General features: G+C 41.9%; 4 protein-coding genes across 4 annotated transcripts; all 4 read left to right on the forward strand.

The window, feature by feature from the left end:
* The first annotated feature begins 7,453 nt into the window (after positions 1–7,453).
* LOC132488906 (transcription initiation factor TFIID subunit 7-like) lies at positions 7,454–13,416 on the forward strand. The gene is made up of 2 exons (XM_060097753.1): positions 7,454–7,482; positions 12,408–13,416. Exons 1-2 carry the CDS (start codon positions 7,454–7,456, stop codon positions 13,414–13,416), a joined length of 1,038 nt encoding a protein of 345 aa, XP_059953736.1.
* A 9,780-nt stretch (positions 13,417–23,196) lies between these two features.
* On the forward strand, positions 23,197–29,162 carry LOC132488912 (transcription initiation factor TFIID subunit 7-like). Its single transcript, XM_060097766.1, has 2 exons — positions 23,197–23,225; positions 28,151–29,162. The coding sequence occupies exons 1-2, from the start codon at positions 23,197–23,199 to the stop codon at positions 29,160–29,162; spliced, it is 1,041 nt and encodes a 346-aa protein (XP_059953749.1).
* A 9,777-nt stretch (positions 29,163–38,939) lies between these two features.
* LOC132488917 (transcription initiation factor TFIID subunit 7-like) lies at positions 38,940–44,931 on the forward strand. Its single transcript, XM_060097779.1, has 2 exons — positions 38,940–38,968; positions 43,894–44,931. Exons 1-2 carry the CDS (start codon positions 38,940–38,942, stop codon positions 44,903–44,905), a joined length of 1,041 nt encoding a protein of 346 aa, XP_059953762.1. The 3' UTR covers positions 44,906–44,931.
* A 9,754-nt stretch (positions 44,932–54,685) lies between these two features.
* Positions 54,686–60,655, forward strand: LOC132488923 (transcription initiation factor TFIID subunit 7-like). Its single transcript, XM_060097790.1, has 2 exons — positions 54,686–54,714; positions 59,644–60,655. The coding sequence occupies exons 1-2, from the start codon at positions 54,686–54,688 to the stop codon at positions 60,653–60,655; spliced, it is 1,041 nt and encodes a 346-aa protein (XP_059953773.1).
* Positions 60,656–63,668: the final 3,013 nt, after the last annotated feature.

The following is a 63,668-nucleotide window of genomic DNA, read 5'->3' on the forward strand; positions in this document are numbered from 1 at the left end:
CACTAATTATTAGAGAAATAGAAATCAAAACTACAATGAGGTATCACACCAGTCAGAATGGCCATCATAAAAAAAATCTACAAACAATAAATGCTGGAGAGGGTGTGGGGAAAAGGGAACCCTCCTCTACTGTTGGTGGGAAGGTAAACTGGTACAGCCACTATGGAGAACAGTATGGATGTTCCTTAAAAAACTAAAATTAGAACTACTATATGACCCAGCAATCCAACTACCAGGCATATACCCTGACTATACCATAACTCAAAGGGACACATGTACCCCAATATGCATTGCAGCACTATTTCCAATAGCCAGGACATGGAAACAACCTAAATGTCCAACAACAGATGAATGGATAAAGAAGATGTGGCACATGTATACAATGGACTATTACTCAGCCATAAAAAGGAATGAAATTGGGTCATTTGTAGAGATGTGGATGGACCTAGAGTCTGTCATACAGAATGAAGTAAGCCAGAAGAAAAAAACCCAAATATCATATATTAATGCATATATGTGGAATCTAGAAAAAGGGTACAGATGAACCTATTTTCAGGGCAGGAATAGAGACACAGACATAAATAATGGACATGTGGACACAGTGGGGGATGGGGAGGGTAAGACCAATTAGCAGATTGGGATTGATATATATACACTACCATGCATAAAATAGATAGCTAGTGGGAACATGCTATAAAGCACAGGAAGCTCAGCTCAGTGCTCTGTGATGAACTAGATGGGTGGGATGGGGGGTGGGGTGGGAGGGAGGTCCAAGAAGGAGGGGATATATGGATACACGTAGCTGATTCACTTCATTGTACAGCAGGAACTAACACAACATTGTAGCAATTATACTCCAATTAAAAAAAGACTAAAAAGAAGAAAAAAGGGAATTCCCTGGTAGTCCAGGGTTTAGGACTCTGCACTCTAACTGCCTAGGGCCCAGGTTCAATCCCTGGTCAGGGAACTAAAATCCCACCAGCTGTGTAGCGCAGCCAAAAACATAAAAGACTGAAATTTCTGGAACCATACTATTGTTTCATAAAGACTATTTCATTTAAATCAAGCAGGTACCCTGGCGTTCCCACACATATTCCTAATGGGTTCTCCCCTCCCCCATACTTATCTCCCCAACCCCACCTTCTAGACTCAGGCCTTGGAGTGAAAAGAACAGTTTGGGGGGGACACTTTTCCAGTCCAGGCTACATACACAGGCCGACTATTCTGACTACCGTCTTCTACTCCATGCCGACCATCAATTCCATAACTCTACAGCACTCTACACTCAAATGTAATCCTCTTACTCTCCAATGTTCATTACTGTTAAAACACCGAGATCCTGAGGATGTGGCCCTCCGGCCCCTCTGCTTGCTTCCTGCCAGCACATATCTGTCACACCACAAATCCCACTTGAGATTTTACATTTATTTTTGTCAGCCATTGGTTAATGACACTAGAGTGTATGGTTCATGGTCTGAATTCTTTGCTATTTTTCCTCAAAACTGATTATCTACTCCATTCTTATAGCTGTTGGAAAGCTCGGCTAGCATGGGCTCAATAAACATCAGGCTAAGAAATTAAACCTGTGGCTGATTCCTAGCTCTCAAGATTCGACCTGTGACTTTTCTTAAGAGACCACTAAGTCTGGCGCCAGGAGATGCCCAGAAAGCCCCCTGCTTAGCTAAGCTCCCTCCGCCCTTCCTCAGGGCCCTCCCGGCTCACCTGGAGCACGTGGCTCAGCCCTCTCAGGCCCGAGGCTCTGAGCAGTCTGGAGGATCCAGGGCAAGGCTCACATCTCTGGCCCCTGAGAGGCCAGTCCCTGGAAACTCGCTCGGGGCCATGGTGATGGGTGGTTGCACCGGAAGTGGGCGCGGATGGGCCTGCGCATGCTCAATGGCTAATGGTGGGGACCCGGAAGAGCCTGAGCAAGATGGTGGGGAGGGTTTGTTTCCCAGGTGACCGGGCAGTCATTGGCTTCTGCTGATCCTCTAATTCCGGAGCGACATTTTCATGTTATTAGTGCTTTGAGGTTGGTTTGAAAAGCTTTACCACCGCGTCTTCCTCCTTCCCTGCGCAGTAGAGGAGTGAAGAGCACAACTCCAAAGGCTTCATGCGAGCTGGGGTCACAGGGTGCAGCGGGGGAGGGGTAGTTTTGTTTCTGAAACCTAAGAACAATCAGTCACCTCTTTGGATCAGTTGCTTCTGGGTGGGTGAAGATTGTGCCCAGCCTCCCTGAGGAAGTAACTTTGTTTTTTTTTGTTTTTTGTTTTTGTTTATTACTGTTTATTACAAGGATGTTCCCTCAACACAGGGAGAAAATAGAACATACACACTGTCTTCTAAGGTGGCTCAGTACTCATCTTCAACTAGACTTAGTGCTTAGTGTAAGTGATTTTGAAAAAGGTCCAATAGAGAAATAGGGCATAGGTTTTTCCGTAAAAATGTCACTGAATAAATATAAAGGAGATCTCTTTTTCAAATTATAAAAAGAAATTTCTCCCAACTCGTAGTCCAGAAAAACGCCAGTCCGACATGGGTTTCCTGAATCCCCTGTTAGGTGTACTACCCCGGAGCTGAATTTGCCAGCAGCCATTGCTTGGGTATGGTGATATAGGAGCATTTCTGGGGAAAGATTCTTTACACACACCTAAGGAGCAGTCACCTAGGCCTCTTACTTCTACCTGCCAAAAATGCCTGCCAGCATCAAATCCCTCAGAACTCAGGACTTCTAGGTGAGAAGTAAATGCCTCAGGATTATGAACACAGTTTGGTTCCATCCTTCGAAATCTTGCAGTTTTCCTGTCTTGTGAAACTTTGAGACTGTGGTGAGCAGTTTCAGCATCTAGTGTCAGATGTACCTGAAATGTGCAGATCATTTTGTGGAGGCCAAAATATTGTGGGGGGAGAGTGAAAACCACCTTCTTTAATTTGTAGGAAAAGGCTGCCGGGCTCTTTAGGTTTCCATATGTGCTGTGGATCCTTTCAATGCCTGTCAGTAAATCCAGGTCAGGTTGCAACACTTACCATTTATTTCACCAAGCAGATTTTTCAATGTGGATCCGTGGCCCGATATTTGGTGTTTTTTTTTTCAGTTATTTTATCTTGAGCATCCTTCTCTTCACTTAGTAACCTAACATGAATTTCATCATGCTCTGTTCCCAAGAAATGCTTAATGCATTCAACTTCGGAGTGCAATTCCCCGCTTTGATTGTTCACCTTCCGCACCAAATCAAATGATTTTGAGGCTTGCATTTCTAATGACTTTTCAGTATCTTCAAGCTGCTTTGTCAGGGGCTCAATGTGGGCTTTGAGCCTCGTCCTGTGACAGGCTGCAGCCTGCTCCATGGGTGCCAAGGGGTGATCACGGTGGTCAGAGGAGACCCTGCACTGAAGACACAGCAGCTCCAGGTCCTTCACAGAACAGGCTCAGAACCTGCTTGTGCTTCTTGCACAGGGGTTTCTCTTTCTGCCATTTCCTCTTTTCCTCTGTGCTGGGAAGCTGCTTCACAAAGTCAATCGTGAGACATAACTGAGTGTTCCTTCCAAAGCCCTTGTCAGGGCAGGGCTGAGGCAGACAGGACAGGGGAAGATGTCGTGGAGACCCTCCCAGCACTGGTGGATGCAGGGGTGACAGGAGTTGTGCCCAGTCAGTGGTCACTGCATCTCTCAGGTCATCCAGGCAGACGGGGCAGCTGGCCTCTGCTTGGAGCTGTGCCAGGGAAGATGCCAGGGCCATTGTGCAGGGAGGGTTTCTGTCTGAGGAGACTCCCTTCAGAGAAACCTGGCTCTCCAGGGGTGGGGACAAGTGAGAAGCTTCTGACCTTTCAGCCTTCTCTCTGCTCCTTCACGGCTGCCAGTAGGTTTGCCAAGATCTGCAGGGAGCTGTGGCCACTCAGGCCTATTTCTCCCCCTTCCCTTCAACCCTACAGCAGCCGCCAGGAGGACTGAGAGCCCCAGTCAGTCTCTGCTTCCTTTGGCACTGTTACTTAATGGGCTGAAATCGAGCTCGCTAAGTGGTCCTCTTCTTCACAGAGAGCCACTGCTCCCAGTAGTGACGAAAATCAACAGCACAGGGACACAGTCGGCAAAATCCAGGTGTGCGCAACTCTATGACACAACTCACCAGGCTCCTTCAATAAAATAGTAACAAGAGGGAAAATAATGTATATTAGAGATTAAGAGCATACATACAATCAACAAAATTTGACAAGGCTTTTCCTCTGAATTCAAAAACATACATCCAAACAAAAAGATGGTTGCAGCCAGTTGGGATTCTGGATATCTGATGATTTTTTAAAGGTTATTAATGAAAAGACATCCTATACGTGAAAGACACAGAGTACACTATTTACATTGAAAACACTATGATATGCAGGATTTGCTTCACAGTGATGAAGAGCAGGGATGGCTGGGGGCATCACTCACTGGATGTGGACATGGGATGTTGTAGGCTAAACTGTGTGCCCCCCACAGTTCATAAGTTGAAGCTGTAACTCCCAGGACATCAGAATGGGACCCTATATAGTAATATAGTCTGTAATGTGCTGATTAAGGTAAAATGAGGCTGCTCAGGGAGGTCCTAATGCAACACTGATGGGTGTTCTTAGAAGGGGAAGAGACATCAGGGACGGGGACCCACAGAGAAAAGGCCATGTGAGATCACAGCCACGAGGAGGCCACCTGGGAGCCAAGGAGAGAGGCCTCAGGAGAAAGTGAACCTGCTGACCCTTTGGTATTCAACTTCCAGTCTCCAGAACTGGGACAATGAGTTTCTGTTGCTGAAGTCACCCTAATGTGTGGTGTTTTGCTGTGGCAGCCCTTGGAAACTGATAATTATGTTTGTTCTACTATTTTTCTATTAATTTACAATCTGAACATGTTCTATGTAAAAACACTTTTCACAAGGCTGACCAATGTTCTCAGTGTGCTCCTGTCCCAGCCAGGCCACGCCAGCTTCTCTCTTCCTTCTTTGAGCCACAACTCTCCCTCTCCCTCCATCCGAAAGTGTCCACATCCCTTCAGTCTCTATCTCCAAGGGAAATTTAGAGATTACAGCAGACTCAAAAGGCGTGCCAACCTGGGAATGTAAGTTGGAGTAGCCAATATGCAAAACAGCATGGAGTTTCCTCAAAATAACTAAAAATGGAAGTGCCATATGATCTAGCAATGTCTCTTCTAGGCACATATTGAACAAAACTATAATTCAAAGTGATACATGTATCCCTATTTTCATAGCAGTGCTATTCACAATCTCCCAAACATGGAAGAAACCAAAATGCCCATCAACAGAGGAATGGATAAAGAAGATGTAGCACATGTATACAGTGGAATACTACTCATCCATTGAAAAGAACAAATTAATGCCTTTTGCATCAACATGGATGGAACTTGAGATTACCATACTAAGTAAGTCAGAAAGAGAAAGACAAATGCCATATAATATCACTTACATGTATAATCTAAAATATGACACATATTAACCTACCTATGAAACAGAAACAGACTCACAGACATACAAAACAAACTTGTGTTTCTAAAGGGGGAGGGAGGGGGTGGCAGAGGGACAGAGTGGGAGTTTGGGGTTAGCAGATGCAAACTCTTGTATATGGAATGGGTAAACAACAAGGTCCTACTGTACAGCACACGGAACTATATTCAATATCCTATTATAAACCATAATGGAAAAGAATATAAAAAAGAATGTATGTATATGTAATGTGAATTACTCAGCTATACAGCTGAAATTAACAAACTATTGTAAATCAACTCTGCTTCAATTAAAAAAAAAAGCTGTACCACCATTACAAGTAATTGATGTGAGTTGGCTGCAAGTTCAAACACATGAAAATAATACTATGATTCTGAGACAGGAAGACAAGAACACAGCCATTCTGGAAAAAGACCTAGGAATGGCCTTGGGCAAAACAGGCACTGCAGGCTAAAGAACAAACTCCTTGGGGTCTGATTCCCAAAAGAAAAAAAAAAAAAAAAAAGAAGAAGAAGAAACAGGGCTTAAAAGGTTGACCTTATCTCTATTACGATAAAACAAATGTCACAGGTGATTACAGTATAAAAAGAAACTGTGTGTATATATGTCCTTATGATAGCCAGCAAATATTTATCTTCCATAAAGTAACCACACAGGTACATACATAAAACCTTAACTAAGGAGCCCATATATTGAGAAGAAAATGGAACAGCAGTGAGCAGGGTGCCTGGCACACAGCAGGTCCATCCCACAGGAGCCCCTAGGACTTGCCCACACCTCCCGCAGGTATGGTCCAGGTGACAGGCAGATTCCAAGTCACACCCACACCCACTACTGGGGCTTCCTTCCCCCTACTGCATCTTCCTCTGAACCCATGGAATTTCCCACTCTGCAGGCCAGAGAGTCTGTTCCAAATGAATCCAATGAGAACCTCCTGCCCTCTAGTACCTCCCAGACCATCCTGTCTTGGCCCTTCTCCATCAGAGTGTGGTCACCCAGAGTCCCCTGGGCAGCTATGTTGTCCCTGCTCAGGCCCACCTGAGATTCTGGCCCCAAGTCCATGCTCACCTGTCCATGCTTCTCAGTCTTGGCTCTGTGCTGCAGGAGCTGCTCTGTGTCCTCAAGGCCTTGGGGGCATCCTGGCTCCACCCACTGGGGCTCTGGGCTTCTTCCTCACAGAGCAGAAGGTCTTCCTTGATCCAGGTCTTGATCCAGGTCTCAAGGCATGACACAGCCCACCTTCTCTGTTCACTGCTGGGGTCAGAATCTGGCCCCTTGGGCCTTAAAAGCCTGAAGGGAGACTCCTTTCCTTTATCCCATTAGACAGACTGCAGATGCAATCAGCCTGGGAAATTACAGGCTTCTGATGACACCTCTCATCTTCCTCTCTGATTGAATCCTCTGTCCAGGGAGTGTCAGACTCTTCCCCTTAATCCCCTTTCTCTAATTCTATCAGTGATATAGTTTCTGGCTCCTTGAAATACTTATTTTTCCCCCAGAAGGCCATAAGTTTATTTTTTCCAGTTTTATTGAGATATATTTGACATATAATACCACATAACTTTAAGGTATACAATATAAGAATTTGATATATGTATATATTGTGAAATGATCACCACAATAAGTTTAGCTAACATTTATCACCTCACATAGTTAGAATTTTTATTTTTACTTGTGATAAGAACTTTTAAGATCTACTGTCCTAGCAACTCTCAAATATACAATACAAGCCCACAGGCTGCCTTCCCTGGGCAGGGGTGCTGGACCCAGCTGGGTTGAGGGCACTGATCTGCAGTTCCCTTCCCACTGGCCGTCCTGCTTGGGTGCCAAGTTCCATACGGGATTTCATGGATTGGTAGTTCTGCAGGCTGGGGAATCTGACACCAAGGAGCTGGAAGATTCAGTGTCTGAATCAAAGTACCAATAAAATGATGTCCCGTGAAAGCTGAAAGTCTCCATGTGAATATGACGGACAGACAGTGCGTCTTCATTCAGTGAGCAGTTCTGAGCACCTGCCACACCAGGTGTGTGCTGGTTGCTGGAATCCCTGGCTGTTTGGGATGAGGTTCCTGCCCACGAGAAGTTAAGAATCTGGAGGCAGGCGGAGTTAAGATGGTGGAGTAAGAGGACGTGAAGTTTGCATCTCCCCACAAGTACAACAAGAATGCATCAGAGCAATTCTTGCAGAGCACCTAATGGGTGCCGGTGGGGGACCTAAGGCACAGAAGAGGACGGGACAAATCCCCACATGACCAGGGTCTTTGTTCCAAGGCCAGGGGTCAGGCCTGATCTCCTGTGGTGGGAGCTCTGAGTCCAAGCTGCTGGGCTAACATAGAACTTCAGGCCCCAAGGAATATTCATTGGTGTCAGATTTCCCAGAGGTCTTCATATCAGTACCAAGACCTGGCTCCACCGAACTGCCTGCAAACTCCAGTGCTGGACGCCTCAGTCCAAACAACCAGCAAGAGAGGAACACAGCCCCACCCACCAGAAAAAAAAAAAGAGAATATAGAAAAATATGGTACAGATGAAAGAGCAAGGTAAACACCTACAGGTCCAAATAAATGAAGAGGAAATAGGCAACTTACCTGAAAAAGAATTCAGAGTAATGACAGTAAACATGATCCAAAATCTCAGAAATAGAATGGAGGCATGGATTGAGAAAATAAAAGAAATGTTTAACAATGACAAAGAACTAAAGAAAAAACAGTGATAAACAACACAATAGTTGAAATGAAAAATACACTAAAAGGAATCAATAGCAGAATAACTGAGGCAGCATAATGATTAAGTGAGCTGGAAGATAGAATGGTGGAAATTACTGCCAAGGAGCAGAATAAAGAAAAAAGAATGAAAAGAAATGACAGTCTCAGAGACTTCTGGGACAACATTAAATAGACCAACTTTCAAATTATAGGGGTCCCAGAAGAAGAAGAAAAAGATAAAGGGTCTGAGAAAATATTTGAAGAGATTAGAGTCAAAAACTTCCCTAACATGAGAAAGGAAATAGTCAATCAAGTCCAGGAAGAACAGAGAGTCCCATACAGGATAAACCTAAGGAGAAACATGCCAAGACACATATTAATCAAACTAATAAAAACTAAATACAAAGAAAAAAATATGAAAAGCAGCAAGGGAAAAGCAAAAAAGAACACAGAAGGGAATCCTCATAAGGTTATCAACTGATTTTTCAGCAGAAACTCTGCAGGCCAGGAGGGAGTGGCAGGATATATTTAAAGCGATAAAAGGGAAAAACTTACAACCAAGATTACTCTACCCAGCAAGGATCTCATTCAGATTCGATGAGAAATCAAAAGCTTTACAGACAAGCAAAAACTAAGAGAATTCAGCACCACCAAACCAGATCTACAGCAAATGCTAGAGGAACTTCTCTGAAAGGGAAACGCAAGAGGAGAAAAAGACCTACAAAAACAAACCCCAAACAATTAAGAAAATGGTAATAGGAACACACATATTGATAATTACCTTAAATATAAATGGATTAAATGCTCCCACCAAAAGACACAGAATGGATACATTCTGGCTGAATAGATACAAAAAGAAGACCTGTATATATGTTGTCTACAAGAGACCCACTGCAGGCCTAGGGACATATAGAGACTAAAAGTGAGGAGATGGCAAAAGATATTCCTTGCAAATGGAAATCAAAAGAAAGTTGGAGCAGCAATACTAATATCAGACAAAATAGGCTTTAAAATAAAGACTGTTACAAGAGACAAAGAAGGATGCTACATACTGATTAAGGGATCAACAAAGAAGAAGATATAACAATTGTAAATACATACGCAGCCAGCACAGAAGCACCTCAATATATAAGGCAAATATTAACAGACATGAAAGGAAAACTTGACTGTAACACAATAATAGTGGGGGACTTTAGCACCCTGCTTACATCAATGGACATGTCATCCAGACAGAAACTCCGTAAGGAAACACAAGCCTTAAATGACACAATAGACCCGATAGATTTAATTGATATTTACAGGACATTCCATCCGAAAGCACCATAATACACTTTTTTCTCAAGTGCACATGGAACATTCTCCAGGATAGATCACATCTTGGGTCACAAATCAAGCCTAGTAAATTTAAGAAAATTGAAATCATATCAAGCATCTTTTCTGACCACAATGCTATGAGATTAGAAATCAACTACAGGAAAAATAAAAACCCACACACACGTAGTGGTTCAACAATATGCTACTAAATAACCAGGAGATCACTGAAGGAATCAAAGAGGAAATCAAAAAATACATAGAGACAAATGACAACAAAAGCACCATGACCCAAAACCTGTGGGGTGCAGCAAAAGCAGTTCTAAGAGGGAAGCTTATAGCAATACAATCCTACCTCAAGAAACAAGAAACATCCCAAATAAACAATGTAACATTACACCTAAAGCAACTAGAGAAAGAATAAACAAAACCCAAAGTTAGAATGAAGGAAACTGTAAAAATCAGAGCAGAAATAAATGATATAGAAATGAAGAAAACAATAGCAAAGATCAATAAAACTAAAACCTGGTTCTTTGCGAAGAGAAAAAAAAAGGATAAACCTTTAGCCAGACTCATCAAGAAAAAAAGGGAGAGGGTTCAAATCAGTGAATTAGAAATGAAAAAGAAAAATGACAATGGACATTGCAGAACTACAAAGGATCATAAGAGACTACTACAAGCAACACTATGCCAAAAAAATAGACAACCTGGAAGAAACGGACAAATTCTTAGTAAGGTACAACCTTCTGAGACTGAGCCAGGACGAAACAGAAAATATAAACTGACGAATCACAAGGAATGAAATTGAAATTGTGATCAAAAATCTTCCAACAAACAAAAGTCCAGGACCAGATGGATTCACAGGTGAATTCTATTAAAACATTTAAAGAGCTAACACCCATCCTTCTCAAACTCTTCCATAAAATTACAGAGAAAGCTTGGAAAAACTCCCAAGCTCATTCTACCAGGCCGCCATGTCCCGGATACCAAAACCAGGCAAAGATATCACAAAAAAAGAAAATTACAGACCAATATCACTGATGAATATAGATACAAACATTCTCAACAAAATACTAGCAAACAGAATCTAACAACACATTAAAAGGATCATACAACATGATCAAGTGAGATTTATCCCAAGGATGCAATGATTCTTCAATATATGCAAATCAGTCAATGTGATACACCATATTAACAAGCTGAAGAATAAAAACCATAGGATCATCTCAGCAGATGCAGAAAAATGTTTGGACAAAATTCAACACATATTTATGATAAAAACTCTCCAGAAAGTGGGCATAGAGGGAACCTACCTCAACATAATAAAGGCCATATATGACAAACACACAGCAAACATCATTCTCAATGGTGAAAAACTGAAAGCATTTCCTCTAAGATCAGGAACAAGACAAGGATGTTAACTCTCACCACTATTATTCAACATAGTTTTGAAAGTCCCCGCCATGGCAGTCAGAAAAGAAAAAAAACAAAAGGAATCCAAATTGGAAAAGAAGAAGTAAAACTGTCACTGCTTGCCAATGACATGATACTATACATAGAAAATCCTAAAGATGCCACCAGAAAACTACTAGAGCTCATCAATGAATATGATAAAGTTGCAGGATACAAAATTAATGCACAGAAATCTCTTGCATTCCTATACACTAACAACAAAATATCAGAAAGAGATATTAAGGAAACAATCACATTTACTATTACCACAAAAAGGATACCTAGGAATTAACCTACATAAAGGGGCAAAATTCCTGTACTCAGAATACTATAGGTTACAGATGAAAGAAATCAAAGATGACACAAACAGTTGGAGAGATATACCATGTTCTTGGATTGGAAGAATGAATATTGTGAAAGTGACTATACTACCCAAAGCTGATTCAACTGCATAAAGGTTCAATGCAGTCCCTATCAAATTACTGTGGCATTTTTCACAGAACTAGAACAAAATATCTTAAAATTTGTATGGAGATACAAAAGACCTCGAATAGCCAAAGCAATCTTGAGAGAGAAAAACGGAGCTGGAGGAATCAGGCTTCCTGACTTCAGACTATACTACAAAGGTACAGTAATCAAGACAGCCTGGTACTGGTGCAAAAACAGAAATACAGATCAATGGAACAGGATAGAAAGCCCAGATATAAACCCATGCATCTATGGTCACCTAATCTATGACAAAGGAGACAAGAATATATTGACACAATGGAGAAAAGACAGTCTCTTCAATATGTAGTCCTGGGAAAACTGGACAGCTACATGTAAAAGAATGAAATTAGAACACCCCCTAACCCCATACACAGGAAATAAACTCAAAATGGATTAATGACCTAAAGGTAAGCCCGGACACTATAAAACTCTTACAGGAAAACATAGGCAGAACACTCTTTGACATAAATCCCAGCAAGATCTTTTTTGACTCACATCCTAGACTAATGAAAATAAAAACAAAAATAAACAAATGGGACCTCATTAAAATTAAAAGGTTTGTACAGCAAAGGAAACCATAAACAAGACAAAAATACAACCTTCAGAATGGGAGAAAATATTTGCAAAGGAAACAACTGACAAGGGATTAATCTCCAAAATATACAAACAGCTCATGCAGCTCAGTGTCAAGAAAACAAACAACTCAATCAAAAAATGGGTGGGGCTTCCCTGGTGGCGCAGTGGTTGGGGGTCCGCCTGCCGGTGCAGGGGACACGGGTTTGTGCCCCGGTCCGGGAGGATCCCGCGTGCCGCGGAGCGGCTGGGCCCGTGAGCCATGGCCGCTGAGCCTGCGCGTCCGGAGCCTGTGCTCCGCAATGGGAGGGGCCACAACAGTGCGAGGCCCGCGTACCGCAAAAAAAAAAAAAGGGTGGAGCGTGACGTAGCTGTTTTTTCTCGGCTAGGTCTGCTGCAACGGACGGAGGCCGGCTGAGCTGCGGTGTTCGGAGCTGCGGTTCTTGGCGAGATTTTGCGTTGCCCGTCCTCAGCCATTTCACCGATAATCAGCGGATCACTTTGCCAAGTGCCGGGAAGAACAAAGGAATTTGGAAGGAGACTCTCGGCTCCCGGCCGCCTTGCTCTGAGTGGCTTCCTTTTCCGCTCGCGCCTGTCCGGAGAAGCTGGACTTATAACCGTCACTGGATTATGCTTGTCTCTACAGTTGATGGTGATCTCTGTCCTCCTGTTGAGGAACCAGTTGCTACTGCTTATCCCAAAGCAAGCAAGAAAAAGGATAAGGCCAAAGAGAAAAAGTTTATATGGAACCATGGAATTACTCCGCCTCTAAAAAATGTCAGAAAGAGAAGGTTCCGTAAGACAATAAAGAAGAAGTATATTGAATCTCCAGATGTGGAAGAAGAAGTAAAGCGGTTGCTGAGAGCAGATGCTGAAGCTGTCAGTACCCGTTGGGAAATAATTACTGAAGATGAAACAAAAGAAGCAGAAAATCAAGGCCTTGATATCTCTTCCCCAGGAATGTCTGGCCACAGGCAGGGCCATGCCTCATTAGAACATGATGAGCTTCGGGAGATATTCAATGACCTCAGCAGCAGCAGTGAAGATGAAGATGAGACACAGCATCAAGATGAAGAAGATATAAACATCATGGACACTGAGGAAGATCTGGAAAGGCAGCTACAGGACAAGCTAAATGAGTCAGATGAACAGCAAGAAAACGAGGGAACTAATCAGCTGGTTATGGGAATTCAGAAACAGATTGATAACATGAAAGGCAAGCTCCAAGAGACCCAGGACAGGGCAAAGCGACAGGAGGATCTCATCCTGAAAGTGGAAAACCTGGCTCTCAAGAACAGATTTCAGGCTGTGCTGGATGAACTGAAACAAAAGGAAGAGCGAGAAAAGGAGCAGCTCAGCTCTTTGCAAGAAGAGCTAGAATCACTCCTAGAGAAGTGAGGAGAGTTTTGGTACTAAATTTCATTCCTGACAGTGGTCAGCCTTTTCCTCCTCTTTTCCTTTTTCTCTGAATATCTATTGTTCTTAAAATCAAAGCACAAAATTTCATGCCTGACTGTTGTGAATTTTTTTAAATAAGGAATTTGGTGCATCTCTTTAATGAGCTATAAGTTTTCTTCAGACAGGGACCATGTCCTATACATTTTTCACTTGTTGAACTGGGTTTAGCTGGGCATAAAGCAGGTACTAAAAACCTATTGACTAATTATATTGCTTTCTCTTTTCTTCCTGTCAGGATTGTGCTGTACTATTTGAGGTTTTTGGTACAGTTGCTTTTGGGAAAATGTCACTGTTACAGCATGGGTCTTTCCAAATGCATTAAAATAAAACACAGTGCAAATGAATTCTAGTAATATGACAAGTGAATTCTAAGTTTCATTCATTTCACTTACGTGAAGTCACACCATTTTCTAAAATAATGATTAATAATTATCAATATATTTCAAGGTACAGGTGATTTTCATGTCTATTTTATTTTTATCTATTTTGCTTGTTGAATTATTTTTTTAATTTTTTTATTTTCTAACTTTTTGTTTTATATTGGAGTATAGCCGATTAACAGTGTGATACTTTCATGTGCAAAGCAGAGCGACTCAGCCATACAAATATATAGATATCCATACTCCCCCAAACTCCCCTCCCATCCAGGCTTCCACATAACATTGAACGGAGCTCCCTGTGCTATACAGTAGGTCCTTGTTGGTTACCCATTTTAAATATAGCTGTTCCTTGGAATACATTGAAAAGTCCTCATTTTTCTTTTCTAAAGTGAAATTGCTGAACATTCTTGGCCTGTCCCTTCAGAGGTTATTTGAATTCCATCTGCCCCTTAAAGGAGGTGTTTCCCAAATGTATCCTAATCTCTGTTTCTGGATTTCCAAAGCCCTTCTGCAGTTCTCAACCTCTCAGGCCCTCAGGCGGCAGACAAGCTCTCTCCTTGAGGTGCAGCTGCACCTCTCCTTCAGGAGGTGAGGGCTTTGTGGGAGTGTTGTAGCAGGTGGGCGAGGGGCTGTCATGGGGCAGCCACCAGGACAGGTTTAGGGACAGGCTTCCCTGGATGGAATGAAATAGAAGTTGGCCTTGAGGAGGCCTTGAATGTACTTTAAATACATTTCCCTGGAACTCCGTATGTTTTGTAAGTTCCGAAGTAATCCTGAATCTCCACTTCCAGATTTGATCTTTCTCACATCTTTATATTCATAGAAGACTAAGGATCTTTGTATTAATATATAGTGAATGCCTGCATGATGTCCCGTTCATTGATGGCTCAATCATCTCTATGTTAAACCATCAAACCTGTCCTCAGTATCCCCTGTCCCTGGATGCTAGTCAGCATCCAGGGACACTAGGACCCCAGCACACTCCCCACAAGCAGGCAGTTATGGTGCTCACGGAGGGAGATGGGTCTCAGGTGAAGGTGCTCCTCTTGTCTCCCTGAGGATAGCCATCTACTCCCAGGAGAGCAGAAAGCTTTTCTTAAACAGGAGCACGTATGCCTGCACTCCAGAAACATCTTCCTTCAAACGTTGAAGGGTAAAATGATGGGATGTGCGTTACAGAAAAGCCTTCCCAGGTAGTAGAATGGTCACATGGGGACCTCCTTTCCTCTGTTTCCCTTTCTAGAGGAATCCTGCTTAATGGCTTTTTGATGAACCTTTCCAAGTAGCCTACATATAAAACCCAACGTTTCTATGATGAATACTTTATGTGTATAGAACCTTCCCCTGGGTATATTTGCAATGAGGGCAATCTATCTCATCTTAAATGCTTATTTTCCACTTATTTTTGTCCTATATCAGCACATCTACTTCATTGTTTTAAAATGTGTTGTCAAGGACAACTCAGGAAATAGTTTAAATAGGCACTTTTATGAAGTGCCTACAAGCTACCCACTCCTCTAAAATAATGTTTCCAGTGATGATTTGCCTCTCTAGTTTGGTCCCTGAACATAGGTAAACAAAATAAAATGTAAAATCATAGTTGATTATTAAAATCGTGTTTTTGTGGATTTTATTCAGGATTTCATTGAGGCAGCGATCCAAATTGGAGAGACAGGAAACTTTTAGTATGAGTCATCCAATCCATGGAGGTGGGGTATACTCTTACATTTATAAAGGTCTTCCTTAATCTCTTTCATTACATGTTTATGATTTTGTTCATACAACTTCTGCATTTCATGTCTAGATTCATTCAAATGTATTTTACATGTTGATGCAATTGTAAAAGATTCACTTTCAACACTATATTTTTGTTTCTCACATGTGGATATACTTAAAATATGTATTAGTACTTTATACAATAATCTTGCTAAAATCCCCTCTAGGCTATATCATTTCTCTTCAGGTTCTTCGAGTTTCATAACAGACAGTTTTATCTTTTGCAAATAATGACAGTTTTCTTTCTTTCAGTGTTTAAGACTTTTTCAGCATCTCCTTACTGAGCTGGTAGACCCTCTGGTGGGGACTTTACACTTGAGCACCAAGGCGTCGGCACCTTAACCTACTGATCAATCATAGCATCACCAAACGGGAGCAACTCCACATTATGTGTAGTTATTTGCTGGTGTTTTTGAGCTACTCTGCATCACCTATAAATCATCTAACCACAAAACACTGAATCTGAATTGGATGAGCATTTGTAGCCTCCTTTCACTTTATGGTAAATGTAGGGAGTAGAGGAGGAATATGTTAATGACCTTAAAAGAAGCAGCACTTGAATGTGGGAAATTGTACAGGTCAATGAGTCAATGCTGCCATAAAAAAAAAAAAAAAGAATAGAGTTGAAAATGAAAAAAAAATCCTAAATGTGAAACATGAAAGTTCTTTGGATCCACATTTGAATAAACCGACAGAAAAAAAGACATTTATGAGGCAGTTGGGGAATTTTGACTATGAAGTATTAAATGATATCAAGGCATTGTTGCTTGTTTTCTAGGTATTATAAAGGTTTTAATAAAAAAGGTCCACATTTTTAGTGGGGTATGATGTATACAAGTATGAAAGCAACCATAAAGGGAAGAAAAAAGATGAGTTAACAAAATTTTGATAAATGTTGAATGTGGGTTGATGGTACTATTTTTTAATGCAATTGTGTCTGCTTCTCTGTATCTTTGAAATTTTTCATAATAATTAATTTTGAAGTATACTGAAAGGTACAAACTAACTTGAGCCGCATGAAGAATGAAAATGAAGAATGATTCCGGGGTACCTCAAAATTATCTGTAACACTAATTTTTTTCTTAATATAAAATATTGAATGAAATATGACAAAATATAGCAGGCATTAGTAATACATGAATTAGTTATGCATGAATTTGGCAAGAAATTGTTTATGAAGGAAAAATCAGTAATACATATCCTATCTTTAAGATTTTGACATTTTGTTCATCATGGACATTTTGCTTTAATTTTGACTTTTTTTTTTTTCTCGTTACGCGGGCCTCTCACTGTTGTGGCCTCTCCCGTTGCGGAGCACAGGCTCCGGACGCGCAGGCCCAGCGGCCATGGCTCACGGGCCCAGCTGCTCCACGGCGTGTGGGATCTTCGCGGACCGGGGCACGACCCCGTGTCCCCTGCATCGGCAGGTGGACTGTCAACCACTGCGCCACCAGGGAAGCCCTAATTTTGACTTTTAAAAATACTTAAAGTAGTATTGGTCCTGATCCCTGTGTGTTTTGGCACCCCTTAAATTGTGCACCTGAGATGAGTCCCATGTTTTCCTCCCTGTAGACCCAGTCCTGCCACTCAACACATGGAGCTGAGCTGGAGCCGTGGCTTGAGAGCGGCGATTCTGGACACATGAGAATCTTGTTTTTCATAACTATGAGCCCACCTCCCCCAGTGCAACCCCTACACTGAGGGAACCTGGCTCAGCCTTCTCTTCCCACAAGATCTATCTCTCCTCTGTCCCTGTCAACACTCTCAAGCCAAAGGGATGGGAACCACTTTTATTTAGCACCTGGGCTCACTACTCTCAGTAAGGGAGGACACACCATGGGGAACCCTCTAGCATTTCGGGGGGGGTGTTATTTTGGTGGTGTTGTGTTATGGGGTTTAGGAAAAGGCTAAGGAAGAAGGACGTTGCTCTGATAAGATATTGCCAGTAGGGGATTCATTCTGTGACGGGGTATCTTCATAAACCTCATGCAGAAGGAGGGAAGACTAGACTGAGGCTGAAGATGTGATGGGCACAGTAATAGCCGTCACTCCTATTAGCGAAGAGAGGCAGGTCCTGTCCTGGGTGTTGGGTCACTTTTGTGGTTTGAACGATGTTCATGTTTTGTCTGTGTCCAGACCTGCTTCAAGAGTAGTCTTGTGTTTGTCTTGTTGATCAGAGTCACAGAGTGGCCCTGTCGGATGATGTTGCTGTTCTGTGAAGCTGTTTACGTTCATCAGGAGAACAGCAAGACCTAGGTGAGGGTGCCGGGCCAGCTCCCATTCATGGGGGGCAGGGTTGGGCATTTCTTTCTCCAGGCTCCCCAGTTCTGAGGATCACTGGGCAGGGATGAGAAATGAATGTGCTCTGTTGCATAGCAGTCTGTGGGACCAGAACACAGGTGGAGAGACGCTGGTGGAAAGTGAGAGGCAGTCAAGGGCAGAACCCCAGGGACCACAGTCACAGAGCAGCCAGAAAGAGGAAAACAAAGCAGAAACAGCCGTTGAAAGAGCACCTGCGACTGGTTGACAAAGTCCAGGTCCTGAGCCCTCAGGTCGTGAAAGTGTCAATGGTGTTGGAAACAGAATCACCATAAGGAGCCATCTGAGTAGAAAGGCAGGACTGAAACCTTGATGAGAGAGTGAAAGTTTGATTGTAGGGAGTTGGATTTGATGACTGTAACTCAGGCATTTATTCCAGATGAGGCCATCAAAGTTGAACACTTGACTGTTTACATCAGTTCTTTCAGGCTGGGGAGCTCCAACTAAGGTCTGCCCCTCACTAGTGTGGAAATATCGATTGTGCCCCCAAAATGTCCAAGGGAATGAACTGCTGGGAAGGCTTTAGAGCCAAACTAAGTGAGGGACCTTATCCTGAAGAATGAAGAAGAAATGTATTTATAATTATGTGAACACTGGTAAGCAATGACTCACCTACTATGTTCAATATCGATAGAATAAAATTTATATTTTAAGGCAGGACAAGAAAATTTAAACCTAAGATTCACTCTCTCTGTCCCTTTGGGCCTCCTCCCTCTCCCCCTCATGTGCAGGGTGCCTCTGCATCACACATAACCCATAGCTCCTAAAAGATGGGAGAACCTGCTCGAACATAAATATCAATCTTTTGCCCTTTCTTTGATGCTAGCAATGTGACTTATTAAAAGAATAGCTTCTTTCCCAGCTCCGTAGGGAGTCATGGACCTTGCTGCTCACTTTGTACGTGCTTACCTTAGTGAACTTTATGTAACATATCCATATGTTATTTATTTATTTATTTTTTATTGCCCCCCCAGAAGTCAAGGGGATCAGTGTGCTGGCCTGACAGATGACCTCCAGGAAGTGGAGGCATGGGAAATGGAGAAATGGGGGCTCAGAACAGAAGGAAGCTGAGATGTGGTGCGGCGGGTGGGGGGAGGGGTGGGGATGGGGCCAGAAGAGCAGCAGAGTTCCTGGAGGGGACAGCACCCTCCCCCCTCCTTCTGGCACCCCAGACCAGGCCAGAGAGGAAGAACAGCAGCAACAAGCTCCTCTGAGGGCTTCCTAAGTGCCTGGAGCTGTGTTAAATGCTTTAAGGACATTATCTTCTTTCAACCTGGTAAGTGCACCCATTTTGCAAACACGGAAACTGAGGCAGGGAGGTCTCACGGCCACGTCAAGGTGGAGCCTGTCTGACCCCAAAGCCAGAATTTAACGGCTCCTCTTGTCTCCCACCTCACAACAACCCCCTCACCCTTCACCGAAGTGGCAGCCCTGAAAGAACCAGCAGCCCTTTACCGCCCAGAGGGAAAACTGAGGCCCAGAGAGAGGAAGGTTATTGGACAAATACTGGGGTTTAGGGCAAGTTGAGGTGGGGCCGCCTCAAACATTTTTAGCTACGAAGAGAGAGACTCCAACTATGGGGCTTGGGGGAGGGACCCCTCCATCACCCCTCGGTCAACGTAGGGACCTCCATCTTGCTTCCCACAAGCAGCCCTGCCTCCTCCCTCCAGAAGCATTACCTGAGCTCAGGAGTTAACCTACAGCATCCATATGTTATTTTGATGGACGATCCTGTGTCTCAAACACGTACATGACTATAGCTTCAACTTCTAACAGGTGGAACTTCGGTTATATTCCTCAGTTTGGCTTGAATGAAATTCCCTTCTTAACGTCACTGTTAATTGAATTTTTGTGGACAACACGTACTATTGATTGGTTTCTTTGGTAAAAACCTAGTAACTGGAAGAAGTGACAGATGAGGTACCTAGACAATCCGGAAGGCTGTATGTGGCCCCTTTGCAGCGCCCTCTAGTGGTTCTGAATGTGTGGTTCCCAGACCAACATCATCTGCGTCAATTCAAATACATACATCCAAACAAAAAGATGGTTGCAGCCAGTTGGGATTCTGGATATCTGATGATTTTTAAAAGGTTATTAATGAAAAGACATCCTATACGTGAAAGACACAGAGTACACTATTTACATTGAAAACACTATGATATGCAGGATTTGCTTCACAGTGATGAAGAGCAGGGATGGCTGGGGGCATCACTCACTGGATGTGGACATGGGATGTTGTAGGCTAAACTGTGTGCCCCCCACAGTTCATAAGTTGAAGCTGTAACTCCCAGGACATCAGAATGGGACCCTATATAGTAATATAGTCTGTAATGTGCTGATTAAGGTAAAATGAGGCTGCTCAGGGAGGTCCTAATGCAACACTGATGGGTGTTCTTAGAAGGGGAAGAGACATCAGGGACGGGGACCCACAGAGAAAAGGCCATGTGAGATCACAGCCACGAGGAGGCCACCTGGGAGCCAAGGAGAGAGGCCTCAGGAGAAAGTGAACCTGCTGACCCTTTGGTATTCAACTTCCAGTCTCCAGAACTGGGACAATGAGTTTCCGTTGCTGAAGTCACCCTAATGTGTGGTGTTTTGTTGTGGCAGCCCTTGGAAACTGATAATTATGTTTGTTCTACTATTTTTCTATTAATTTACAATCTGAACATGTTCTATGTAAAAACACTTTTCACAAGGCTGACCAATGTTCTCAGTGTGCTCCTGTCCCAGCCAGGCCACGCCAGCTTCTCTCTTCCTTCTTTGAGCCACAACTCTCCCTCTCCCTCCATCCTAAAGTGTCCACATCCCTTCAGTCTCTATCTCCAAGGGAAATTTAGAGATTACAGCAGACTCAAAAGGCGTGCCAACCTGGGAATGTAAGTTGGAGTAGCCAATATGCAAAACAGCATGGAGTTTCCTCAAAAAAACTAAAAATGGAAGTGCCATATGATCCAGCAATGTCTCTTCTAGGCACATATTGAACAAAACTATAATTCAAAGTGATACATGTATCCCTATTTTCATAGCAGTGCTATTCACAATCCCCCAAACATGGAATAAACCAAATTGTCCATCAACAGAGGAATGGATAAAGAAGATGTAGCACATGTATACAGTGGAATACTACTCATCCATTGAAAAGAACAAAATAATGCCTTTTGCATCAACATGGATGGAACTTGAGATTATCATACTAAGTAAGTCAGAAAGAGAAAGACAAATGCCATATAATATCACTTACATGTATAATCTAAAATATGACACATATTAACCTACCTATGAAACAGAAACAGACTCACAGACATACAAAACAAACTTGTGTTTCTAAAGGGGGAGGGAGGGGGTGGCAGAGGGACAGAGTGGGAGTTTGGGGTTAGCAGATGCAAACTCTTGTATATGGAATGGGTAAACAACAAGGTCCTACTGTACAGCACACGGAACTATATTCAATATCCTGTTATAAACCATAATGGAAAAGAATATAAAAAAGAATGTATGTATATGTAATGTGAATTACTCAGCTATACAGCTGAAATTAACAAACTATTGTAAATCAACTCTGCTTCAATTAAAAAAAAAGATGTACCACCATTACAAGTAATTGATGTGAGTTGGCTGCAAGTTCAAACACATGAAAATAATACTATGATTCTGAGACAGGAAGACAAGAACACAGCCATTCTGGAAAAAGACCTAGGAATGGCCTTGGGCAAAACAGGCACTGCAGGCTAAAGAACAAACTCCCTGGGGTCTGATTCCCAAAAGAAGAAAAAAAAAAAAAAGGAGAAGAAGAAGAAACAGGGCTTAAAAGGTTGACCTTATCTCTATTATGATAAAACAAATGTCACAGGTGATTACAGTATAAAAAGAAACTGTGTGTATATATGTCCTTATGATAGCCAGCAAATATTTATCTTCCATAAAGTAACCACACAGGTACATACATAAAACCTTAACTAAGGAGCCCATATATTGAGAAGAAAATGGAACAGCAGTGAGCAGGGTGCCTGGCACACAGCAGGTCCATCCCACAGGAGCCCCTAGGACTTGCCCACACCTCCCACAGGTATGGTCCAGGTGACAGGCAGATTCCAAGTCACACCCACACCCACAACTGGGGCTTCCTTCCCCCTACTGCATCTTCCTCTGAACCCATGGAATTTCCCACTCTGCAGGCCAGAGAGTCTGTTCCAAATGAATCCAATGAGAACCTCCTGCCCTCTAGTACCTCCCAGACCATCCTGTCTTGGCCCTTCTCCATCAGAGTGTGGTCACCCAGAGTCCCCTGGGCAGCTATGTTGTCCCTGCTCAGGCCCACCTGAGATTCTGGCCCCAAGTCCATGCTCACCTGTCCATGCTTCTCAGTCTTGGCTCTGTGCTGCAGGAGCTGCTCTGTGTCCTCAAGGCCTTGGGGGCATCCTGGCTCCACCCACTGGGGCTCTGGGCTTCTTCCTCACAGAGCAGAAGGTCTTCCTTGATCCAGGTCTTGATCCAGGTCTCAAGGCATGACACAGCCCACCTTCTCTGTTCACTGCTGGGGTCAGAATCTGGCCCCTTGGGCCTTAAAAGCCTGAAGGGAGACTCCTTTCCTTTATCCCATTAGACAGACTGCAGATGCAATCAGCCTGGGAAATTACAGGCTGCTGATGACACCTCTCATCTTCCTCTCTGATTGAATCCTCTGTCCACGGAGTGGCAGACTCTCCCCCTTAATCCCCTTTCTCTAATTCTATCAGTGATATAGTTTCTGGCTCCTTGGAATATTTTTTTTCCCCCCAGAAGGCCATAAGTTTATTTTTTCCAGTTTTATTGAGATATATTTGACATATAATATCACATAACTTTAAGGTATACAATATAAGAATTTGATATATGTATATATTGTGAAATGATCACCACAATAAGTTTAGCTAACATTTATCACCTCACATAGTTAGAATTTTTATTTTTACTTGTGATAAGAACTTCTAAGATCTACTCTTTTAGCAACTTTCAAATATACAATACAGGTCCACAGGCTGCCTACCCTGGGCAGGGGTGCTGCACCCAGCTGGGTTGAGGGCACTGATCTGCAGTTCCCTTCCCATTGGCTGTCCTGCTTGGGTGCCAAGTGCCATACGGGATTTCATGGAGCGGTAGTTCTGCAGGCTGGGGAATCTGACACCAAGGAGCTGGAAGATTCAGTGTCTGAATCAAAGTACCAATAAAATGATGTCCCGTGAAAGCTGAAAGTCTCCATGTGAATATGACGGACAGACAGTGCGTCTTCATTCAGTGAGCAGTTCTGAGCACCTGCCACACCAGGTGTGGGCTGGTTGCTGGAATCCCTGGCTGTTTGGGATGAGGTTCCTGCCCACGAGAAGTTAAGAATCTGGAGGCAGGCGGAGTTAAGATGGTGGAGTAAGAGGACGTGAAGTTTGCATCTCCCCACAAGTACAACAAGAATGCATCAGAGCAATTCTTGCAGAGCACCTAATGGGTGCCAGTAGGGGACCTAAGGCACAGAAGAGGACGGGACAAATCCCCACATGACCAGGGTCTTTGTTCCAAGGCCAGGGGTCAGGCCTGATCTCCTGTGGTGGGAGCTCTGAGTCCAAGCTGCTGGGCTAACATAGAACTTCAGGCCCCAAGGAATATTCATTGGTGTCAGATTTCCCAGAGGTCTTCATATCAGTACCAAGACCTGGCTCCACCGAACTGCCTGCAAACTCCAGTGCTGGACGCCTCAGTCCAAACAACCAGCAAGAGAGGAACACAGCCCCACCCACCAGAAAAAAAAAAAGAGAATATAGAAAAATATGGTACAGATGAAAGAGCAAGGTAAACACCTACAGGTCCAAATAAATGAAGAGGAAATAGGCAACTTACCTGAAAAAGAATTCAGAGTAATGACAGTAAACATGATCCAAAATCTCAGAAATAGAATGGAGGCATGGATTGAGAAAATAAAAGAAATGTTTAACAATGACAAAGAACTAAAGAAAAAACAGTGATAAACAACACAATAGTTGAAATGAAAAATACACTAAAAGGAATCAATAGCAGAATAACTGAGGCAGCATAATGATTAAGTGAGCTGGAAGATAGAATGGTGGAAATTACTGCCAAGGAGCAGAATAAAGAAAAAAGAATGAAAAGAAATGACAGTCTCAGAGACTTCTGGGACAACATTAAATAGACCAACTTTCAAATTATAGGGGTCCCAGAAGAAGAAGAAAAAGATAAAGGGTCTGAGAAAATATTTGAAGAGATTAGAGTCAAAAACTTCCCTAACACGAGAAAGGAAATAGTCAGTCAAGTCCAGGAAGAACAGAGAGTCCCATACAGGATAAACCTAAGGAGAAACATGCCAAGACACATATTAATCAAACTAATAAAAACTAAATACAAAGAAAAAAATATGAAAAGCAGCAAGGGAAAAGCAAAAAAGAACACAGAAGGGAATCCTCATAAGGTTATCAACTGATTTTTCAGCAGAAACTCTGCAGGCCAGGAGGGAGTGGCAGGATATATTTAAAGCGATAAAAGGGAAAAACTTACAACCAAGATTACTCTACCCAGCAAGGATCTCATTCAGATTCGATGAGAAATCAAAAGCTTTACAGACAAGCAAAAACTAAGAGAATTCAGCACCACCAAACCAGATCTACAGCAAATGCTAGAGGAACTTCTCTGAAAGGGAAACGCAAGAGGAGAAAAAGACCTACAAAAACAAACCCCAAACAATTAAGAAAATGGTAATAGGAACACACATATTGATAATTACCTTAAATATAAATGGATTAAATGCTCCCACCAAAAGACACAGAATGGATACATTCTGGCTGAATAGATACAAAAAGAAGACCTGTATATATGTTGTCTACAAGAGACCCACTGCAGGCCTAGGGACATATAGAGACTAAAAGTGAGGAGATGGCAAAAGATATTCCTTGCAAATGGAAATCAAAAGAAAGTTGGAGCAGCAATACTAATATCAGACAAAATAGGCTTTAAAATAAAGACTGTTACAAGAGACAAAGAAGGATGCTACATACTGATTAAGGGATCAACAAAGAAGAAGATATAACAATTGTAAATACATACGCAGCCAGCACAGAAGCACCTCAATATATAAGGCAAATATTAACAGACATGAAAGGAAAACTTGACTGTAACACAATAATAGTGGGGGACTTTAGCACCCTGCTTACATCAATGGACATGTCATCCAGACAGAAACTCCGTAAGGAAACACAAGCCTTAAATGACACAATAGACCCGATAGATTTAATTGATATTTACAGGACATTCCATCCGAAAGCACCATAATACACTTTTTTCTCAAGTGCACATGGAACATTCTCCAGGATAGATCACATCTTGGGTCACAAATCAAGCCTAGTAAATTTAAGAAAATTGAAATCATATCAAGCATCTTTTCTGACCACAATGCTATGAGATTAGAAATCAACTACAGGAAAAATAAAAACCCACACACACGTAGTGGTTCAACAATATGCTACTAAATAACCAGGAGATCACTGAAGGAATCAAAGAGGAAATCAAAAAATACATAGAGACAAATGACAACAAAAGCACCATGACCCAAAACCTGTGGGGTGCAGCAAAAGCAGTTCTAAGAGGGAAGCTTATAGCAATACAATCCTACCTCAAGAAACAAGAAACATCCCAAATAAACAATGTAACATTACACCTAAAGCAACTAGAGAAAGAATAAACAAAACCCAAAGTTAGAATGAAGGAAACTGTAAAAATCAGAGCAGAAATAAATGATATAGAAATGAAGAAAACAATAGCAAAGATCAATAAAACTAAAACCTGGTTCTTTGCGAAGAGAAAAAAAAAGGATAAACCTTTAGCCAGACTCATCAAGAAAAAAAGGGAGAGGGTTCAAATCAGTGAATTAGAAATGAAAAAGAAAAATGACAATGGACATTGCAGAACTACAAAGGATCATAAGAGACTACTACAAGCAACACTATGCCAAAAAAATAGACAACCTGGAAGAAACGGACAAATTCTTAGTAAGGTACAACCTTCTGAGACTGAGCCAGGACGAAACAGAAAATATAAACTGACGAATCACAAGGAATGAAATTGAAATTGTGATCAAAAATCTTCCAACAAACAAAAGTCCAGGACCAGATGGATTCACAGGTGAATTCTATTAAAACATTTAAAGAGCTAACACCCATCCTTCTCAAACTCTTCCATAAAATTACAGAGAAAGCTTGGAAAAACTCCCAAGCTCATTCTACCAGGCCGCCATGTCCCGGATACCAAAACCAGGCAAAGATATCACAAAAAAAGAAAATTACAGACCAATATCACTGATGAATATAGATACAAACATTCTCAACAAAATACTAGCAAACAGAATCTAACAACACATTAAAAGGATCATACAACATGATCAAGTGAGATTTATCCCAAGGATGCAATGATTCTTCAATATATGCAAATCAATCAATGTGATACACCATATTAACAAGCTGAAGAATAAAAACCATAGGATCATCTCAGCAGATGCAGAAAAATGTTTGGACAAAATTCAACACATATTTATGATAAAAACTCTCCAGAAAGTGGGCATAGAGGGAACCTACCTCAACATAATAAAGGCCATATATGACAAACACACAGCAAACATCATTCTCAATGGTGAAAAACTGAAAGCATTTCCTCTAAGATCAGGAACAAGACAAGGATGTTAACTCTCACCACTATTATTCAACATAGTTTTGAAAGTCCCCGCCATGGCAGTCAGAAAAGAAAAAAAACAAAAGGAATCCAAATTGGAAAAGAAGAAGTAAAACTGTCACTGCTTGCCAATGACATGATACTATACATAGAAAATCCTAAAGATGCCACCAGAAAACTACTAGAGCTCATCAATGAATATGATAAAGTTGCAGGATACAAAATTAATGCACAGAAATCTCTTGCATTCCTATACACTAACAACAAAATATCAGAAAGAGATATTAAGGAAACAATCACATTTACTATTACCACAAAAAGGATACCTAGGAATTAACCTACATAAAGGGGCAAAATTCCTGTACTCAGAATACTATAGGTTACAGATGAAAGAAATCAAAGATGACACAAACAGTTGGAGAGATATACCATGTTCTTGGATTGGAAGAATGAATATTGTGAAAGTGACTATACTACCCAAAGCTGATTCAACTGCATAAAGGTTCAATGCAGTCCCTATCAAATTACTGTGGCATTTTTCACAGAACTAGAACAAAATATCTTAAAATTTGTATGGAGATACAAAAGACCTCGAATAGCCAAAGCAATCTTGAGAGAGAAAAACGGAGCTGGAGGAATCAGGCTTCCTGACTTCAGACTATACTACAAAGGTACAGTAATCAAGACAGCCTGGTACTGGTGCAAAAACAGAAATACAGATCAATGGAACAGGATAGAAAGCCCAGATATAAACCCATGCATCTATGGTCACCTAATCTATGACAAAGGAGACAAGAATATATTGACACAATGGAGAAAAGACAGTCTCTTCAATATGTAGTCCTGGGAAAACTGGACAGCTACATGTAAAAGAATGAAATTAGAACACCCCCTAACCCCATACACAGGAAATAAACTCAAAATGGATTAATGACCTAAAGGTAAGCCCGGACACTATAAAACTCTTACAGGAAAACATAGGCAGAACACTCTTTGACATAAATCCCAGCAAGATCTTTTTTGACTCACATCCTAGACTAATGAAAATAAAAACAAAAATAAACAAATGGGACCTCATTAAAATTAAAAGGTTTGTACAGCAAAGGAAACCATAAACAAGACAAAAATACAACCTTCAGAATGGGAGAAAATATTTGCAAAGGAAACAACTGACAAGGGATTAATCTCCAAAATATACAAACAGCTCATGCAGCTCAGTGTCAAGAAAACAAACAACTCAATCAAAAAATGGGTGGGGCTTCCCTGGTGGCGCAGTGGTTGGGGGTCCGCCTGCCGGTGCAGGGGACACGGGTTTGTGCCCCGGTCCGGGAGGATCCCGCGTGCCGCGGAGCGGCTGGGCCCGTGAGCCATGGCCGCTGAGCCTGCGCGTCCGGAGCCTGTGCTCCGCAATGGGAGGGGCCACAACAGTGCGAGGCCCGCGTACCGCAAAAAAAAAAAAAGGGTGGAGCGTGACGTAGCTGTTTTTTCTCGGCTAGGTCTGCTGCAACGGACGGAGGCCGGCTGAGCTGCGGTGTTCGGAGCTGCGGTTCTTGGCGAGATTTTGCGTTGCCCGTCCTCAGCCATTTCACCGATAATCAGCGGATCACTTTGCCAAGTGCCGGGAAGAACAAAGGAATTTGGAAGGAGACTCTCGGCTCCCGGCCGCCTTGCTCTGAGTGGCTTCCTTTTCCGCTCGCGCCTGTCCGGAGAAGCTGGACTTATAACCGTCACTGGATTATGCTTGTCTCTACAGTTGATGGTGATCTCTGTCCTCCTGTTGAGGAACCAGTTGCTACTGCTTATCCCAAAGCAAGCAAGAAAAAGGATAAGGCCAAAGAGAAAAAGTTTATATGGAACCATGGAATTACTCCGCCTCTAAAAAATGTCAGAAAGAGAAGGTTCCGTAAGACAATAAAGAAGAAGTATATTGAATCTCCAGATGTGGAAGAAGAAGTAAAGCGGTTGCTGAGAGCAGATGCTGAAGCTGTCAGTACCCGTTGGGAAATAATTACTGAAGATGAAACAAAAGAAGCAGAAAATCAAGGCCTTGATATCTCTTCCCCAGGAATGTCTGGCCACAGGCAGGGCCATGCCTCATTAGAACATGATGAGCTTCGGGAGATATTCAATGACCTCAGCAGCAGCAGTGAAGATGAAGATGAGACACAGCATCAAGATGAAGAAGATATAAACATCATGGACACTGAGGAAGATCTGGAAAGGCAGCTACAGGACAAGCTAAATGAGTCAGATGAACACCAGCAAGAAAACGAGGGAACTAATCAGCTGGTTATGGGAATTCAGAAACAGATTGATAACATGAAAGGCAAGCTCCAAGAGACCCAGGACAGGGCAAAGCGACAGGAGGATCTCATCCTGAAAGTGGAAAACCTGGCTCTCAAGAACAGATTTCAGGCTGTGCTGGATGAACTGAAACAAAAGGAAGAGCGAGAAAAGGAGCAGCTCAGCTCTTTGCAAGAAGAGCTAGAATCACTCCTAGAGAAGTGAGGAGAGTTTTGGTACTAAATTTCATTCCTGACAGTGGTCAGCCTTTTCCTCCTCTTTTCCTTTTTCTCTGAATATCTATTGTTCTTAAAATCAAAGCACAAAATTTCATGCCTGACTGTTGTGAATTTTTTTAAATAAGGAATTTGGTGCATCTCTTTAATGAGCTATAAGTTTTCTTCAGACAGGGACCATGTCCTATACATTTTTCACTTGTTGAACTGGGTTTAGCTGGGCATAAAGCAGGTACTAAAAACCTATTGACTAATTATATTGCTTTCTCTTTTCTTCCTGTCAGGATTGTGCTGTACTATTTGAGGTTTTTGGTACAGTTGCTTTTGGGAAAATGTCACTGTTACAGCATGGGTCTTTCCAAATGCATTAAAATAAAACACAGTGCAAATGAATTCTAGTAATATGACAAGTGAATTCTAAGTTTCATTCATTTCACTTATGTGAAGTCACACCATTTTCTAAAATAATGATTAATAATTATCAATATATTTCAAGGTACAGGTGATTTTCATGTCTATTTTATTTTTATCTATTTTGCTTGTTGAATTATTTTTTTAATTTTTTTATTTTCTAACTTTTTGTTTTATATTGGAGTATAGCCGATTAACAGTGTGATACTTTCATGTGCAAAGCAGAGCGACTCAGCCATACAAATATATAGATATCCATACTCCCCCAAACTCCCCTCCCATCCAGGCTTCCACATAACATTGAACGGAGCTCCCTGTGCTATACAGTAGGTCCTTGTTGGTTACCCATTTTAAATATAGCTGTTCCTTGGAATACATTGAAAAGTCCTCATTTTTCTTTTCTAAAGTGAAATTGCTGAACATTCTTGGCCTGTCCCTTCAGAGGTTATTTGAATTCCATCTGCCCCTTAAAGGAGGTGTTTCCCAAATGTATCCTAATCTCTGTTTCTGGATTTCCAAAGCCCTTCTGCAGTTCTCAACCTCTCAGGCCCTCAGGCGGCAGACAAGCTCTCTCCTTGAGGTGCAGCTGCACCTCTCCTTCAGGAGGTGAGGGCTTTGTGGGAGTGTTGTAGCAGGTGGGCGAGGGGCTGTCATGGGGCAGCCACCAGGACAGGTTTAGGGACAGGCTTCCCTGGATGGAATGAAATAGAAGTTGGCCTTGAGGAGGCCTTGAATGTACTTTAAATACATTTCCCTGGAACTCCGTATGTTTTGTAAGTTCCGAAGTAATCCTGAATCTCCACTTCCAGATTTGATCTTTCTCACATCTTTATATTCATAGAAGACTAAGGATCTTTGTATTAATATATAGTGAATGCCTGCATGATGTCCCGTTCATTGATGGCTCAATCATTCCTATGTTAAACCATCAAACCTGTCCTCAGTATCCCCTGTCCCTGGATGCTAGTCAGCATCCAGGGACACTAGGACCCCAGCACACTCCCCACAAGCAGGCAGTTATGGTGCTCACGGAGGGAGATGGGTCTCAGGTGAAGGTGCTCCTCTTGTCTCCCTGAGGATAGCCATCTACTCCCAGGAGAGCAGAAAGCTTTTCTTAAACAGGAGCACGTATGCCTGCACTCCAGAAACATCTTCCTTCAAACGTTGAAGGGTAAAATGATGGGATGTGCGTTACAGAAAAGCCTTCCCAGGTAGTAGAATGGTCACATGGGGACCTCCTTTCCTCTGTTTCCCTTTCTAGAGGAATCCTGCTTAATGGCTTTTTGATGAACCTTTCCAAGTAGCCTACATATAAAACCCAACGTTTCTATGATGAATACTTTATGTGTATAGAACCTTCCCCTGGGTATATTTGCAATGAGGGCAATCTATCTCATCTTAAATGCTTATTTTCCACTTATTTTTGTCCTATATCAGCACATCTACTTCATTGTTTTAAAATGTGTTGTCAAGGACAACTCAGGAAATAGTTTAAATAGGCACTTTTATGAAGTGCCTACAAGCTACCCACTCCTCTAAAATAATGTTTCCAGTGATGATTTGCCTCTCTAGTTTGGTCCCTGAACATAGGTAAACAAAATAAAATGTAAAATCATAGTTGATTATTAAAATCGTGTTTTTGTGGATTTTATTCAGGATTTCATTGAGGCAGCGATCCAAATTGGAGAGACAGGAAACTTTTAGTATGAGTCATCCAATCCATGGAGGTGGGGTATACTCTTACATTTATAAAGGTCTTCCTTAATCTCTTTCATTACATGTTTATGATTTTGTTCATACAACTTCTGCATTTCATGTCTAGATTCATTCAAATGTATTTTACATGTTGATGCAATTGTAAAAGATTCACTTTCAACACTATATTTTTGTTTCTCACATGTGGATATACTTAAAATATGTATTAGTACTTTATACAATAATCTTGCTAAAATCCCCTCTAGGCTATATCATTTCTCTTCAGGTTCTTCGAGTTTCATAACAGACAGTTTTATCTTTTGCAAATAATGACAGTTTTCTTTCTTTCAGTGTTTAAGACTTTTTCAGCATCTCCTTACTGAGCTGGTAGACCCTCTGGTGGGGACTTTACACTTGAGCACCAAGGCGTCGGCACCTTAACCTACTGATCAATCATAGCATCACCAAACGGGAGCAACTCCACATTATGTGTAGTTATTTGCTGGTGTTTTTGAGCTACTCTGCATCACCTATAAATCATCTAACCACAAAACACTGAATCTGAATTGGATGAGCATTTGTAGCCTCCTTTCACTTTATGGTAAATGTAGGGAGTAGAGGAGGAATATGTTAATGACCTTAAAAGAAGCAGCACTTGAATGTGGGAAATTGTACAGGTCAATGAGTCAATGCTGCCATAAAAAAAAAAAAAAAGAATAGAGTTGAAAATGAAAAAAAAATCCTAAATGTGAAACATGAAAGTTCTTTGGATCCACATTTGAATAAACCGACAGAAAAAAAGACATTTATGAGGCAGTTGGGGAATTTTGACTATGAAGTATTAAATGATATCAAGGCATTGTTGCTTGTTTTCTAGGTATTATAAAGGTTTTAATAAAAAAGGTCCACATTTTTAGTGGGGTATGATGTATACAAGTATGAAAGCAACCATAAAGGGAAGAAAAAAGATGAGTTAACAAAATTTTGATAAATGTTGAATGTGGGTTGATGGTACTATTTTTTAATGCAATTGTGTCTGCTTCTCTGTATCTTTGAAATTTTTCATAATAATTAATTTTGAAGTATACTGAAAGGTACAAACTAACTTGAGCCGCATGAAGAATGAAAATGAAGAATGATTCCGGGGTACCTCAAAATTATCTGTAACACTAATTTTTTTCTTAATATAAAATATTGAATGAAATATGACAAAATATAGCAGGCATTAGTAATACATGAATTAGTTATGCATGAATTTGGCAAGAAATTGTTTATGAAGGAAAAATCAGTAATACATATCCTATCTTTAAGATTCTGACATTTTGTTCATCATGGACATTTTGCTTTCATTTTGACTTTTTTTTTTTTCTCGTTACGCGGGCCTCTCACTGTTGTGGCCTCTCCCGTTGCGGAGCACAGGCTCCGGACGCGCAGGCCCAGCGGCCATGGCTCACGGGCCCAGCTGCTCCACGGCGTGTGGGATCTTCGCGGACCGGGGCACGACCCCGTGTCCCCTGCATCGGCAGGTGGACTGTCAACCACTGCGCCACCAGGGAAGCCCTAATTTTGACTTTTAAAAATACTTAAAGTAGTATTGGTCCTGATCCCTGTGTGTTTTGGCACCCCTTAAATTGTGCACCTGAGATGAGTCCCATGTTTTCCTCCCTGTAGACCCAGTCCTGCCACTCAACACATGGAGCTGAGCTGGAGCCATGGCTTGACAGCAGCGATTCTGGACACATGAGAATCTTGTTTTTCATAACTATGAGCCCACCTCCCCCAGTGCAACCCCTACACTGAGGGAACCTGGCTCAGCCTTCTCTTCCCACAAGATCTATCTCTCCTCTGTCCCTGTCAACACTCTCAAGCCAAAGGGATGGGAACCACTTTTATTTAGCACCTGGGCTCACTACTCTCAGCAAGGGAGGACACACCATGGGGAGCCCTCTAGCATTTCGGGGGGGGTGTTATTTTGGTGGTGTTGTGTTATGGGGTTTAGGAAAAGGCTAAGGAAGAAGGACGTTGCTCTGATAAGATATTGCCAGTAGGGGATTCATTCTGTGACGGGGTATCTTCATAAACCTCATGCAGAAGGAGGGAAGACTAGACTGAGGCTGAAGATGTGATGGGCACAGTAATAGCCGTCACTCCTATTAGCGAAGAGAGGCAGGTCCTGTCCTGGGTGTTGGGTCACTTTTGTGGTTTGAACGATGTTCATGTTTGGTCTGTGTCCAGACCTGCTTCAAGAGTAGTCTTGTGTTTGTCTTGTTGATCAAAGTCACAGAGTGGCCCTGTCGGATGATGTTGCTGTTCTGTGAAGCTGTTTACGTTCATCAGGAGAACAGCAAGACCTAGGTGAGGGTGCCGGGCCAGCTCCCATTCATGGGGGGCAGGGGTGGGCATTTCTTTCTCCAGGCTCCCCAGTTCTGAGGATCACTGGGCAGGGATGAGAAATGAATGTGCTCTGTTGCATAGCAGTCTGTGGGACCAGAACACAGGTGGAGAGACGCTGGTGGAAAGTGAGAGGCAGTCAAGGGCAGAACCCCAGGGACCACAGTCACAGAGCAGCCAGAAAGAGGAAAACAAAGCAGAAACAGCCGTTGAAAGAGCACCTGCGACTGGTTGACAAAGTCCAGGTCCTGAGCCCTCAGGTCGTGAAAGTGTCAATGGTGTTGGAAACAGAATCACCATAAGGAGCCATCTGAGTAGAAAGGCAGGACTGAAACCTTGATGAGAGAGTGAAAGTTTGATTGTAGGGAGTTGGATTTGATGACTGTAACTCAGGCATTTATTCCAGATGAGGCCATCAAAGTTGAACACTTGACTGTTTACATCAGTTCTTTCAGGCTGGGGAGCTCCAACTAAGGTCTGCCCCTCACTAGTGTGGAAATATCGATTGTGCCCCCAAAATGTCCAAGGGAATGAACTGCTGGGAAGGCTTTAGAGCCAAACTAAGTGAGGGACCTTATCCTGAAGAATGAAGAAGAAATGTATTTATAATTATGTGAACACTGGTAAGCAATGACTCACCTACTATGTTCAATATCGATAGAATAAAATTTATATTTTAAGGCAGGACAAGAAAATTTAAACCTAAGATTCACTCTCTCTGTCCCTTTGGGCCTCCTCCCTCTCCCCCTCATGTGCAGGGTGCCTCTGCATCACACATAACCCACAGCTCCTAAAAGATGGGAGAACCTGCTCGAACATAAATATCAATCTTTTGCCCTTTCTTTGATGCTAGCAATGTGACATTAAAAGAATAGCTTCTTTCCCAGCTCCGTAGGGAGTCATGGACCTTGCTGCTCACTTTGTACGTGCTTACCTTAGTGAACTTTATGTAACATATCCATATGTTATTTATTTATTTATTTTTTATTGCCCCCCCAGAAGTCAAGGGGATCAGTGTGCTGGCCTGACAGATGACCTCCAGGAAGTGGAGGCATGGGAAATGGAGAAATGGGGGCTCAGAACAGAAGGAAGCTGAGATGTGGTGCGGCGGGTGGGGGGAGGGGTGGGGATGGGGCCAGAAGAGCAGCAGAGTTCCTGGAGGGGACAGCACCCTCCCCCCTCCTTCTGGCACCCCAGACCAGGCCAGAGAGGAAGAACAGCAGCAACAAGCTCCTCTGAGGGCTTCCTAAGTGCCTGGAGCTGTGTTAAATGCTTTAAGGACATTATCTTCTTTCAACCTGGTAAGTGCACCCATTTTGCAAACACGGAAACTGAGGCAGGGAGGTCTCACGGCCACGTCAAGGTGGAGCCTGTCTGACCCCAAAGCCAGAATTTAACGGCTCCTCTTGTCTCCCACCTCACAACAACCCCCTCACCCTTCACCGAAGTGGCAGCCCTGAAAGAACCAGCAGCCCTTTACCGCCCAGAGGGAAAACTGAGGCCCAGAGAGAGGAAGGTTATTGGACAAATACTGGGGTTTAGGGCAAGTTGAGGTGGGGCCGCCTCAAACATTTTTAGCTACGAAGAGAGAGACTCCAACTATGGGGCTTGGGGGAGGGACCCCTCCATCACCCCTCGGTCAACGTAGGGACCTCCATCTTGCTTCCCACAAGCAGCCCTGCCTCCTCCCTCCAGAAGCATTACCTGAGCTCAGGAGTTAACCTACAGCATCCATATGTTATTTTGATGGACGATCCTGTGTCTCAAACACGTACATGACTATAGCTTCAACTTCTAACAGGTGGAACTTCGGTTATATTCCTCAGTTTGGCTTGAATGAAATTCCCTTCTTAACGTCACTGTTAATTGAATTTTTGTGGACAACACGTACTATTGATTGGTTTCTTTGGTAAAAACCTAGTAACTGGAAGAAGTGACAGATGAGGTACCTAGACAATCCGGAAGGCTGTATGTGGCCCCTTTGCAGCGCCCTCTAGTGGTTCTGAATGTGTGGTTCCCAGACCAACATCATCTGCGTCAATTCAAATACATACATCCAAACAAAAAGATGGTTGCAGCCAGTTGGGATTCTGGATATCTGATGATTTTTAAAAGGTTATTAATGAAAAGACATCCTATACGTGAAAGACACAGAGTACACTATTTACATTGAAAACACTATGATATGCAGGATTTGCTTCACAGTGATGAAGAGCAGGGATGGCTGGGGGCATCACTCACTGGATGTGGACATGGGATGTTGTAGGCTAAACTGTGTGCCCCCCACAGTTCATAAGTTGAAGCTGTAACTCCCAGGACATCAGAATGGGACCCTATATAGTAATATAGTCTGTAATGTGCTGATTAAGGTAAAATGAGGCTGCTCAGGGAGGTCCTAATGCAACACTGATGGGTGTTCTTAGAAGGGGAAGAGACATCAGGGACGGGGACCCACAGAGAAAAGGCCATGTGAGATCACAGCCACGAGGAGGCCACCTGGGAGCCAAGGAGAGAGGCCTCAGGAGAAAGTGAACCTGCTGACCCTTTGGTATTCAACTTCCAGTCTCCAGAACTGGGACAATGAGTTTCCGTTGCTGAAGTCACCCTAATGTGTGGTGTTTTGTTGTGGCAGCCCTTGGAAACTGATAATTATGTTTGTTCTACTATTTTTCTATTAATTTACAATCTGAACATGTTCTATGTAAAAACACTTTTCACAAGGCTGACCAATGTTCTCAGTGTGCTCCTGTCCCAGCCAGGCCACGCCAGCTTCTCTCTTCCTTCTTTGAGCCACAACTCTCCCTCTCCCTCCATCCTAAAGTGTCCACATCCCTTCAGTCTCTATCTCCAAGGGAAATTTAGAGATTACAGCAGACTCAAAAGGCGTGCCAACCTGGGAATGTAAGTTGGAGTAGCCAATATGCAAAACAGCATGGAGTTTCCTCAAAAAAACTAAAAATGGAAGTGCCATATGATCCAGCAATGTCTCTTCTAGGCACATATTGAACAAAACTATAATTCAAAGTGATACATGTATCCCTATTTTCATAGCAGTGCTATTCACAATCCCCCAAACATGGAAGAAACCAAATTGTCCATCAACAGAGGAATGGATAAAGAAGATGTAGCACATGTATACAGTGGAATACTACTCATCCATTGAAAAGAACAAAATAATGCCTTTTGCATCAACATGGATGGAACTTGAGATTATCATACTAAGTAAGTCAGAAAGAGAAAGACAAATGCCATATAATATCACTTACATGTATAATCTAAAATATGACACATATTAACCTACCTATGAAACAGAAACAGACTCACAGACATACAAAACAAACTTGTGTTTCTAAAGGGGGAGGGAGGGGGTGGCAGAGGGACAGAGTGGGAGTTTGGGGTTAGCAGATGCAAACTCTTGTATATGGAATGGGTAAACAACAAGGTCCTACTGTACAGCACACGGAACTATATTCAATATCCTGTTATAAACCATAATGGAAAAGAATATAAAAAAGAATGTATGTATATGTAATGTGAATTACTCAGCTATACAGCTGAAATTAACAAACTATTGTAAATCAACTCTGCTTCAATTAAAAAAAAAGATGTACCACCATTACAAGTAATTGATGTGAGTTGGCTGCAAGTTCAAACACATGAAAATAATACTATGATTCTGAGACAGGAAGACAAGAACACAGCCATTCTGGAAAAAGACCTAGGAATGGCCTTGGGCAAAACAGGCACTGCAGGCTAAAGAACAAACTCCCTGGGGTCTGATTCCCAAAAGAAGAAAAAAAAAAAAAGGAGAAGAAGAAGAAACAGGGCTTAAAAGGTTGACCTTATCTCTATTATGATAAAACAAATGTCACAGGTGATTACAGTATAAAAAGAAACTGTGTGTATATATGTCCTTATGATAGCCAGCAAATATTTATCTTCCATAAAGTAACCACACAGGTACATACATAAAACCTTAACTAAGGAGCCCATATATTGAGAAGAAAATGGAACAGCAGTGAGCAGGGTGCCTGGCACACAGCAGGTCCATCCCACAGGAGCCCCTAGGACTTGCCCACACCTCCCACAGGTATGGTCCAGGTGACAGGCAGATTCCAAGTCACACCCACACCCACAACTGGGGCTTCCTTCCCCCTACTGCATCTTCCTCTGAACCCATGGAATTTCCCACTCTGCAGGCCAGAGAGTCTGTTCCAAATGAATCCAATGAGAACCTCCTGCCCTCTAGTACCTCCCAGACCATCCTGTCTTGGCCCTTCTCCATCAGAGTGTGGTCACCCAGAGTCCCCTGGGCAGCTATGTTGTCCCTGCTCAGGCCCACCTGAGATTCTGGCCCCAAGTCCATGCTCACCTGTCCATGCTTCTCAGTCTTGGCTCTGTGCTGCAGGAGCTGCTCTGTGTCCTCAAGGCCTTGGGGGCATCCTGGCTCCACCCACTGGGGCTCTGGGCTTCTTCCTCACAGAGCAGAAGGTCTTCCTTGATCCAGGTCTTGATCCAGGTCTCAAGGCATGACACAGCCCACCTTCTCTGTTCACTGCTGGGGTCAGAATCTGGCCCCTTGGGCCTTAAAAGCCTGAAGGGAGACTCCTTTCCTTTATCCCATTAGACAGACTGCAGATGCAATCAGCCTGGGAAATTACAGGCTGCTGATGACACCTCTCATCTTCCTCTCTGATTGAATCCTCTGTCCACGGAGTGGCAGACTCTCCCCCTTAATCCCCTTTCTCTAATTCTATCAGTGATATAGTTTCTGGCTCCTTGGAATATTTTTTTTCCCCCCAGAAGGCCATAAGTTTATTTTTTCCAGTTTTATTGAGATATATTTGACATATAATATCACATAACTTTAAGGTATACAATATAAGAATTTGATATATGTATATATTGTGAAATGATCACCACAATAAGTTTAGCTAACATTTATCACCTCACATAGTTAGAATTTTTATTTTTACTTGTGATAAGAACTTCTAAGATCTACTCTTTTAGCAACTTTCAAATATACAATACAGGTCCACAGGCTGCCTACCCTGGGCAGGGGTGCTGCACCCAGCTGGGTTGAGGGCACTGATCTGCAGTTCCCTTCCCATTGGCTGTCCTGCTTGGGTGCCAAGTGCCATACGGGATTTCATGGAGCGGTAGTTCTGCAGGCTGGGGAATCTGACACCAAGGAGCTGGAAGATTCAGTGTCTGAATCAAAGTACCAATAAAATGATGTCCCGTGAAAGCTGAAAGTCTCCATGTGAATATGACGGACAGACAGTGCGTCTTCATTCAGTGAGCAGTTCTGAGCACCTGCCACACCAGGTGTGGGCTGGTTGCTGGAATCCCTGGCTGTTTGGGATGAGGTTCCTGCCCACGAGAAGTTAAGAATCTGGAGGCAGGCGGAGTTAAGATGGTGGAGTAAGAGGACGTGAAGTTTGCATCTCCCCACAAGTACAACAAGAATGCATCAGAGCAATTCTTGCAGAGCACCTAATGGGTGCCAGTAGGGGACCTAAGGCACAGAAGAGGACGGGACAAATCCCCACATGACCAGGGTCTTTGTTCCAAGGCCAGGGGTCAGGCCTGATCTCCTGTGGTGGGAGCTCTGAGTCCAAGCTGCTGGGCTAACATAGAACTTCAGGCCCCAAGGAATATTCATTGGTGTCAGATTTCCCAGAGGTCTTCATATCAGTACCAAGACCTGGCTCCACCGAACTGCCTGCAAACTCCAGTGCTGGACGCCTCAGTCCAAACAACCAGCAAGAGAGGAACACAGCCCCACCCACCAGAAAAAAAAAAAGAGAATATAGAAAAATATGGTACAGATGAAAGAGCAAGGTAAACACCTACAGGTCCAAATAAATGAAGAGGAAATAGGCAACTTACCTGAAAAAGAATTCAGAGTAATGACAGTAAACATGATCCAAAATCTCAGAAATAGAATGGAGGCATGGATTGAGAAAATAAAAGAAATGTTTAACAATGACAAAGAACTAAAGAAAAAACAGTGATAAACAACACAATAGTTGAAATGAAAAATACACTAAAAGGAATCAATAGCAGAATAACTGAGGCAGCATAATGATTAAGTGAGCTGGAAGATAGAATGGTGGAAATTACTGCCAAGGAGCAGAATAAAGAAAAAAGAATGAAAAGAAATGACAGTCTCAGAGACTTCTGGGACAACATTAAATAGACCAACTTTCAAATTATAGGGGTCCCAGAAGAAGAAGAAAAAGATAAAGGGTCTGAGAAAATATTTGAAGAGATTAGAGTCAAAAACTTCCCTAACACGAGAAAGGAAATAGTCAGTCAAGTCCAGGAAGAACAGAGAGTCCCATACAGGATAAACCTAAGGAGAAACATGCCAAGACACATATTAATCAAACTAATAAAAACTAAATACAAAGAAAAAAATATGAAAAGCAGCAAGGGAAAAGCAAAAAAGAACATAGAAGGGAATCCTCATAAGGTTATCAACTGATTTTTCAGCAGAAACTCTGCAGGCCAGGAGGGAGTGGCAGGATATATTTAAAGCGATAAAAGGGAAAAACTTACAACCAAGATTACTCTACCCAGCAAGGATCTCATTCAGATTCGATGAGAAATCAAAAGCTTTACAGACAAGCAAAAACTAAGAGAATTCAGCACCACCAAACCAGATCTACAGCAAATGCTAGAGGAACTTCTCTGAAAGGGAAACGCAAGAGGAGAAAAAGACCTACAAAAACAAACCCCAAACAATTAAGAAAATGGTAATAGGAACACACATATTGATAATTACCTTAAATATAAATGGATTAAATGCTCCCACCAAAAGACACAGAATGGATACATTCTGGCTGAATAGATACAAAAAGAAGACCTGTATATATGTTGTCTACAAGAGACCCACTGCAGGCCTAGGGACATATAGAGACTAAAAGTGAGGAGATGGCAAAAGATATTCCTTGCAAATGGAAATCAAAAGAAAGTTGGAGCAGCAATACTAATATCAGACAAAATAGGCTTTAAAATAAAGACTGTTACAAGAGACAAAGAAGGATGCTACATACTGATTAAGGGATCAACAAAGAAGAAGATATAACAATTGTAAATACATACGCAGCCAGCACAGAAGCACCTCAATATATAAGGCAAATATTAACAGACATGAAAGGAAAACTTGACTGTAACACAATAATAGTGGGGGACTTTAGCACCCTGCTTACATCAATGGACATGTCATCCAGACAGAAACTCCGTAAGGAAACACAAGCCTTAAATGACACAATAGACCCGATAGATTTAATTGATATTTACAGGACATTCCATCCGAAAGCACCATAATACACTTTTTTCTCAAGTGCACATGGAACATTCTCCAGGATAGATCACATCTTGGGTCACAAATCAAGCCTAGTAAATTTAAGAAAATTGAAATCATATCAAGCATCTTTTCTGACCACAATGCTATGAGATTAGAAATCAACTACAGGAAAAATAAAAACCCACACACACGTAGTGGTTCAACAATATGCTACTAAATAACCAGGAGATCACTGAAGGAATCAAAGAGGAAATCAAAAAATACATAGAGACAAATGACAACAAAAGCACCATGACCCAAAACCTGTGGGGTGCAGCAAAAGCAGTTCTAAGAGGGAAGCTTATAGCAATACAATCCTACCTCAAGAAACAAGAAACATCCCAAATAAACAATGTAACATTACACCTAAAGCAACTAGAGAAAGAATAAACAAAACCCAAAGTTAGAATGAAGGAAACTGTAAAAATCAGAGCAGAAATAAATGATATAGAAATGAAGAAAACAATAGCAAAGATCAATAAAACTAAAACCTGGTTCTTTGCGAAGAGAAAAAAAAAGGATAAACCTTTAGACAGACTCATCAAGAAAAAAAGGGAGAGGGTTCAAATCAGTGAATTAGAAATGAAAAAGAAAAATGACAATGGACATTGCAGAACTACAAAGGATCATAAGAGACTACTACAAGCAACACTATGCCAAAAAAATAGACAACCTGGAAGAAACGGACAAATTCTTAGTAAGGTACAACCTTCTGAGACTGAGCCAGGACGAAACAGAAAATATAAACTGACGAATCACAAGGAATGAAATTGAAATTGTGATCAAAAATCTTCCAACAAACAAAAGTCCAGGACCAGATGGATTCACAGGTGAATTCTATTAAAACATTTAAAGAGCTAACACCCATCCTTCTCAAACTCTTCCATAAAATTACAGAGAAAGCTTGGAAAAACTCCCAAGCTCATTCTACCAGGCCGCCATGTCCCGGATACCAAAACCAGGCAAAGATATCACAAAAAAAGAAAATTACAGACCAATATCACTGATGAATATAGATACAAACATTCTCAACAAAATACTAGCAAACAGAATCTAACAACACATTAAAAGGATCATACAACATGATCAAGTGAGATTTATCCCAAGGATGCAATGATTCTTCAATATATGCAAATCAATCAATGTGATACACCATATTAACAAGCTGAAGAATAAAAACCATAGGATCATCTCAGCAGATGCAGAAAAATGTTTGGACAAAATTCAACACATATTTATGATAAAAACTCTCCAGAAAGTGGGCATAGAGGGAACCTACCTCAACATAATAAAGGCCATATATGACAAACTCACAGCAAACATCATTCTCAATGGTGAAAAACTGAAAGCATTTCCTCTAAGATCAGGAACAAGACAAGGATGTTAACTCTCACCACTATTATTCAACATAGTTTTGAAAGTCCCCGCCATGGCAGTCAGAAAAGAAAAAAAACAAAAGGAATCCAAATTGGAAAAGAAGAAGTAAAACTGTCACTGCTTGCCAATGACATGATACTATACATAGAAAATCCTAAAGATGCCACCAGAAAACTACTAGAGCTCATCAATGAATATGATAAAGTTGCAGGATACAAAATTAATGCACAGAAATCTCTTGCATTCCTATACACTAACAACAAAATATCAGAAAGAGATATTAAGGAAACAATCACATTTACTATTACCACAAAAAGGATACCTAGGAATTAACCTACATAAAGGGGCAAAATTCCTGTACTCAGAATACTATAGGTTACAGATGAAAGAAATCAAAGATGACACAAACAGTTGGAGAGATATACCATGTTCTTGGATTGGAAGAATGAATATTGTGAAAGTGACTATACTACCCAAAGCTGATTCAACTGCATAAAGGTTCAATGCAGTCCCTATCAAATTACTGTGGCATTTTTCACAGAACTAGAACAAAATATCTTAAAATTTGTATGGAGATACAAAAGACCTCGAATAGCCAAAGCAATCTTGAGAGAGAAAAACGGAGCTGGAGGAATCAGGCTTCCTGACTTCAGACTATACTACAAAGGTACAGTAATCAAGACAGCATGGTACTGGTGCAAAAACAGAAATACAGATCAATGGAACAGGATAGAAAGCCCAGATATAAACCCATGCATCTATGGTCACCTAATCTATGACAAAGGAGACAAGAATATATTGACACAATGGAGAAAAGACAGTCTCTTCAATATGTAGTCCTGGGAAAACTGGACAGCTACATGTAAAAGAATGAAATTAGAACACCCCCTAACCCCATACACAGGAAATAAACTCAAAATGGATTAATGACCTAAAGGTAAGCCCGGACACTATAAAACTCTTACAGGAAAACATAGGCAGAACACTCTTTGACATAAATCCCAGCAAGATATTTTTTGACTCACATCCTAGACTAATGAAAATAAAAACAAAAATAAACAAATGGGACCTCATTAAAATTAAAAGGTTTGTACAGCAAAGGAAACCATAAACAAGACAAAAATACAACCTTCAGAATGGGAGAAAATATTTGCAAAGGAAACAACTGACAAGGGATTAATCTCCAAAATATACAAACAGCTCATGCAGCTCAGTGTCAAGAAAACAAACAACTCAATCAAAAAATGGGTGGGGCTTCCCTGGTGGCGCAGTGGTTGGGGGTCCGCCTGCCGGTGCAGGGGACACGGGTTTGTGCCCCGGTCCGGGAGGATCCCGCGTGCCGCGGAGCGGCTGGGCCCGTGAGCCATGGCCGCTGAGCCTGCGCGTCCGGAGCCTGTGCTCCGCAATGGGAGGGGCCACAACAGTGCGAGGCCCGCGTACCGCAAAAAAAAAAAAAGGGTGGAGCGTGACGTAGCTGTTTTTTCTCGGCTAGGTCTGCTGCAACGGACGGAGGCCGGCTGAGCTGCGGTGTTCGGAGCTGCGGTTCTTGGCGAGATTTTGCGTTGCCCGTCCTCAGCCATTTCACCGATAATCAGCGGATCACTTTGCCAAGTGCCGGGAAGAACAAAGGAATTTGGAAGGAGACTCTCGGCTCCCGGCCGCCTTGCTCTGAGTGGCTTCCTTTTCCGCTCGCGCCTGTCCGGAGAAGCTGGACTTATAACCGTCACTGGATTATGCTTGTCTCTACAGTTGATGGTGATCTCTGTCCTCCTGTTGAGGAACCAGTTGCTACTGCTTATCCCAAAGCAAGCAAGAAAAAGGATAAGGCCAAAGAGAAAAAGTTTATATGGAACCATGGAATTACTCCGCCTCTAAAAAATGTCAGAAAGAGAAGGTTCCGTAAGACAATAAAGAAGAAGTATATTGAATCTCCAGATGTGGAAGAAGAAGTAAAGCGGTTGCTGAGAGCAGATGCTGAAGCTGTCAGTACCCGTTGGGAAATAATTACTGAAGATGAAACAAAAGAAGCAGAAAATCAAGGCCTTGATATCTCTTCCCCAGGAATGTCTGGCCACAGGCAGGGCCATGCCTCATTAGAACATGATGAGCTTCGGGAGATATTCAATGACCTCAGCAGCAGCAGTGAAGATGAAGATGAGACACAGCATCAAGATGAAGAAGATATAAACATCATGGACACTGAGGAAGATCTGGAAAGGCAGCTACAGGACAAGCTAAATGAGTCAGATGAACACCAGCAAGAAAACGAGGGAACTAATCAGCTGGTTATGGGAATTCAGAAACAGATTGATAACATGAAAGGCAAGCTCCAAGAGACCCAGGACAGGGCAAAGCGACAGGAGGATCTCATCCTGAAAGTGGAAAACCTGGCTCTCAAGAACAGATTTCAGGCTGTGCTGGATGAACTGAAACAAAAGGAAGAGCGAGAAAAGGAGCAGCTCAGCTCTTTGCAAGAAGAGCTAGAATCACTCCTAGAGAAGTGAGGAGAGTTTTGGTACTTAATTTCATTCCTGACAGTGGTCAGCCTTTTCCTCCTCTTTTCCTTTTTCTCTGAATATCTATTGTTCTTAAAATCAAAGCACAAAATTTCATGCCTAACTGTTGTGAATGTTTTTAAATAAGGAATTTGGTGCATCTCTTTAATGAGCTATAAGTTTTCTTCAGACAGGGACCATGTCCTATACATTTTTCACTTGTTGAACTGGGTTTAGCTGGGCATAAAGCAGGTACTAAAAACCTATTGACTAATTATATTGCTTTCTCTTTTCTTCCTGTCAGGATTGTGCTGTACTATTTGAGGTTTTTAGTACAGTTGCTTTTGGGAAAATGTCACTGTTACAGCATGGGTCTTTCCAAATGCATTAAAATAAAACACAGTGCAAATGAATTCTAGTAATATGACAAGTGAATTCTAAGTTTCATTCATTTCACTTATGTGAAATCACACCATTTTCTAAAATAATGATTAATAATTATCAATATATTTCAAGGTACAGGTGATTTTCATGTCTATTTTATTTTTATCTATTTTGCTTGTTGAATTATTTTTTTAATTTTTTTATTTTCTAACTTTTTGTTTTATATTGGAGTATAGCCGATTAACAGTGTGATACTTTCATGTGCAAAGCAGAGCGACTCAGCCATACAAATATATAGATATCCATACTCCCCCAAACTCCCCTCCCATCCAGGCTTCCACATAACATTGAACGGAGCTCCCTGTGCTATACAGTAGGTCCTTGTTGGTTACCCATTTTAAATATAGCTGTTCCTTGGAATACATTGAAAAGTCCTCATTTTTCTTTTCTAAAGTGAAATTGCTGAACATTCTTGGCCTGTCCCTTCAGAGGTTATTTGAATTCCATCTGCCCCTTAAAGGAGGTGTTTCCCAAATGTATCCTAATCTCTGTTTCTGGATTTCCAAAGCCCTTCTGCAGTTCTCAACCTCTCAGGCCCTCAGGCGGCAGACAAGCTCTCTCCTTGAGGTGCAGCTGCACCTCTCCTTCAGGAGGTGAGGGCTTTGTGGGAGTGTTGTAGCAGGTGGGCGAGGGGCTGTCATGGGGCAGCCACCAGGACAGGTTTAGGGACAGGCTTCCCTGGATGGAATGAAATAGAAGTTGGCCTTGAGGAGGCCTTGAATGTACTTTAAATACATTTCCCTGGAACTCCGTATGTTTTGTAAGTTCCGAAGTAATCCTGAATCTCCACTTCCAGATTTGATCTTTCTCACATCTTTATATTCATAGAAGACTAAGGATCTTTGTATTAATATATAGTGAATGCCTGCATGATGTCCCGTTCATTGATGGCTCAATCATTCCTATGTTAAACCATCAAACCTGTCCTCAGTATCCCCTGTCCCTGGATGCTAGTCAGCATCCAGGGACACTAGGACCCCAGCACACTCCCCACAAGCAGGCAGTTATGGTGCTCACGGAGGGAGATGGGTCTCAGGTGAAGGTGCTCCTCTTGTCTCCCTGAGGATAGCCATCTACTCCCAGGAGAGCAGAAAGCTTTTCTTAAACAGGAGCACGTATGCCTGCACTCCAGAAACATCTTCCTTCAAACGTTGAAGGGTAAAATGATGGGATGTGCGTTACAGAAAAGCCTTCCCAGGTAGTAGAATGGTCACATGGGGACCTCCTTTCCTCTGTTTCCCTTTCTAGAGGAATCCTGCTTAATGGCTTTTTGATGAACCTTTCCAAGTAGCCTACATATAAAACCCAACGTTTCTATGATGAATACTTTATGTGTATAGAACCTTCCCCTGGGTATATTTGCAATGAGGGCAATCTATCTCATCTTAAATGCTTATTTTCCACTTATTTTTGTCCTATATCAGCACATCTACTTCACTGTTTTAAAATGTGTTGTCAAGGACAACTCAGGAAATAGTTTAAATAGGCACTTTTATGAAGTGCCTACAAGCTACCCACTCCTCTAAAATAATGTTTCCAGTGATGATTTGCCTCTCTAGTTTGGTCCCTGAACATAGGTAAACAAAATAAAATGTAAAATCATAGTTGATTATTAAAATCGTGTTTTTGTGGATTTTATTCGGGATTTCATTGAGGCAGCGATCCAAATTGGAGAGACAGGAAACTTTTAGTATGAGTCATCCAATCCATGGAGGTGGGGTATACTCTTACATTTATAAAGGTCTTCCTTAATCTCTTTCATTACATGTTTATGATTTTGTTCATACAACTTCTGCATTTCATGTCTAGATTCATTCAAATGTATTTTACATGTTGATGCAATTGTAAAAGATTCACTTTCAACACTATATTTTTGTTTCTCACATGTGGATATACTTAAAATATGTATTAGTACTTTATACAATAATCTTGCTAAAATCCCCTCTAGGCTATATCATTTCTCTTCAGGTTCTTCGAGTTTCATAACAGACAGTTTTATCTTTTGCAAATAATGACAGTTTTCTTTCTTTCAGTGTTTAAGACTTTTTCAGCATCTCCTTACTGAGCTGGTAGACCCTCTGGTGGGGACTTTACACTTGAGCACCAAGGCGTCGGCACCTTAACCTACTGATCAATCATAGCATCACCAAACGGGAGCAACTCCACAATATGTGTACAGTTATTTGCTGGTGTTTTTGAGCTACTCTGCATCACCTATAAATCATCTAACCACAAAACATTGAATCTGAATTGGATGAGCATTTGTAGCATCCTTTCACTTTATGGTAAATGTAGGGAGTAGAGGAGGAATATGTTAATGACCTTAAAAGAAACAGCACTTGAATGTGGGAAATTGTGCCGGTCAATGAGTCAATGCTGGCATAAAAAAAAAAAAAATGAATAGAGTTGAAAATGAAAAAAAAAATCCTCAGTGTGAAACATGAAAGTTCTTTGGATCCACATTGAATAAACCAACATAAAAAAAGACCTTTATGAGGCAGTTGGGGAATTTTGACTATGAAGTAGTAAATGATATCAAGGCATTGTTGCTTGTTTTCTAGGTATTATAAAGGTTTTAATAAAAAAGGTCCACATTTTTAGTGGGGTATGATGTATACAAGTATGAAAGCAACCATAAAGGGAAGAAAAAAGATGAGTTAACAAAATTTTGATAAATGTTGAATGTGGGTTGATGGTACTATTTTTTAATGCAATTGTGTCTGCTTCTCTGTATCTTTGAAATTTTTCATAATAATTAATTTTGAAGTATACTGAAAGGTACAAACTAACTTGAGCCGCATGAAGAATGAAAATGAAGAATGATTCTGGGGTACCTCAAAATTATCTGTAACACTAATTTTTTTCTTAATATAAAATATTGAATGAAATATGACAAAATATAGCAGGCATTAGTAATACATGAATTAGTTATGCATGAATTTGGCAAGAAATTGTTTATGAAGGAAAAATCAGTAATACATATCCTATCTTTAAGATTCTGACATTTTGTTCATCATGGACATTTTGCTTTCATTTTGACTTTTTTTTTTTTCTCGTTACGCGGGCCTCTCACTGTTGTGGCCTCTCCCGTTGCGGAGCACAGGCTCCGGACGCGCAGGCCCAGCGGCCATGGCTCACGGGCCCAGCTGCTCCACGGCGTGTGGGATCTTCGCGGACCGGGGCACGACCCCGTGTCCCCTGCATCGGCAGGTGGACTGTCAACCACTGCGCCACCAGGGAAGCCCTAATTTTGACTTTTAAAAATACTTAAAGTAGTATTGGTCCTGATCCCTGTGTGTTTTGGCACCCCTTAAATTGTGCACCTGAGATGAGTCCCATGTTTTCCTCCCTGTAGACCCAGTCCTTCCACTCAACACATGGAGCTGAGCTGGAGCCGTGGCTTGAGAGCGGCGATTCTGGACACATGAGAATCTTGTTTTTCATAACTATGAGCCCACCTCCCCCAGTGCAACCCCTACACTGAGGGAACCTGGCTCAGCCTTCTCTTCCCACAAGATCTATCTCTCCTCTGTCCCTGTCAACACTCTCAAGCCAAAGGGATGGGAACCACTTTTATTTAGCACCTGGGCTCACTACTCTCAGTAAGGGAGGACACACCATGGGGAACCCTCTAGCATTTCGGGGGGGGTGTTATTTTGGTGGTGTTGTGTTATGGGGTTTAGGAAAAGGCTAAGGAAGAAGGACGTTGCTCTGATAAGATATTGCCAGTAGGGGATTCATTCTGTGACGGGGTATCTTCATAAACCTCATGCAGAAGGAGGGAAGACTAGACTGAGGCTGAAGATGTGATGGGCACAGTAATAGCCGTCACTCCTATTAGCGAAGAGAGGCAGGTCCTGTCCTGGGTGTTGGGTCACTTTTGTGGTTTGAACGATGTTCATGTTTGGTCTGTGTCCAGACCTGCTTCAAGAGTAGTCTTGTGTTTGTCTTGTTGATCAAAGTCACAGAGTGGCCCTGTCGGATGATGTTGCTGTTCTGTGAAGCTGTTTACGTTCATCAGGAGAACAGCAAGACCTAGGTGAGGGTGCCGGGCCAGCTCCCATTCATGGGGGGCAGGGGTGGGCATTTCTTTCTCCAGGCTCCCCAGTTCTGAGGATCACTGCGCAGGGATGAGAAATGAATGTGCTCTGTTGCATAGCAGTCTGTGGGACCAGAACACAGGTGGAGAGACGCTGGTGGAAAGTGAGAGGCAGTCAAGGGCAGAACCCCAGGGACCACAGTCACAGAGCAGCCAGAAAGAGGAAAACAAAGCAGAAACAGCCGTTGAAAGAGCACCTGCGACTGGTTGACAAAGTCCAGGTCCTGAGCCCTCAGGTCGTGAAAGTGTCAATGGTGTTGGAAACAGAATCACCATAAGGAGCCATCTGAGTAGAAAGGCAGGACTGAAACCTTGATGAGAGAGTGAAAGTTTGATTGTAGGGAGTTGGATTTGATGACTGTAACTCAGGCATTTATTCCAGATGAGGCCATCAAAGTTGAACACTTGACTGTTTACATCAGTTCTTTCAGGCTGGGGAGCTCCAACTAAGGTCTGCCCCTCACTAGTGTGGAAGTATCGATTGTGCCCCCAAAATGTCCAAGGGAATGAACTGCTGGGAAGGCTTTAGAGCCAAACTAAGTGAGGGACCTTATCCTGAAGAATGAAGAAGAAATGTATTTATAATTATGTGAACACTGGTAAGCAATGACTCACCTACTATGTTCAATATCGATAGAATAAAATTTATATTTTAAGGCAGGACAAGAAAATTTAAACCTAAGATTCACTCTCTCTGTCCCTTTGGGCCTCCTCCCTCTCCCCCTCATGTGCAGGGTGCCTCTGCATCACACATAACCCATAGCTCCTAAAAGATGGGAGAACCTGCTCGAACATAAATATCAATCTTTTGCCCTTTCTTTGATGCTAGCAATGTGACATTAAAAGAATAGCTTCTTTCCCAGCTCCGTAGGGAGTCATGGACCTTGCTGCTCACTTTGTATGTGCTTACCTTAGTGAACTTTATGTAACATATCCATATGTTATTTATTTATTTATTTTTTATTGCCCCCCCAGAAGTCAAGGGGATCAGTGTGCTGGCCTGACAGATGACCTCCAGGAAGTGGAGGCATGGGAAATGGAGAAATGGGGGCTCAGAACAGAAGGAAGCTGAGATGTGGTGCGGCGGGTGGGGGGAGGGGTGGGGATGGGGCCAGAAGAGCAGCAGAGTTCCTGGAGGGGACAGCACCCTCCCCCCTCCTTCTGGCACCCCAGACCAGGCCAGAGAGGAAGAACAGCAGCAACAAGCTCCTCTGAGGGCTTCCTAAGTGCCTGGAGCTGTGTTAAATGCTTTAAGGACATTATCTTCTTTCAACCTGGTAAGTGCACCCATTTTGCAAACACGGAAACTGAGGCAGGGAGGTCTCACGGCCACGTCAAGGTGGAGCCTGTCTGACCCCAAAGCCAGAATTTAACGGCTCCTCTTGTCTCCCACCTCACAACAACCCCCTCACCCTTCACCGAAGTGGCAGCCCTGAAAGAACCAGCAGCCCTTTACCGCCCAGAGGGAAAACTGAGGCCCAGAGAGAGGAAGGTTATTGGACAAATACTGGGGTTTAGGGCAAGTTGAGGTGGGGCCACCTCAAACATTTTTAGCTACGAAGAGAGAGACTCCAACTATGGGGCTTGGGGGAGGGACCCCTCCATCACCCCTCGGTCAACGTAGGGACCTCCATCTTGCTTCCCACAAGCAGCCCTGCCTCCTCCCTCCAGAAGCATTACCTGAGCTCAGGAGTTAACCTACAGCGTCCATATGTTATTTTGATGGACGATCCTGTGTCTCAAACACGTACATGACTATAGCTTCAACTTCTAACAGGTGGAACTTCGGTTATATTCCTCAGTTTGGCTTGAATGAAATTCCCTTCTTAACGTCACTGTTAATTGAATTTTTGTGGACAACACGTACTATTGATTGGTTTCTTTGGTAAAAACCTAGTAACTGGAAGAAGTGACAGATGAGGTACCTAGACAATCCGGAAGGCTGTATGTGGCCCCTTTGCAGCGCCCTCTAGTGGTTCTGAATGTGTGGTTCCCAGACCAACATCATCTGCGTCAATTCAAATACATACATCCAAACAAAAAGATGGTTGCAGCCAGTTGGGATTCTGGATATCTGATGATTTTTAAAAGGTTATTAATGAAAAGACATCCTATACGTGAAAGACACAGAGTACACTATTTACATTGAAAACACTATGATATGCAGGATTTGCTTCACAGTGATGAAGAGCAGGGGTGGCTGGGGGCATCACTCACTGGATGTGGACATGGGATGTTGTAGGCTAAACTGTGTGCCCCCCACAGTTCATAAGTTGAAGCTGTAACTCCCAGGACATCAGAATGGGACCCTATATAGTAATATAGTCTGTAATGTGCTGATTAAGGTAAAATGAGGCTGCTCAGGGAGGTCCTAATGCAACACTGATGGGTGTTCTTAGAAGGGGAAGAGACATCAGGGACGGGGACCCACAGAGAAAAGGCCATGTGAGATCACAGCCACGAGGAGGCCACCTGGGAGCCAAGGAGAGAGGCCTCAGGAGAAAGTGAACCTGCTGACCCTTTGGTATTCAACTTCCAGTCTCCAGAACTGGGACAATGAGTTTCCGTTGCTGAAGTCACCCTAATGGGTGGTGTTTTGTTGTGGCAGCCCTTGGAAACTGATAATTATGTTTGTTCTACTATTTTTCTATTAATTTACAATCTGAACATGTTCTATGTAAAAACACTTTTCACAAGGCTGACCAATGTTCTCAGTGTGCTCCTGTCCCAGCCAGGCCACGCCAGCTTCTCTCTTCCTTCTTTGAGCCACAACTCTCCCTCTCCCTCCATCCTAAAGTGTCCACATCCCTTCAGTCTCTATCTCCAAGGGAAATTTAGAGATTACAGCAGACTCAAAAGGCGTGCCAACCTGGGAATGTAAGTTGGAGTAGCCAATATGCAAAACAGCATGGAGTTTCCTCAAAAAAACTAAAAATGGAAGTGCCATATGATCCAGCAATGTCTCTTCTAGGCACATATTGAACAAAACTATACTTCAAAGTGATACATGTATCCCTATTTTCATAGCAGTGCTATTCACAATCCCCCAAACATGGAAGAAACCAAATTGTCCATCAACAGAGGAATGGATAAAGAAGATGTAGCACATGTATACAGTGGAATACTACTCATCCATTGAAAAGAACAAAATAATGCCTTTTGCAGCAACATGGATGGAACTTGAGATTATCATACTAAGTAAGTCAGAAAGAGAAAGACAAATGCCATATAATATCACTTACATGTATAATCTAAAATATGACACATATTAACCTACCTATGAAACAGAAACAGACTCACAGACATACAAAACAAACTTGTGTTTCTAAAGGGGGAGGGAGGGGGTGGCAGAGGGACAGAGTGGGAGTTTGGGGTTAGCAGATGCAAACTCTTGTATATGGAATGGGTAAACAACAAGGTCCTACTGTACAGCACACGGAACTATATTCAATATCCTGTTATAAACCATAATGGAAAAGAATATAAAAAAGAATGTATGTATATGTAATGTGAATTACTCAGCTATACAGCTGAAATTAACAAACTATTGTAAATCAACTCTGCTTCAATTAAAAAAAAAGATGTACCACCATTACAAGTAATTGATGTGAGTTGGCTGCAAGTTCAAACACATGAAAATAATACTATGATTCTGAGACAGGAAGACAAGAACACAGCCATTCTGGAAAAAGACCTAGGAATGGCCTTGGGCAAAACAGGCACTGCAGGCTAAAGAACAAACTCCCTGGGGTCTGATTCCCAAAAGAAGAAAAAAAAAAAAAAGGAGAAGAAGAAGAAACAGGGCTTAAAAGGTTGACCTTATCTCTATTACGATAAAACAAATGTCACAGGTGATTACAGTATAAAAAGAAACTGTGTGTATATATGTCCTTATGATAGCCAGCAAATATTTATCTTCCATAAAGTAACCACACAGGTACATACATAAAACCTTAACTAAGGAGCCCATATATTGAGAAGAAAATGGAACAGCAGTGAGCAGGGTGCCTGGCACACAGCAGGTCCATCCCACAGGAGCCCCTAGGACTTGCCCACACCTCCCACAGGTATGGTCCAGGTGACAGGCAGATTCCAAGTCACACCCACACCCACAACTGGGGCTTCCTTCCCCCTACTGCATCTTCCTCTGAACCCATGGAATTTCCCACTCTGCAGGCCAGAGAGTCTGTTCCAAATGAATCCAATGAGAACCTCCTGCCCTCTAGTACCTCCCAGACCATCCTGTCTTGGCCCTTCTCCATCAGAGTGTGGTCACCCAGAGTCCCCTGGGCAGCTATGTTGTCCCTGCTCAGGCCCACCTGAGATTCTGGCCCCAAGTCCATGCTCACCTGTCCATGCTTCTCAGTCTTGGCTCTGTGCTGCAGGAGCTGCTCTGTGTCCTCAAGGCCTTGGGGGCATCCTGGCTCCACCCACTGGGGCTCTGGGCTTCTTCCTCACAGAGCAGAAGGTCTTCCTTGATCCAGGTCTTGATCCAGGTCTCAAGGCATGACACAGCCCACCTTCTCTGTTCACTGCTGGGGTCAGAATCTGGCCCCTTGGGCCTTAAAAGCCTGAAGGGAGACTCCTTTCCTTTATCCCATTAGACAGACTGCAGATGCAATCAGCCTGGGAAATTACAGGCTGCTGATGACACCTCTCATCTTCCTCTCTGATTGAATCCTCTGTCCACGGAGTGGCAGACTCTCCCCCTTAATCCCCTTTCTCTAATTCTATCAGTGATATAGTTTCTGGCTCCTTGGAATATTTTTTTTCCCCCCAGAAGGCCATAAGTTTATTTTTTCCAGTTTTATTGAGATATATTTGACATATAATATCACATAACTTTAAGGTATACAATATAAGAATTTGATATATGTATATATTGTGAAATGATCACCACAATAAGTTTAGCTAACATTTATCACCTCACATAGTTAGAATTTTTATTTTTACTTGTGATAAGAACTTCTAAGATCTACTCTTTTAGCAACTTTCAAATATACAATACAGGTCCACAGGCTGCCTACCCTGGGCAGGGGTGCTGCACCCAGCTGGGTTGAGGGCACTGATCTGCAGTTCCCTTCCCATTGGCTGTCCTGCTTGGGTGCCAAGTGCCATACGGGATTTCATGGAGCGGTAGTTCTGCAGGCTGGGGAATCTGACACCAAGGAGCTGGAAGATTCAGTGTCTGAATCAAAGTACCAATAAAATGATGTCCCGTGAAAACTGAAAGTCTCCATGTGAATATGACGGACAGACAGTGCGTCTTCATTCAGTGAGCAGTTCTGAGCACCTGCCACACCAGGTGTGGGCTGGTTGCTGGAATCCCTGGCTGTTTGGGATGAGGTTCCTGCCCACGAGAAGTTAAGAATCTGGAGGCAGGCGGAGTTAAGATGGTGGAGTAAGAGGACGTGAAGTTTGCATCTCCCCACAAGTACAACAAGAATGCATCAGAGCAATTCTTGCAGAGCACCTAATGGGTGCCAGTAGGGGACCTAAGGCACAGAAGAGGACGGGACAAATCCCCACATGACCAGGGTCTTTGTTCCAAGGCCAGGGGTCAGGCCTGATCTCCTGTGGTGGGAGCTCTGAGTCCAAGCTGCTGGGCTAACATAGAACTTCAGGCCCCAAGGAATATTCATTGGTGTCAGATTTCCCAGAGGTCTTCATATCAGTACCAAGACCTGGCTCCACCGAACTGCCTGCAAACTCCAGTGCTGGACGCCTCAGTCCAAACAACCAGCAAGAGAGGAACACAGCCCCACCCACCAGAAAAAAAAAAAGAGAATATAGAAAAATATGGTACAGATGAAAGAGCAAGGTAAACACCTACAGGTCCAAATAAATGAAGAGGAAATAGGCAACTTACCTGAAAAAGAATTCAGAGTAATGACAGTAAACATGATCCAAAATCTCAGAAATAGAATGGAGGCATGGATTGAGAAAATAAAAGAAATGTTTAACAATGACAAAGAACTAAAGAAAAAACAGTGATAAACAACACAATAGTTGAAATGAAAAATACACTAAAAGGAATCAATAGCAGAATAACTGAGGCAGCATAATGATTAAGTGAGCTGGAAGATAGAATGGTGGAAATTACTGCCAAGGAGCAGAATAAAGAAAAAAGAATGAAAAGAAATGACAGTCTCAGAGACTTCTGGGACAACATTAAATAGACCAACTTTCAAATTATAGGGGTCCCAGAAGAAGAAGAAAAAGATAAAGGGTCTGAGAAAATATTTGAAGAGATTAGAGTCAAAAACTTCCCTAACACGAGAAAGGAAATAGTCAATCAAGTCCAGGAAGAACAGAGAGTCCCATACAGGATAAACCTAAGGAGAAACATGCCAAGACACATATTAATCAAACTAATAAAAACTAAATACAAAGAAAAAAATATGAAAAGCAGCAAGGGAAAAGCAAAAAAGAACATAGAAGGGAATCCTCATAAGGTTATCAACTGATTTTTCAGCAGAAACTCTGCAGGCCAGGAGGGAGTGGCAGGATATATTTAAAGCGATAAAAGGGAAAAACTTACAACCAAGATTACTCTACCCCGCAAGGATCTCATTCAGATTCGATGAGAAATCAAAAGCTTTACAGACAAGCAAAAACTAAGAGAATTCAGCACCACCAAACCAGATCTACAGCAAATGCTAGAGGAACTTCTCTGAAAGGGAAACGCAAGAGGAGAAAAAGACCTACAAAAACAAACCCCAAACAATTAAGAAAATGGTAATAGGAACACACATATTGATAATTACCTTAAATATAAATGGATTAAATGCTCCCACCAAAAGACACAGAATGGATACATTCTGGCTGAATAGATACAAAAAGAAGACCTGTATATATGTTGTCTACAAGAGACCCACTGCAGGCCTAGGGACATATAGAGACTAAAAGTGAGGAGATGGCAAAAGATATTCCTTGCAAATGGAAATCAAAAGAAAGTTGGAGCAGCAATACTAATATCAGACAAAATAGGCTTTAAAATAAAGACTGTTACAAGAGACAAAGAAGGATGCTACATACTGATTAAGGGATCAACAAAGAAGAAGATATAACAATTGTAAATACATACGCAGCCAGCACAGAAGCACCTCAATATATAAGGCAAATATTAACAGACATGAAAGGAAAACTTGACTGTAACACAATAATAGTGGGGGACTTTAGCACCCTGCTTACATCAATGGACATGTCATCCAGACAGAAACTCCGTAAGGAAACACAAGCCTTAAATGACACAATAGACCCGATAGATTTAATTGATATTTACAGGACATTCCATCCGAAAGCACCATAATACACTTTTTTCTCAAGTGCACATGGAACATTCTCCAGGATAGATCACATCTTGGGTCACAAATCAAGCCTAGTAAATTTAAGAAAATTGAAATCATATCAAGCATCTTTTCTGACCACAATGCTATGAGATTAGAAATCAACTACAGGAAAAATAAAAACCCACACACACGTAGTGGTTCAACAATATGCTACTAAATAACCAGGAGATCACTGAAGGAATCAAAGAGGAAATCAAAAAATACATAGAGACAAATGACAACAAAAGCACCATGACCCAAAACCTGTGGGGTGCAGCAAAAGCAGTTCTAAGAGGGAAGCTTATAGCAATACAATCCTACCTCAAGAAACAAGAAACATCCCAAATAAACAATGTAACATTACACCTAAAGCAACTAGAGAAAGAATAAACAAAACCCAAAGTTAGAATGAAGGAAACTGTAAAAATCAGAGCAGAAATAAATGATATAGAAATGAAGAAAACAATAGCAAAGATCAATAAAACTAAAACCTGGTTCTTTGCGAAGAGAAAAAAAAAGGATAAACCTTTAGACAGACTCATCAAGAAAAAAAGGGAGAGGGTTCAAATCAGTGAATTAGAAATGAAAAAGAAAAATGACAATGGACATTGCAGAACTACAAAGGATCATAAGAGACTACTACAAGCAACACTATGCCAAAAAAATAGACAACCTGGAAGAAACGGACAAATTCTTAGTAAGGTACAACCTTCTGAGACTGAGCCAGGACGAAACAGAAAATATAAACTGACGAATCACAAGGAATGAAATTGAAATTGTGATCAAAAATCTTCCAACAAACAAAAGTCCAGGACCAGATGGATTCACAGGTGAATTCTATTAAAACATTTAAAGAGCTAACACCCATCCTTCTCAAACTCTTCCATAAAATTACAGAGAAAGCTTGGAAAAACTCCCAAGCTCATTCTACCAGGCCGCCATGTCCCGGATACCAAAACCAGGCAAAGATATCACAAAAAAAGAAAATTACAGACCAATATCACTGATGAATATAGATACAAACATTCTCAACAAAATACTAGCAAACAGAATCTAACAACACATTAAAAGGATCATACAACATGATCAAGTGAGATTTATCCCAAGGATGCAATGATTCTTCAATATATGCAAATCAATCAATGTGATACACCATATTAACAAGCTGAAGAATAAAAACCATATGATCATCTCAGCAGATGCAGAAAAATGTTTGGACAAAATTCAGCACATATTTATGATAAAAACTCTCCAGAAAGTGGGCATAGAGGGAACCTACCTCAACATAATAAAGGCCATATATGACAAACACACAGCAAACATCATTCTCAATGGTGAAAAACTGAAAGCATTTCCTCTAAGATCAGGAACAAGACAAGGATGTTAACTCTCACCACTATTATTCAACATAGTTTTGAAAGTCCCCGCCATGGCAGTCAGAAAAGAAAAAAAACAAAAGGAATCCAAATTGGAAAAGAAGAAGTAAAACTGTCACTGCTTGCCAATGACATGATACTATACATAGAAAATCCTAAAGATGCCACCAGAAAACTACTAGAGCTCATCAATGAATATGATAAAGTTGCAGGATACAAAATTAATGCACAGAAATCTCTTGCATTCCTATACACTAACAACAAAATATCAGAAAGAGATATTAAGGAAACAATCACATTTACTATTACCACAAAAAGGATACCTAGGAATTAACCTACATAAAGGGGCAAAATTCCTGTACTCAGAATACTATAGGTTACAGATGAAAGAAATCAAAGATGACACAAACAGTTGGAGAGATATACCATGTTCTTGGATTGGAAGAATGAATATTGTGAAAGTGACTATACTACCCAAAGCTGATTCAACTGCATAAAGGTTCAATGCAGTCCCTATCAAATTACTGTGGCATTTTTCACAGAACTAGAACAAAATATCTTAAAATTTGTATGGAGATACAAAAGACCTCGAATAGCCAAAGCAACCTTGAGAGAGAAAAACGGAGCTGGAGGAATCAGGCTTCCTGACTTCAGACTATACTACAAAGGCACAGTAATCAAGACAGCATGGTACTGGTGCAAAAACAGAAATACAGATCAAGGGAACAGGATAGAAAGCCCAGATATAAACCCATGCATCTATGGTCACCTAATCTATGACAAAGGAGACAAGAATATATTGACACAATGGAGAAAAGACAGTCTCTTCAATATGTAGTCCTGGGAAAACTGGACAGCTACATGTAAAAGAATGAAATTAGAACACCCCCTAACCCCATACACAGAAAATAAACTCAAAATGGATTAATGACCTAAAGGTAAGCCCGGACACTATAAAACTCTTACAGGAAAACATAGGCAGAACACTCTTTGACATAAATCCCAGCAAGATCTTTTTTGACTCACATCCTAGACTAATGAAAATAAAAACAAAAATAAACAAATGGGACCTCATTACAATTAAAAGGTTTGTACAGCAAAGGAAACCATAAACAAGACAAAAATACAACCTTCAGAATGGGAGAAAATATTTGCAAAGGAAACAACTGACAAGGGATTAATCTCCAAAATATACAAACAGCTCATGCAGCTCAGTGTCAAGAAAACAAACAACTCAATCAAAAAATGGGTGGGGCTTCCCTGGTGGCGCAGTGGTTGGGGGTCCGCCTGCCGGTGCAGGGGACACGGGTTTGTGCCCCGGTCCGGGAGGATCCCGCGTGCCGCGGAGCGGCTGGGCCCGTGAGCCATGGCCGCTGAGCCTGCGCGTCCGGAGCCTGTGCTCCGCAATGGGAGGGGCCACAACAGTGCGAGGCCCGCGTACCGCAAAAAAAAAAAAAAAAAGGGTGGAGCGTGACGTAGCTGTTTTTTCTCGGCTAGGTCTGCTGCAACGGACGGAGGCCGGCTGAGCTGCGGTGTTCGGAGCTGCGGTTCTTGGCGAGATTTTGCGTTGCCCGTCCTCAGCCATTTCACCGATAATCAGCGGATCACTTTGCCAAGTGCCGGGAAGAACAAAGGAATTTGGAAGGAGACTCTCGGCTCCCGGCCGCCTTGCTCTGAGTGGCTTCCTTTTCCGCTCGCGCCTGTCCGGAGAAACTGGACTTATAACCGTCACTGGATTATGCTTGTCTCTACAGTTGATGGTGATCTCTGTCCTCCTGTTGAGGAACCAGTTGCTACTGCTTATCCCAAAGCAAGCAAGAAAAAGGATAAGGCCAAAGAGAAAAAGTTTATATGGAACCATGGAATTACTCCGCCTCTAAAAAATGTCAGAAAGAGAAGGTTCCGTAAGACAATAAAGAAGAAGTATATTGAATCTCCAGATGTGGAAGAAGAAGTAAAGCGGTTGCTGAGAGCAGATGCTGAAGCTGTCAGTACCCGTTGGGAAATAATTACTGAAGATGAAACAAAAGAAGCAGAAAATCAAGGCCTTGATATCTCTTCCCCAGGAATGTCTGGCCACAGGCAGGGCCATGCCTCATTAGAACATGATGAGCTTCGGGAGATATTCAATGACCTCAGCAGCAGCAGTGAAGATGAAGATGAGACACAGCATCAAGATGAAGAAGATATAAACATCATGGACACTGAGGAAGATCTGGAAAGGCAGCTACAGGACAAGCTAAATGAGTCAGATGAACACCAGCAAGAAAACGAGGGAACTAATCAGCTGGTTATGGGAATTCAGAAACAGATTGATAACATGAAAGGCAAGCTCCAAGAGACCCAGGACAGGGCAAAGCGACAGGAGGATCTCATCCTGAAAGTGGAAAACCTGGCTCTCAAGAACAGATTTCAGGCTGTGCTGGATGAACTGAAACAAAAGGAAGAGCGAGAAAAGGAGCAGCTCAGCTCTTTGCAAGAAGAGCTAGAATCACTCCTAGAGAAGTGAGGAGAGTTTTGGTACTAAATTTCATTCCTGACAGTGGTCAGCCTTTTCCTCCTCTTTTCCTTTTTCTCTGAATATCTATTGTTCTTAAAATCAAAGCACAAAATTTCATGCCTGACTGTTGTGAATTTTTTTAAATAAGGAATTTGGTGCATCTCTTTAATGAGCTATAAGTTTTCTTCAGACAGGGACCATGTCCTATACATTTTTCACTTGTTGAACTGGGTTTAGCTGGGCATAAAGCAGGTACTAAAAACCTATTGACTAATTATATTGCTTTCTCTTTTCTTCCTGTCAGGATTGTGCTGTACTATTTGAGGTTTTTAGTACAGTTGCTTTTGGGAAAATGTCACTGTTACAGCATGGGTCTTTCCAAATGCATTAAAATAAAACACAGTGCAAATGAATTCTAGTAATATGACAAGTGAATTCTAAGTTTCATTCATTTCACTTATGTGAAATCACACCATTTTCTAAAATAATGATTAATAATTATCAATATATTTCAAGGTACAGGTGATTTTCATGTCTATTTTATTTTTATCTATTTTGCTTGTTGAATTATTTTTTTAATTTTTTTATTTTCTAACTTTTTGTTTTATATTGGAGTATAGCCGATTAACAGTGTGATACTTTCATGTGCAAAGCAGAGCGACTCAGCCATACAAATATATAGATATCCATACTCCCCCAAACTCCCCTCCCATCCAGGCTTCCACATAACATTGAACGGAGCTCCCTGTGCTATACAGTAGGTCCTTGTTGGTTACCCATTTTAAATATAGCTGTTCCTTGGAATACATTGAAAAGTCCTCATTTTTCTTTTCTAAAGTGAAATTGCTGAACATTCTTGGCCTGTCCCTTCAGAGGTTATTTGAATTCCATCTGCCCCTTAAAGGAGGTGTTTCCCAAATGTATCCTAATCTCTGTTTCTGGATTTCCAAAGCCCTTCTGCAGTTCTCAACCTCTCAGGCCCTCAGGCGGCAGACAAGCTCTCTCCTTGAGGTGCAGCTGCACCTCTCCTTCAGGAGGTGAGGGCTTTGTGGGAGTGTTGTAGCAGGTGGGCGAGGGGCTGTCATGGGGCAGCCACCAGGACAGGTTTAGGGACAGGCTTCCCTGGATGGAATGAAATAGAAGTTGGCCTTGAGGAGGCCTTGAATGTACTTTAAATACATTTCCCTGGAACTCCGTATGTTTTGTAAGTTCCGAAGTAATCCTGAATCTCCACTTCCAGATTTGATCTTTCTCACATCTTTATATTCATAGAAGACTAAGGATCTTTGTATTAATATATAGTGAATGCCTGCATGATGTCCCGTTCATTGATGGCTCAATCATTCCTATGTTAAACCATCAAACCTGTCCTCAGTATCCCCTGTCCCTGGATGCTAGTCAGCATCCAGGGACACTAGGACCCCAGCACACTCCCCACAAGCAGGCAGTTATGGTGCTCACGGAGGGAGATGGGTCTCAGGTGAAGGTGCTCCTCTTGTCTCCCTGAGGATAGCCATCTACTCCCAGGAGAGCAGAAAGCTTTTCTTAAACAGGAGCACGTATGCCTGCACTCCAGAAACATCTTCCTTCAAACGTTGAAGGGTAAAATGATGGGATGTGCGTTACAGAAAAGCCTTCCCAGGTAGTAGAATGGTCACATGGGGACCTCCTTTCCTCTGTTTCCCTTTCTAGAGGAATCCTGCTTAATGGCTTTTTGATGAACCTTTCCAAGTAGCCTACATATAAAACCCAACGTTTCTATGATGAATACTTTATGTGTATAGAACCTTCCCCTGGGTATATTTGCAATGAGGGCAATCTATCTCATCTTAAATGCTTATTTTCCACTTATTTTTGTCCTATATCAGCACATCTACTTCACTGTTTTAAAATGTGTTGTCAAGGACAACTCAGGAAATAGTTTAAATAGGCACTTTTATGAAGTGCCTACAAGCTACCCACTCCTCTAAAATAATGTTTCCAGTGATGATTTGCCTCTCTAGTTTGGTCCCTGAACATAGGTAAACAAAATAAAATGTAAAATCATAGTTGATTATTAAAATCGTGTTTTTGTGGATTTTATTCGGGATTTCATTGAGGCAGCGATCCAAATTGGAGAGACAGGAAACTTTTAGTATGAGTCATCCAATCCATGGAGGTGGGGTATACTCTTACATTTATAAAGGTCTTCCTTAATCTCTTTCATTACATGTTTATGATTTTGTTCATACAACTTCTGCATTTCATGTCTAGATTCATTCAAATGTATTTTACATGTTGATGCAATTGTAAAAGATTCACTTTCAACACTATATTTTTGTTTCTCACATGTGGATATACTTAAAATATGTATTAATACTTGCTAAAATCCCCTTTAGGCTATATCATTTCTCTTCAGGTTCTTCGAGTTTCATAACAGACAGTTTTATCTTTTGCAAATAATGACAGTTTTCTTTCTTTCAGTGTTTAAGACTTTTTCAGCATCTCCTTACTGAGCTGGTAGACCCTCTGGTGGGGACTTTACACTTGAGCACCAAGGCGTCGGCACCTTAACCTACTGATCAATCATAGCATCACCAAACGGGAGCAACTCCACATTATGTGTACAGTTATTTGCTGGTGTTTTTGAGCTACTCTGCATCACCTATAAATCATCTAACCACAAAACATTGAATCTGAATTGGATGAGCATTTGTAGCATCCTTTCACTTTATGGTAAATGTAGGGAGTAGAGGAGGAATATGTTAATGACCTTAAAAGAAACAGCACTTGAATGTGGGAAATTGTGCCGGTCAATGAGTCAATGCTGGCATAAAAAAAAAAAAAATGAATAGAGTTGAAAATGAAAAAAAAAATCCTCAGTGTGAAACATGAAAGTTCTTTGGATCCACATTGAATAAACCAACATAAAAAAAGACCTTTATGAGGCAGTTGGGGAATTTTGACTATGAAGTATTAAATGATATCAAGGCATTGTTGCTTGTTTTCTAGGTATTATAAAGGTTTTAATAAAAAAGGTCCA

The sequence above is a fragment of the Mesoplodon densirostris genome, chromosome 1 (assembly GCF_025265405.1).
Source record: "Mesoplodon densirostris isolate mMesDen1 chromosome 1, mMesDen1 primary haplotype, whole genome shotgun sequence".
Taxonomy (NCBI): Eukaryota; Metazoa; Chordata; class Mammalia; order Artiodactyla; family Ziphiidae; genus Mesoplodon; species Mesoplodon densirostris.

Coding starts and splice junctions, on each gene's coding strand:
- LOC132488906 (XM_060097753.1), top strand. CDS start 7,454: ATGACGGACAGACAGTGCGTCTTCATTCA. Junction 7,483..12,407: donor AGACAGTGCGTCTTCATTCA/GTGAGCAGTTCT, acceptor TTTCTCGGCTAG/GTCTGCTGCAACGGACGGAG.
- LOC132488912 (XM_060097766.1), top strand. CDS start 23,197: ATGACGGACAGACAGTGCGTCTTCATTCA. Junction 23,226..28,150: donor AGACAGTGCGTCTTCATTCA/GTGAGCAGTTCT, acceptor TTTCTCGGCTAG/GTCTGCTGCAACGGACGGAG.
- LOC132488917 (XM_060097779.1), top strand. CDS start 38,940: ATGACGGACAGACAGTGCGTCTTCATTCA. Junction 38,969..43,893: donor AGACAGTGCGTCTTCATTCA/GTGAGCAGTTCT, acceptor TTTCTCGGCTAG/GTCTGCTGCAACGGACGGAG.
- LOC132488923 (XM_060097790.1), top strand. CDS start 54,686: ATGACGGACAGACAGTGCGTCTTCATTCA. Junction 54,715..59,643: donor AGACAGTGCGTCTTCATTCA/GTGAGCAGTTCT, acceptor TTTCTCGGCTAG/GTCTGCTGCAACGGACGGAG.